The sequence below is a fragment of the Tubulanus polymorphus genome, chromosome 2 (assembly GCF_964204645.1).
Source record: "Tubulanus polymorphus chromosome 2, tnTubPoly1.2, whole genome shotgun sequence".
In the NCBI taxonomy this organism is placed as follows: Eukaryota; Metazoa; Nemertea; class Palaeonemertea; order Tubulaniformes; family Tubulanidae; genus Tubulanus; species Tubulanus polymorphus.
The window spans coordinates 16,014,352-16,075,299 of record NC_134026.1 but is presented as its reverse complement, the minus strand read 5'-3'; the positions used below and the strand labels follow the sequence as shown (position 1 = coordinate 16,075,299).

The window sequence follows — 60,948 nt, the reverse complement described above, 5'->3', positions numbered from 1 at the left end:
GAAAAAGAAGGTATTTTTCAAATGGTGCTGTGCAAAGATTTCTAATTACAGACATATGATACTATACGGTAATTAAACCACGTAGATGTTTTTTTGCCCCTCAACATTATGAATTCAAATAGTACACATATTAAACTACTACTTAATCAAAAAATATCAAATACAATAATTTTGGCAAAAAATGGTTTCCAAATAGTGATGATGTACCACAAACCGATTCTGAAAATATCGCGGGAATATTAGTGACGATAGATTTGAGAAGGCTCTTGGTTGTTTAAAATGGAGTTTCATTCATAAAACATTAACATTTTTCAAATTTGGTGAACAATTTTGTCGATGGATTATGATTTTTTTACTGTAACATCTATAGTTGTATAACAAATAGTGGTTACGTATCACACTTTTTCACAGTGAAGAAAATAGTACGACAGGGGGATCCAATCACCCCATACTTCCTGACATCCAAGGGATAGGAATTAACAATACTGAATATCTTGTAACACAATTTGCTGAAGATACTACTTTCATTTAAAAACCGAATGGTGATAATCTAAGAAAACTTTGATATCCTTACAGTATACAAAGCCTCTGCAGGTTCGGGAGTCAACAAAGATAATACATTAGCCATATGGATTGGCAACAAAATGCTCAGCCCTGATGTATTATGCCCAGAACTCAATTTAGATTGGTCAAAGTTCAGATTAGGTATTGATTCAATTTGGTGGAAAGTGATATAACTGCGTGCAATTAGGGTTTTCTGTTTCTTCACAGAAAACCCTATTGAGATTCGAGGGTTTCTGCTCCTTTCGCAGAAACCCTATTGTAATTGTACTGATTATTATTATTATCATCATTATTATTATTATCATTTTTCTCTTATTCACACTGGATCTTACTGAAAGAATACAAACTACTGCAACTTACTTTCATCTTTGAAAGATTATATTTAGACGGTGTTTCAAGCAAAACAGCAGCACTCGACTCATGTGACAAGATAACTAAAAATAATGAGACTCTGAAGAGGTGTACTAATTCAATCAGATTGAATTTTCCACATATGACAGGATTATTCCCAAAATGAAACTAAAAATTCTTCTATGGCGCGCGCTTGTACAGTTAATGATACATGTATATCATGTAAGATTTATTAAGTGTATGATAATTAGCTTTTTTCTTATTAAAAGGCGTCTATCTGGTCCAATGGCCACTTCACCATTTTACCCCTTGCTACGGGCCTGTGTAATTTAAAGGTCGAACGAAAGAATAAACTTTATCAGAACTGTGGCGCAGATTTGACTGCTCACTGCAAGCGGCGCGCGTATTTCACAGGGATTCGAACCGGCGCGGTAGATCCCGGCGGTGGCCGCGCGTTCCGTTTTCCTACATTTAAAGCGATTTTTAAATCATTTGACCAACGCAGTTCATTGTATAACTATTCAACGACTCAATCAAGATTGAAAATTCACAAATTCGTTTAATTCTAGAATCACCCGCCCCAGTCGCGTTAGTCAATTTTACCAAATGCTGCCGTTTTCCCCTTTTAAAAGTGAAAAGTAAAATTAATGACTTAATGGTTAATAAGTTCATTGACACATGTGACCATTGTTTTGTTACTTTCGATAGCGATTCGAATAAGCTATGCGACAGCTAACGACAGCACAATCGCAATATCAACAGAAGTTCATTTTATCCTACATGATGAGGCTAAATTCAGTGAAATCGATCGTGTTCTGAAATATATATTTTCCTGGATACATTTTGTTTATTGTAGCTATTCTATGCGGTTTTATGCATTAACCTGCTATAACATATTGACCGTTTTCAAGAACCCAAAAATTACAATTTTCTGGGAATCTGTTTTTTTTTCAAAAACAACCCAAACCCGAAATTGTGTACAGTTAGTACGCAGCGTATATAATGTCGGATTAGAGAATATTGAAAAAACTTAGAAAAAGTTCAGTGAAGGAAAATAAGCTCAGCAGTGACAAATTGTCATTTCATCCCCTTCACGTGATTAATTGATGTCCAAATATGTTCTACCGTGAAAACTTTGCATTTAGCGTCAAATGAATTTTTGTATATGTATCTCAGGATGCATGCTCTTAAAAAAGGTAGCCTACTAGGAAAAAACTTACCCGGTAAAATCCTAATTTGTCCTAAACGATATTCCAACTATTATTTTGTTAATTATTCAACTATCATCACTAACTGGGTAAGTTAGTTGAACTTACATAAAGATATATCATTAGGGACACTTCAATTTCACACCATTCAATATCATAAGGGAACAAAATTCTTTGAAACTTGGTTAATGGTAGTTCTTAAGACTAGGTTTTGTTTCCGGAATTTACTAAATGTACCAATTCTAATAATTCACTCATTGAAGCTTCTATACATTAGAAGCGAAAGCTCGTGCGTCGAAATAAATAGTTAACCTTTAAAGTACTACTCGTCTCTTCATTTAAATTCAAATAATATAAGTCTTTATTGATTCTTTTTTTGTTGGAATATGCATAATTTTTTCTGGGCAAATTTCTATATTCTGTCAAGTCATGGACGTTTTAGAGTCCATGGTCAAGGTATTTTGGCTATAACGAATATAACTAACTCCCTGGGGCAACGATGTGGCTGATGAAATGATCTCTCCCATTGTAATCCCACCATTTAATTACTCATTGTATAACAACTCTCACAATTAAGCCTCGGACTCTTCAACGAATTATGAGTGCATGCTTTAGTATAGGCTCTGATATAGAGCATATTGTCTTGATTTAGAACACGTATGCATAAACTCTAGGCTGCAAAGAAATACGTTTTCAGCGGCTCTAATCGAGTTAAATCTTTCGTGATAGATTAACACAGAAAGGCGGCACCCAATCGCTGCTTATTGACATTAGGCACAAGTCACTGTTATGTTCATTAGTAAAACAAATATAGAATGAATAAGTGAGGAGGGAAAATGTATAAATTAAATTTATAAATGAATTTATAAGAATTTAGCATGCATCCGAGTGCACTTCAATTGGATTATTACAAAATAACTCACTTCAAAATTTATGATATTGTTTCATTGATATTTATTACTTTAAAGCGATTCACTTTAAGAACTTTGGTCAACAATAAGTCTGACCTGCAAATCAAATCATCGGGAGACAAAATGCTGTTTCAAAAATTTATATTGCTTATGCATTCCTAATCTTAACCTTTCGCCATAAACCTACTGGATTTAGGGCCTGGGGTAAAATCTAGGTAAAATCCTCACTTGGCGATTTCTCAAGAACATTTGAAAGCACGATATTTATTCAAACATATTCATCCACAATACAACTGCAATATATTTAACTGTGCATTGATCTCTTTTGTTGAAATAAATCTTTAAATAAATTCATAGAATAAATGAAATTAATGAACTTTTTATTCATACTATCTTTTCATATTCTTATTCATACTATCTTTTAATTTTAAATAACTCTTTTTAACGTGTGGTATAGTATGCTTATGATGTGGATTCGATTTACGTATCAATATTTTCATGTTGACGGGGGCCTGATGATGGCTAATAGCATTAGCCGAAACATTGCTCGTAGAACATTTGATTTTTAGCTGAATTCATTGTGGGATTTGTCTCGTTATTCACCATACACGGATATTGTGTATTTTCTTCTCATTTTCATGTTCACTTAAATTTTGCGATTCTAATACCTTATTAACTTTAGATGACAGTAATACCTTCAATTTACATGTAAAATATGATCACTGCTGAACGTGTAATAAGGAATATATATTTACTCCAGTGACAATATTTTGATTCAAAGATTTAATTCAATCATCTAGTCCGAGTCTGTATGGTAAAACTTCTGGTTAACCAAGAGCTAACCGAATACCGACAATAGAAGGTGGTCGCTTAAAAATTAGTTTATTTACGCAACAGGAATCTATCCTGATTTCAAGGGCACTTCAATTAATCGTTTCAATAGTGACCACTGTAAATTAGCCAGTAGTTTAAATGACCAAATTCAATCAACCGATTCGTATCCTAAGAATGAGAATTGTATCTAACCACAGTAGTTATTCCTCATCAAACGTTCGGTCATCATATTATACATCTATACATCATTACTATCATCTTCAGTTAATAGAAGTGCAATAAAATCTAGAGTCTATGAGTTGAGTTTTTTTGAACATAATAAATCGTGTTGATTTTATGTTAGTTAAATCAAATATTGGGAATATTTTACCGGGGGATTTTTACTTTGATTTTTACTTTAATTATTTTATATCATCGGTTTTCATTAAGAAAAAAAAAACAACTATTAATCTTAACTACACTTATATTCCTTTTGGAACATTAAGATTCTTTCATTGAATTTAATATGTTATTTCGTACATAGTTCATCACAGTGCGTCATTCACGCTTAAATGTACAAAACTTCTTTACAGAGTTCAAAATATAAACCAACAATCTCATCTCAAGCATGTACTAGCGCTGACGCTATGGGATAAAACCAAGTCTCGATTCATTGCCTAAAATGTGGGTACATTCATTCAAATCAGGACTAAAATATGCTTATATGAATATCTTGCATGATATCATTTTACATTACGGGTGTCTCATAGGCCTGGTTTTACTTGTACATTTTCATCAATTGGTTAAACATCCCAAGTAACTTCTTTATTTACTTATGGCTTAATCACTGGTATTCAATAGCTAGTCGGCTATAGAAAGACCAGGGAAGTGTGATGTGATGTGTCCAGGGAGGTGTCATCACACTTCCCTGGAAAGACTAACCCGATAAAATTCCATTAACCGTTCGTCCAGAGTCGAACACTCGCGCGTTAATTCGCAACGATTTTAAAGAAAGAAAATGATTGCATGAAATCTACTTTTCGTATCAATCGGCGTCCAATCTCTTAAACCATCCTAAACACAGTCGTGTAGTAGTTTGTGTCTATTTGCTTTTGCTGATGTCATTTAACATAACAATGGAAATGTATTCGTTTATTTGGAAATTATATGAAGATATGGAGTAATCATGTGACAAATCAAATTATTACTGCAAGGCAAAACATAGCGCACTTCAGATATATGATATGGCCTTAAAGACTTTTCATATATTAACAGTCCAGTTTATCGTCTATTGATATGAATAGTCCAGTTTTGATATGACTGTCGCAACAGTTGGAATAAAACCTATGAAATCTAGGGGCATTTATCTAATGAAATTTAGATTTGAGATAATTGTATTGTATTGTATGAGGATTAAACATTTCAATGGCTGGTGATTATTTGTGATGAAGTAATCAGTGAGATGGACTGTTGATGTAGCCTTGATTGAGGCACTCGGGTCAGATAATATTTTTAGATAAAACAGTGCATTTGTTAAAGCAGAACACATGATTTTAAACTAAATATAAGTAGCTAAACCGTTAATTTTCATTCCTAACTTTTCATCACTCCCGATTATCAAAAATAACTCAACAGTTTGATTAACGGATAGTTGCAGTTAACAACATTTCTATCTGATAGAGAAGGTATACAGGTATACAGAGGAACAAGAAAAGAACATCCAACTAGACACTGAAAAATCTTTATTTTTACCAGGGGCCTTTACCTTGGGGTATATTTAACTAGGGGATTTTTACTGAAAGGGACCTTTACGGGGCGAGTTTTTACCCGATCACGACGATTATTGAATGACATGTTCGATAAAATCATGACAAAAACTGGTATCACTTGTACAATTTGCTAATTTTCGCTATTCGGGTGGTTCTGTAGACTATTGGCTATACCGTTGGTAACTGACTAGCTATTTGTATCACTGATCGGACTGTGAAAATATAGCTTTGACAAAACCACAACGAGAAATGAATCAAATGCAATATTTTACTCGAAAACGAGCTTCACCATGGAATCAGTAACGTTTTTTTACAGTCCATGGCTGAAATGACGCTATGGAAAAAATCAATGAGAAATACTGCCTCCGATTATTATGACGAAAATATAGGAATGAATTCTGAACAGAATCAAATCAGGTTGTTCTTATTGGTATTGTGTATACATTTCATTTATTTGATATTTCAAGTAATTCGTGTAATTAGGAAAAACTCGATCCAATAATTGGTTTTTCTTTCGGTTTTACGTAATTTACAACTTACCAAATATGGACTACATGGTTTGACATTAAAACCAGTGAGCATTATGGTATCAAGTTCAACCAAAATTGATAACGATCGGCCTTTCGTAGAATCTCCCTGAAGGTCACAATTTTAGTAAATTGACATTGGGAGGTTTAAACCTCCCGAATCCAATTAGCAAAATATCGGTCCTCTATGTCGGCGACAATAGAAGTACCCTGCGCGTAACTTTCTATTGTGCGCCTGCCGCGTTTTGGGCACGAGTAGCTTACGTAATCTTTATTGAAAGTTGAGATCACAGGCAGATATTGAGGTCTATGGCCCACACATAACATCATAAATTGGTCAGGAAATAAAGTGTTTTGAGGTATAGATTTTGTTTGTACGATTTTACACAGTAAATTTATCATTTTTTCAGGACTTAAGGACCAAAAATCGGATATATTTTTGATACAAACTGAGAAAGTATCAAAACATTTGAGAACGCGTTAGAACATCTAATAGGTTCGAGTCCCATCAACGCCCGAAATATTTTTTATTTTTTGTTTACCATCTTATTATCAGAATTACCAATCCAATTAATCCCCAGCATCAACTGGTACGGAAAAGATGGAAATTTAATAGTATACAGTTTTGTTTTGATATTAGTTTCTTCGTCTAGAATACATCGCTAAATTACGTCGACACGACGTAATTTCTGAATATCCTGCCCGTCAATAGCTATGCCATTAATTCGACGTCTTCTAAACGTTTTAATTTCAGGTACGGTATTGATTTCTTGCATGGTGGCGTCGATAACTTTTGTTAGAAACTCTCTTGGGCTCTGATATTTATACACATTTGATGCAATGATAAAATCTAGATTCATTTCGTATATCAGCTACATCGGCTGGATGTCGTTTTCACTGTTTTCGGTTTGTACAATCAGTTTAGATTTTAAGCATTTTTAGAATACAGCGATGTAGCGCTGACAACAATTCAATGCATTCATGAAAGAAAACACTGGTTGTACGAATATATGAAAGTATTTTTACGCCGAAAAACCATAACAATAATGTTTATGGTATGCTTTATATGAGGGGTTTTGTGTCGGTTCCTGAACTTCGCTGAAAAAGCTGAATCACTGAAACGCTGAAACGCAGAAATAAAAACGCCGAAATTTCAGGGAATTCCCGAAAAACGCTGAAATCGTGCTAGGTACCAACAATACACGTTTTGAAATATTTTCCGGGCCGGTGTCCGCTACCGAGTCCTGAACCGTGTTTTAGTCTCTACCTTCGGTTACAGAGACACGCATGGACAGTATGTGTGGAGTATACTTCTAGAGGGCCACTTGTTGGACAAATTAATTCGCTTGAAATCCGGATTTTTAATGCATACAGGCAGCATAATGAGGAAAACCCATTCACAAACCGTGCAAGCCAACTTAAACACTATGCTCAATATTCCCTGCAAGACGCAAAATATCTTATTTGAACGTTCATGTATAAAACATGGAGCAACTTTTCTTTTGTCAACACGTTGATGGGCGACGGACTATGTCACTATGGTATTCTCTGAAGGAGGTAAATTAAATTTGACAGCTAGTTATATAAATGATGCAGCTTTTGGACAAAAGGGATCTAACTAAATTTCTTTTTAATTCACTGTGGAATGGAATGGATTGACGCCAATGGCATGCAGTAGGCCCCTACGTATGGGTCATACTGATTAGCGTCAACCAATTAATCTAAATCGGGCTAACCATTCAACAACTGTGAATAATTTATTTGCTGTGGCGTGATAATAATTAGTTTTTTTGAAGAAATGACATACCAACTGTTAGAAAAATGTACCGATTCTTATTTTTAGACTACTACTGAATCTATAAAATAAAAGGGGGAGTCATAGACAAAGTTGATATGCTTAGCTGGTGACACTTCTTGTCAAGTACATCTTCTCAAGTACTGGGTGTTTTGTAAGTTTTATTTCAGTATTTATTTACTAAGTGCTGTTCTCTCAGACCTCAGTGCTTTCAAATTAGGCCCACCCCATAGGCTATATAGTCCAGGGTGTATTAGCCACTATTCTTTTATATCCGACTAAAATGCACCTTTTTCTATTTTTAGATTCAGGCTTAGAATGTGCAAATTTTTTGAGATACTGAGAAATCAGATGGCACCAGTAAACTTCAACTGCGAAATTTGCAGCAGGATAGCTGAACGACACAATTTTTAAAAATAAAATGGCTATTCGAATGCTATTTCAATAATAACTTGATTCAACCAGAGAGAAATAAGTCAATTGCGGATGTACAGTACACCCACTTTTCTTCCCTGTTTCCTGGTACCAAATTTTTAGTCTTAAGCTAAGCGATATTCTAAGGTATACTAGTGGATTTCATTAGAATATGAAGCAATGGAACCAGAATTCTAGCCAGAGTTAAGCGAACTATTGATTCTGATATAATGTAAGAACTGATTTCCTTTGTATACTCTTGCAGAATGACTTGTGTTATTTCAAGCTGTTAAATAATATAGTTAGACAAATGTCCAATTATTGGATCTTTCTTGTTGACTCGTTTAATTTTGTGAGTTAAGAGTTCCAGTCAATCCACAATGTGCAGTGCCTAGCCTTCATCTACACTAAAGCCATGCCTGTGTATGGGAAAAAAATATCGATCGACTCCTATAGGCCAGACACATCAAAGCATGCAATACATTGCAGATAGTAGTCTCCGGCAAGTCGAAAGAGAAAGTAAACCAGGTTTTACCCCGTACCCTACCCGGGAACAAAGACACTTAAAGATTCCTTCCTCCTTGTAGAAATTGTAGAAATATGGCACCCAATTGTAGCAATGCTAAGTACAGTATACTATGACGGTTAAAACCTTTATTAACGAATTTCAATGACACCGAAAAAAGAATCAAAATAATCATTAGTTCCATGCTAGCACTTAATTTGGGTTATCACTATCAGGTTCAGCCTAACTGTACTTTCAATCAGCTACTACTTGTATGAGACTTGGCAATGATAAGTTGCAAGAAATCACCAAACATAAGAAAAAATATTGTGAATTAATATTACTGTGATTAAGAATTTATTCAAATGAAGTGATAACTTCATTGTTAGATCGTACCGGTATATGCACATAAAACTATGGCAAAAAACACATCTAACAATCCACGCAATCCGCAATCGATCAAGTCGGTCATGACGACGACCTTAAGGCATGTCTCTGTAACCGAAGGTAGAGCATAAAACACGGTTCAGGACTCGTCAGCGGACACCGGCCCGGAAAACATTTCAAAACGTGTATTGTCGGTACCTAGCACGATTTCAGCGTTTTTCGGGAATTCCCTGAAATTTCGGCGTTTTTCGGAAATTCCCTGAAATTTCAGCGTTTTTATTTCAGCGTTTCAGCTTTTCAGTGTTTCAGCTTTTTCAGCGAAGTTCAGGAACCGGTTTTGTGTGATTCAAAGTAACAATTACAATTTTGGCAGTCACTTTATAAGTATAAATATTTCATAACTCTTTTATCTTATTTTAGATAAATATTGATAATTATATTTTGTAGGATGTGAGCTACGTCATCGATATATCGGGTTAGACTGTGTGCCGGTCAATTCAATTCAATTATTGACGTATTCTAATCTAAAATAACAATTGATACTATTACATGTGTATATCTTTATATGATTGTATATCTGTACATAATCTTTTTTCGACAGTATTAAGATAAAATTGTTTTACCGCTTACCTTTGAAATAAATTATGATTTGAATGGACGTCGGTTTTTGGAGGTACTCGATACAAGAGGATGCGCCGATGCTTTAACCATAACGGCGAATCGATGGTGTTTAAGTGATATAAGAAGCAAAAGAATCGGGAACAAGTAATGGTTCTTTGTTCCTTATTGGGAGATGAATTCTCAATAAGTAACGGAATAAGGAATAAGGAACAAGTAACGAACTTCACTGGGGGTCCTGCTTAAGTACGAAACTACGAAATTACGAAATATGGAGCGAAATTACGAAACTACGAAATTAAGAAATTAAGAAATTACGAAATGGAAATTTTTTTGCCAGTAGTGCTAAAATACGAACCGAAATACGAAACGAGATGGTCACATTTCAAACACACGCCCATACTATGGTCAAAGCTCGTTATAACGCTACGGGACTGTAAAAATCTCGGCGGTGCATGTAAATGATCTTTTGAAAGTACTATATTCAAGAATTTATTTTCTCAAACTGGAGGGTTTTAAGAACGTCTACAATTAGTAGAAACTTGTAGGATGTTCTCAAAAACAAATAATGAATACGCTGCGCCATTTCCATGAAGTCAGACGCGGTAAAGCATAGTGAAATGATAGGCCCTACACATGGACTACATGACGATCTTTTGGACACGGGCCGACATATCTGAACCTGTCTAGTATCGATCATTTAGCTCAGAAAAAATTAATGTACAGGGTAGATTAGCGACCGGTCGGGTCAACTTTTAAGCTCCTCAGCAGAGGAGAAACGAGGTATCAATTTTTTAGCCTAAACACTGCAGGATATATTTTAAGGCACACTTCGTTCTCTAACCCGTAATTTATTAATCGCTACCTTCCAGTTGTATATGAGCATGCGCAGATCATTCTCCCTGATGGCATCGCTAAACTCAGTCGCGGCACGGAACCCTGCCACACTAGACCGGGTGCGCATGTTTAAGCCAGCTCCAAGCTATAGCGCAAAAAAATTACAAAATTTTCGTTTCGTATTACATTTTATACTTTAGCAGGACCCGAGAAAAAATGACCATTTCGTTTCGTAGTTTAGCATTTCGTATAGTATTTCGTCTCGTACTTAAGCATTTATTAATTTCGTTTTGCATTTCGTAATTTCGTTGCATATTTCTTAATTTCGTAGTTTCGTACTTTAGAAGTACCCCTTCACTGGGGATATCTGCCTTCACAGCGCGATTCACCATTTCGTAACGACGACGCTGTCTTTCTACAGTTATACATGAACATTCATTGGAGACGATGATTCATCGTATCATTTCATATCACCCATATCATATGTACATATAGAAATCACAGAAATCACGCTTTTTTCATTTCTTTCACTGGGTTGTATGCCACATATAGAGTAAACATCGCTTAATTCAAACTTTTGACAACCTTTTGACAACGGACCTTTGTCGGGGAGTTGACTGTGCACGCATATTCCCTAGAAATACAATTATCGCGACGACGCAATACATTTTAATGTTAAATCATTTTGAAACGGGCTAATCACAGCCATGACCGTTATGTATATTGGTATTTTGCTAAAAGATTCAACTACATGTTTTGTACGTACTAGATCACTCGTCATCGATCCGCCGTTAATGGAATTATGAACACACAATATGAGATGAAAGCTAGCTGAAATTATTCCCAGTAGCAGTCGACGTGGCTTTTTATCAATTAGTTGGTGTTGGTGAGTGAGCTTTTACTTGACACGACAGCAAGGACAATATAATCTTGTTCACATAGTAACATTCACATTTTACAGGCTAGCAACACACAATGTACGACTGAGGCCTAGATACAAGAAGAAACCACTGCTGTTGTAACTGCAACTTTGGTTGTCAACCCAAGGTTAGTGTTTTCAGTGCGAAGAGATATTCTTCATGTTAGCAATCTATAATCACTGTCGATGCTTATGTTGTTTCTGTGAAGACCGAGTTTGCCTGCAGAACGTTCGTTATCGAATTTCCATAGCCAGCATTAACGTATATATCATGTTATTTTCGGACATGTATATATGTATTCGTTGATATATTTAGACTAGTTTATGAATCCTGTTCGATTAGATTTCATTGCAATTTGTAACCAGTTAGTCATCTCCAATAATCTATAATCTATAATAATAGGCTTCAATCGTATCTACTAATCATAGAGAACTCTTTGCAGAAGAGTGATGACTTTTTTCATGAACTTTCATTTTAATTAACTTTTCCCTCAGGTTATATGTCGAACGTGATTTTATCCAAGAATTAAACACACCACCGATGGCAATATGCGTACGTTCAATCACTACAATCATTCGTAGAATATCCTTACATTTTCGGTGGTGCATTTTCTTTTAAATTTACACGTTAGTGTTGTGCAGACTTGCCATATGTGACAACAGCAAAATGTAAGAAATGATGATTTACAAATTCTGGTATCCGTCATGTGAATTTCCGATTCAACAGACCGTTCGTTAAAATGACGTCACCTGCACTATCTCTACCGGTATAGACATATTGCACGTGACGTCATAATTTGTTTGCCCGTCAGTGTTGTAAACTTGCCATACATTACAACAATATAGTCATATACAAGTTTGGGGATCTGCCATGTAAATGTCTCATTGTATTGAATTTGACTGTCTGGCCTCAGCTACGTGTCTATATCAGAGATCTATAGTAATAGCCATTGAAGTGATGAAAATCGAATAGCAATGGAGATTCAGTGTTAATAATATAGGTGGTGCACGTGACGCCATAGTTCGTTTGCCAACCAGTCCTGGAGACTGCGTAATCATGTCGAAAAAGAGGCAGGTTGTTTCACTAGAATTCCTAATCATCAGTTTTAGCTTTCATTAAAAAGTGTGGAAATGGACAATTCTGCAAGCAAAAAGTGTGATACATATATCATTCAGAATCTAAATAATCTCGGAGAGCTAGCTTAATAGTTGAGGTTCTCTTCTTTCATATATTTTTGGTTAGGTTATCTTTGATAGCTAAGATATGAAGGTTTGAAAATAACGTATCATTCAAAGAAACCGTTGTTATATAACGTTTTGTCGCTATTAGTCTGTAAATGAAATGTTGTGTTTGTTGTACACCAGGACTACTTCTGTATCATGATGGGCACCTTTATGGGTCTCAGAGAAGTTTTCAGACGAGTTGGCTGAATTGCACCGCGGTATGTAAGGTACGGTTAAGATTACATAAAAAATGTAGGGTATGCAGTAGATGCATGATAGTAATCTCCTTTCACAGTTATTTAGCCTAAACTCTAACCTCGTTTTACGCAAAATTGGTTTACTCGCGGAAAAGCGGTTTACACAATGGAAGTGTTCATGTGGACATAGCGTATTACGAGGAAGCACGATTCATCCAGTCGACGCTGTAATGAGACATTGACATACTACACTGTAGAAACATTCGAAGTTGAACTTGGATATTTCTACACAGCTGCATAAAACCTTCGAGTTTGAAATTGGATATTTCTACACAGCTGTATAAACATTCGGTACAGAGACTCGAAACAGTGATTCCACTCGTTTGATTGCGATTACAACTTGTGTAACATATTGATAAACGGCTGGAAATGTGGCAAGGAGGTACTCGACAATAACATCTGTATATAGGAAGCCGCAAAAACTAAAAAGATAATCACTGGGGAGGGTACGAAAACTACGAAATTAAGAAATATGCAACGAAATTACGAAATATGAAACGAAATTAAGAAATGCTAAAGTACGAAACGAAATACTATACGAAATGCTAAACTACGAAACGAAATGGTCATTTTTTCGCGGGTCCTGCTAAAGTATAAAATGTAATACGAAACGAAAATGTTGTAATTTTTTGCGCTATAGCAGCGGATTCGTGGAGCTGGCTTAAACATGCGCACCCGGTCTAGTGTGGCAGGGTTCCGTGCCGCGACTGAGTTTAGCGATGCCATCAGGGAGAATGATCTGCGCATGCTCATATACAACTGGAAGGTAGTGTAAGGGGTAGACTAAGACTGAGGTACTCGTCGACATATACCTCTACGACAAAATCACCACAACGCCGCTATATCGTTCTGAATTGAATTTATTCCGGTATGAGGAAGCGATCGGATAAGATTAACTACAAAAAACAAACGATACACGTATAACATACATTAGAAACTTTCATGTGCTACAGGTACCGACCGGTGCTGCCCCCCCCCCCCACGTGCCACTTAGACTAGAAGGCTAATATTAAGTCACACTAAGTATAAAACCGATACGCTAATTTTAATAACTTTAAACCAACACGCCCATAGACAGGGCTAATAGTAGCAACTACGAAAAACAACCAACTCACCGAAAACGTTGCGGCAATAACAAAACTAAACTAAGGAACCCACACGGGTAAGAAACGCGACACGCGCCGAAAACCCTAAACTCAGATTGCACAATGCGGTCGGCGAGCCGGACACCCGTCAGAGCAGTAAAAAAAAGGAAACGGACCGCAACAGGTAGCGATAAATAAATTACGGGTTAGAGAACGAAGTGTGCCTTAAAATATATCCTGCAGTGTTTAGGCTAAAAAATTGATACCTCGTTTCTCCTCTGCTGAGGAGCTTAAAAGTTGACACGACCGGCCGCTAATCTACCCTGTACATTAATTTTTTTCTGAGCTAAATGATTGATACTAGACAGGTTCAGATATGTCGGCCCGTGTCCACCGTGTAATCCTATCGCGGTTACGAGCTCGGTGTCGCGTGAAGCGCTTGCCTTTCCTTTCTGCTACATGTATATCGGTCGGGCTAGTGACTAGCACGCTTGAGAGGGGCTGTGCATAAAGTACGTACGCTTTACTTCCGGGTATTTTTAACCCCTCCCCATGTACGCTCTCTGTACTGTTTTCCATACCCCCCCCCCCCTCTTACGTACATACTTCTATGAATGACCCCCTCCCTGTAGATCCATGGCAAAATTCACCAGCATTCATCAGAGGAGCTCCAACGACGATGTACCGTCGTATCGACGAAGTGAAGGACCGAGAGTGGGGAATTCCCAAGAATACTTCTACTCAATGAATACTCCCTCAAATAAGGGTAAAGAAAAGAAAATTATAACATTTATAGGAACTTTTACAAAAAATCCTACTACATGTATTCATTAGAAAAATTTTGCAAAAATACAAAATTACAATTTTTTAATACAGAACCTGTATGAGCTGAAGAAAACAAAAATTTTCCATTATCAAAATGAAATAAACTAAGACCTTTACCCTGTCTGGATTTTGCAAGGGATGCGGATTCGAAAAGAAAATTCACGGCCGGAATTTTTTTCAAATTGCTCGTCACTACGCTGTTAAGCGGTAAAAAGATCGTCATGTAGTCCATGTGTAGGGCCTATCATTTCACTATGCTTTACCGCGTCTGAGTTCGTGGAAATGGCGCAGCGTATTCATTATTTGTTTTTGAGAACATCCTACAAGTTTCTACTAATTGTAGACGTTCTTAAAACCCTCCAGTTTAAGAAAATAAATTCTTGAATATGGTACTTTCAAAAGATCATTTACATGCACCGCCGAGATTTTTACAGTCCCGTAGCGTTATAACGAGCTTTGACCATAGTATGGGCGTGTGTTTGAAATGTGACCATTTCGTAGTTTCGTAATTTCGTTTCGTATTTCGTAATTTCTTAATTTCGTAGTTTCGTAGTTTTGTAATTTCGTAATTTCGTTTCGTAATTTTGCTCCATATTTCGTAATTTCGTTTCATATTCCGTAATTTCGTAGTTTCGTACTTTAGCAGGACCTCACTGGGGATGTGATGATTAATACCTAATGCGAGAAACCAGATACGAATTATGTTAGCGAGATTTCTTTGGGAGAAATCCAATATATTCACGATTTGTATTTATAATGTAATATTTTCAAATAGTTGGAACGACTCTCATTGCGTAATTAATTCCTAAAATAGATTGCACCCCGGCACTTCGGTGTACGAAGTTTTCATTTTCATTTTCTACATCGGACTGCAATTAAGTCCTAGCTGGGCTCAATGTCAATGCTAGAACTACGTGGGGGATCATTCAACTCATTATTAATGGAATATGGGAAAAATGATCGTTCATGAATGAAAGGATACTTCCATACTGCCATATGATTCCAATCCGAAACTAGCGACTTGCTAGCCTCAAGACTCACGTGGCAATTATCGATTTAAATCTTATACGCGACCGTATTCGATTTTGTCGCATACAGAACTCATACTGAATTAAATATTGGAGTTCATTGTGCTTAGAGCTTAACGTTGAACAAGGAATACGATCTTATGGGAAATGTTTCGAAAGAGAACAAAAGATTTCAAGAAGGGCATCTTCAACAAAGTTTCTTGCAATTGGATCTTAAGAAATACATTTTTGGTCTATCACTAATAGGCTATTAATTAACCGCTCAAAATGTGGAAAATTATACTCGTCACTGTAACAGAGCGCTGCAGCTTTCACAGATTCCTATGCATTGTGAAATAAGATTTGTAACTTCTTACGGTGTACTTTACTTACTTACTCATGTCAAGAACTAGTTGTTCAAGAACAAGAATCTATGAAAATACTGCTTGCTTCATTGAACTCAATATTTGACAGTTAGTGTTTACCACTAATTGACTGGTAATTACTAGAGGTAATGGCCAATGTGTAGAATCCGGTTAAGTAGTTCCAGGACGAATCACATTCCGTATCTATATTCATCAGCCCTACAGAGTATTCGCGCATCTGACTGGTTGACAGAATGACCGAGTGGCTGGATAACTGGATCGACTGGATGGCTCAATGAATGACTGGGTGACTATACGACTGGTAGACCTGATGACCGCGTTACTAGGTGACGGGACGACTGGTCAACTGGATGTCTGGTTGACTGGTCGACTGGATGATGGAAGAGGACTAGACTCATAGTTCATTAAAAACTGTTTCTATCCGCAGTATACGACATTATAGCGCGTGTGTAGAGTTATGCTGCGTTATTCGGTCAGTGTTCACAGCAGTAATAGGGGTAATGGGCTTTCAAGCCAAAGGTCGAAGGGCCGAGCTCGTAAAAAATGAAAAAAACAATAATTTCTACTTGAATTAGTCGCGCACACTACTAATTCAAGTAGAAATTATTGTTATTTTCATTTTTTACTCACTCGCCCCTTCAACCTTTAACCTGAAAGCCCATTACCCCTATTACTCTTAAAATATTCATATACATGAATGAAATATATATGAATAACATATAAATTGATAGATTATTCAATATAAAAGTGTTGGTAAAGTGTGAGTAAAAAAGTAACGAGTAATTAACGAGCTCTTATAGATAGATATATAGATATATTTTAAACATATTTCAATATTTATATTTGTATGAGTTAGATTTTTAAACATTAAAAGTGTTAGAAAAGTGTGATTGAAATAATTCATATATATATACATGAATAACATATAAATGAATAAAACATAAATGAATAAAATGTGTCAAATCAATTTAAAAAAAAAATTAAGTATTAAAATGGAAGCAAATAAGTACTACTGTTCAACATGTAAAATCAATATAGATAAATCCCAAAAAGCAAGACACAATAAAACTAAAACACATTTAGAGAATAAATTGAAATTAGAATATGAAGATGATATATTAGAAACTAAATTAGATGAATTAAAGAATGAAAAAGAAACATACAAATGTGATACGTGTAATCAATCATTCAGTGATAAAAGATATTATAAAGAACATTTAAAATCTAAAAGTCGTATTAGAAATAAGAATAATGATATTTTAGGTGAGGATTATTTCGATGAAGATAATGATAAGAAACAGAAGACAATTAAAAGAATAAGAAATAAATTCAACAATAAAATACATGGAAGATGTAAGAAATTATATTAATTCATTAGATAATCAAAAAGATATAGAAATAACCGAAGCATTTGAAAGTGATATTGGTCCAGCAGCTATTGAGTTTAAATTTCATAAAGGAAAAACATTAGAAGAAAATAAAAAACATTTAGAAAATATGAAAAATATTATAAAAATAATAACTGATGTTGAATACCCTAAAATTAGTATATCTGCTAAAGTAAAATTGATAAAATCTGAAGATAAACCAATATATAATATAAATTCTCATTCACAACATATTATATCTAAACAACATATATATGATAAATTAGATAAATGTTATAATGAAATAAAAACTAAAATAGAAGAGAAATATTTTGAAGGATCAGGTTTAATATTTGATGAAATAATATTTATGACTTTACATGTTTATAACACAAAATATAATAAGTTAACTAAATCAAAACCAATAGATGAAAATAATGTATCATATTATAAAGAACCAGATATTGAAGCATCAAGTTATATTAAACTACCATTTAAAACTAATGCTGTTATAAATGTACAAAATTTTGATGATAAATGTTAATAAGTATCCTGTTAGAATTAAAAATATCCCAAAAATAGAAAGAGATAATAATTTAAGAATAAATGTATTTGATTTAATCAAATTACCAAAAACAAAAGGCAACGATATAAAACATTATACATTAGAAACTTTATACCTATCAAAAGATTATGATTCAAATGATGTTATAGATATACTATATTATGAAAATCATTATATGTGGATTAAACAAATCGATTTATTTTTTGAATCGGAAAATGATCACCATAAAATATATCTATGTAGAAAATGTTTACATAGATTCAGTAATGAAAGTACATTATTAAATCATTAACAATTATGTGAAATCATGATTATTGTAAATTAGTTTTACCAAATGAAAAGGATAAAATATTAGAATTCAAAAAAATATGATTACAAAAATAAAGTACCATTTGTTATATATGGAGATTTTGAATCATTAAATAAAGAATTAACTGATCAAGATAGAAAAGAAATATATTATAAAAGAAACAAATTAAATTCTAATATAAATGATTTTTCAAACCACCAAAAAAAAATACAATTAAAAAGATTCATCAATCAGCTGCTGCTTTCGGGTTATATATTAAATCTGATTATCCAGAACTAAACGAAAGTGAATATTATCATTATAGAAATGAAAATGTTATCAATCATTTTTGTGACTTATTAATTGAATATGAAATAAAATTTAATGAAAAGTTAAATAAAAATATAGAAATTATAATGACAGAAGAAGATAAAGAAGAATTTGGGTTTGCAGATAAATGTTATTATTGTGAAAACATATTCAATTATAAAGATAAAAAAGTAAGAGACCATAGTCATTTGAATGGAAAGTTTAGAGGCGCAGCACATGAGAATTGTAACTTACAAGCTAAGAAAAATTGTAACTTACAAGCTAAGAAAATTAACTTTGTACCAGTAATAATTCATAATCTATCAGGATATGATGCGCATTTATTTATCAAACAGTTATGTCATAAAATAGAAGAAATTAATAATGAATTAGAAAGATTAAATTCAAATAGATCAAAAGATAAAATACCAACTTATAAATTTAAAATGTTAGCTAAAACATCTGAGAATTATATATCATTCCAGTTTGGGTGTCTAAGATTTATAGATTCATATAGATTTTCAAATAGTTCATTAGATAACTTATCAAAATCATTAGTTGATGATGAATTAAAAATATTAAAACAACACTATCCAAATAATGATGATTTCCAATTAATGAGATATAAAGGAGCAATTCCATATTCTTTCTATAAAAATCATAATGATTTTAATATAACTGAATTATTGAAAGAACAATTCTATGATGAATTAAAAAATGAATATGTTAAAGATGAAGTATATAATAGAACATTGAATATTTGGAATTATTTCAAAATGAAAAATCATGGGCAATTAGTAGATTTATATTTAAAATCAGATGTATTATTATTATCAGATATATTCGAAAGGTTTAGAGATGTAAACCTAAAATATTTTAACATTGATCCTTGCCATTGTTATTCATCACCAGGTTTAACATGGGATTGTGGTTTAAAATTTACAGATATAAAAATGGATTTGTTAACAAATATAGATCAATTATTATTATTTGAAAAATCTATAAATGGAGGAGTTTCAGGTGTATTAGGCGATAGATATTTCAATGTAAATGATAACCCTGGATATAAGTTATTATATATAGATGCAAATAATTTGTATGGTTGGGCAATGATGGAACCACAACCTTATGGAGTATTTGAAATAAGTGAAGTTTTACAACATGAAAATAATGATAAATTTGATTGGAAGAAAATAATTCTAGATATTGCAGATGATTCAGATACTGGTTACTTCTTTGTTGTAGACTTGGAATATCCTGAACATATTAAATTTAAATCTAGAAATCTAGCATACTGCCCAGAACATAAAACTGTAACTCATGAAGAATTATCAAATTACCAAAAAAGAATTAAACCCGAAAATCATATTCATACAGAAAAGTTAATGGTAACTCAGGAAGATAAATATAATTATGTAGTGCATTATAGAATGTTAAAGCTTTATTTGAATCAAGGAATGGTTCTAAAAAAAGTACATAGATATATTTCATTCAGTCAATCTAAATGGTTAGAAAAATATATAGATTTTAACACCAAACAGAGAACTGAAGCTTAAACTGATTTCGAGAAAGATTTCTTCAAACTAATGAATAATGCATTCTATGGTAAGACTTATGAAAAAAATTAGAAATAGAAATGATATTGAGTTAGTTAGTAATGGTAAAAGAATTAGACATTTACAAACATATCCTAAATTTATCGGTAACAGAATATTTGATGAAAATTTAGCTGCAGTTAAAATGAGAAGAACATCTATGAAATTTAATAAACCAATCTATGTTGGTGCTTCAGTTTTAGAAATATCAAAGTTATTGATGTATGAATTCTATTATAATGTATTACAACCTCATTTAGGAGAAAAGCATACTGAAATTCTATACTTTGATACTGACAGTTACATATTAAAGATAAAAACTAATAACATAACTGATGATTTAAAAACATTAAAACATCATTTTGATTTTAGTAACTATCGTAAAGATCATGAATTGTTTAGCAATGATAATAAAAAGCGACCCGGGAAGTTTAAGGATGAATTAGGCGGTGAAGAAATGATTGAATTCATTGGTATTAGATCTAAAATGTATTCATATAAAACTAAAGAACATGAAGCTAAAAAGTTAAAAGGAATTACTAAAAGTGTAGTAGAAAAGAATATTCATTTCAAAGATTATATCAATTGTATATTCAATGAAGAAGTTAGAAAACATAAGATGAGATGTTTAAGATCTGAAGATCATGAAATGTTTATTGAAGAAATTGAAAAGGTTAGTTTGAATCCATTTGATGATAAAAGATATATTTTAGATGATGGAATTCATACAGTCGCGTATGGTTGCAATTTAGATGAATATCTAAAATTTAAAAAAGAGAAGAAACAAAAGAAAAGGAAATAATAAACAGGATTCTAACGTGTTAATCAATTTTAATAAAAATATGTATTATAAATGGAGAGTAAACAAGCAAACAGTGAGAAAAACTAATTATTTCTAGATAGAATAAAAAATACTTCAAATGTTAAATCAGTAGATTATAAATCTAAGAAGTTAAAAGAATTAACAATCCATAAGAAATATCTAATTACAAATATTGATACAGTTACTAACAAATATGGTGATAAATTAGCTATACACTTAGAATATGAAGGATTAAAAGGAAATACATATAAATTCAGAACATATTTACCTGATAGATTTCATAGATTATCAAGTGAAGATTTAGAAGAATTATGTTCAGGCGATTTCTATTTCGTATACAAAGGTAAGAATGAAAAAGGGCACCATGAAATAGATTTCGAATAAAATATGTAAAATAAATGGCCGGACTGAAAGAATACAGAATATTTGTTGATTAGAAAACTTACAAATTATAAATCACATAATTTATTAGTACAATTAGATAGAGAATTTAGAAATTGTGTAGATTTAAAATTAGTAAATGTAAGTTTATGTAATTCTTTTTACAATATATCAGATAAAAGTATTGAACATAGATTGTTTATGATTTATGTAGAAAATATAGATAAATGGTATAATCTATTTTTAAAACCGGGATTATGTAATTTAGAAAAATTAGCACAAGAAATTAACAGAAGAGCGCGATTAAAACTGTTACAGGAAACGAAGAAGTTACACCAAACTTAATACCTTACACACACTTTTATAATTATTGCAATTTAATTGATGCTACAAAAACATTCGACGCAACTAAAGATAAAACTTGCAATTCTAGTATATTAAATATTTTACCATTAAAAAATGCTAAACAATTTGGAACGCAAATAAATTACGAACGTGAACAGAATGTGATTTTAAACCTTGTATTTCAAGTTTTAACAATTTTAAGTTAGAAGTAAGAAATCACAATGGTTATTTAATTGATTTGAATAACTTTCCTGTAATTTATGAATTAGTTATAAGATGTAAAGAGTAATTTTGTTGTTATATAAATTAATTTAACAGTAGGGCCGAGTATATGTTTTGGGTTTGATTTTAAACGTGAGAAAGAAATGAAATTTGATATTACTGATGTAATTACACATATTAAAAATATTGCATTTTGTAACGAAACAACATTTGAGTATGAAAAAACAATAGATAAAGAAACTTTTAATGTAGAAAAGATTACCGAGTCTAAGATTTTATGAATTAGATTGTGATTTTATCATTGATGATATTAAAAGAATAATAAATGAAATATATGAAAATGAACCTAATAATACTATAAATGTTGAAATAATCACAAATAAGATAACTAAATATTTTGAAGATAGTAATATTTTTGATAAATAAATGAGTGATAATAAGTGGATAATAACTGGATTATATAATGGAGCATTATTATCAGTTGGAACTGTTGTTTAGAGATTTTCAATCAGTCGATGATGCAATGAGTTTATATAACGCAGTAACCAATAAAGAAAAATTACATCTATTCAAACCTAAATTATCAGATTATTATACCCCAAGTAAAGAACAACAGAAATATGAAATAATTTGGATTTTAGGTGGAACTGTTATTGTTATATTTGTAGCATATAAATTTACTAATTAGTAATTTCTTTTCTAAATAAATGGTTGATAAAGTTGATAATATTGATATTATTCCTCATGTTATAAATAAAACTAAATTAAAAATATATTTAGAAAAACAAATATTAGAATTTGAAAGTGACTTAAAGATAAAAAAGAAAAAATATTTAAAAAGTAAAATTATATATTATCTTATTATTAGTGGTTCAGTTACAATTAGTTCTGTAATAACATTTCTAGCAATATTCAGTCCATTAACATCTTTAGCTATATCAATTGGTGCGCTAGGATTATCATCAAGTGTTTTAACTGGTATAAGTTCAAAATGAAATATAAAAAGTAATAAAGAAAAAATTAAAACTAATATAAAAGAAATTAATAAATTGAAGAATACACTAGATTATATAATAAGTTTAAATGGTAATATTACAGTTGAAGAACAAGATAAATTATTAAAAGAATTAATAAATTATTAATTTTTTAATTATATAAATGGGGTTTCCAAAATCTTTTCAATATAATAAATCATATGAATATTATAAATTTTATATTCCAGCAATAGATTCTGGTAACATGATAATATATGAAAATTTAGTTTTACCTTCATTGATTAATTTAGAAATTTATGTTACTGAAACAACTATTTTATTTCTAAAATGGAAAATATATTTAAAACATATGAAGTTACTTTTACTCGAGATGAATATAATATATATAAAGTAAAATCTAATATGAAATATTGGCAGAATCAATTAAATTTTGCTGTTCATTGTGCAACAACTGGTTGTGGTGTAGGTTGGAATTATCACTTGAATAACTTAGATAAAAATTTGAAATATTCTGATTTAAAATTCATTCATACAATATTTAGATTTCATGCATACTTACAAATTAGAATTATATTAAATGAATTAGAATGCCCTTTACCTGGATCGAAATATTTTAAAGAATTGGATAATAATATTAATCTATCTAAGTTTTATAAAATATGTAATGAATTTAATATAAATATTAATTCCAATTTTAGAGCGCATGGTATATTACATGGTGTTGGTAAAGAGTATGTAATAAGAATTAATTATATGCATAGAATTGGAGCTTATCATAATTATAAAATCGATAATGATAATGGTTGGATTCATGTTATTGAATCTTTTGGTGAAGGATTTACAAAACCTGGTATACAAAGAATAAATCAATCAATTAGAATATATCTAATTTGTATTCTAGGTGCTCAAGTTGAAACAAGATCTCCAATAGTTGGAAATAATAGTACTTCATTTGATGCGCAGAAACAATTTAAAGTATCATTTGAAGATTCCATTCATAATGATAAAAATAGATCGATTCCAGAAAACATTGTAAGATATCAAAATTATTTAGATAAATCACATATTAGATTGAATTATCGTATAGGTCCTAATCTATTAATTATTTCTAATGATTTAGTATTAAAGATGGGAAATATAATTGGTTATAATAATCTAATTAAAACTGCAACAATAAATAATTCATTTGGATTAAATGATATAAAAAAAGATTATTACTGCTCCAAAATTAATGGAAGGTGAAAAAAATAAAAAACATATTCAATCAACAGAAACTAAAACTAATAATATTAGATTAAATAATGATTCTAAAATAAAAGATTACAATACTACAGAAAATATCAAAACTGATAATATTCAACATGATATAATTAAAACTGATAATGATAATAAATCCCATGAAAATGCTAAATTAGCTTTAACTTGTATAGGAATTGTAATCGGAGGAATATTATATTTTAAATTTTAATTTTTTTATTATGTAAATGGATGTAGAAGGTGTAGAAGATTATGAAATGGGAGAAATGGGAAATAATAATGAAGGATATATTGATGATGATTATAATGATGTAGAAACTAATATTGATAATGATGATGAATCAGCATATAATTGTAATTTAGCATATAGTGGTTCTAAAGGCCAATCAACAAATGAATTTGATAGAAGAACTAGATCGAGAATAAATTCTGAAAATGAAGATCCAGATTTAGTAAGATAGAATTTAGAATATAATGAATTTATAAATAAACCTTTATTTGAAAAATCTGGATATAATATAAATGATAGAGGCGCTAGACTTTTAGTACAAGATTTAGAATTTTTAGATGGTGAATATTATTATAATTTGAAAGATGATTATTATATTGATATCTCTTATAAAAATCAAAACAAAATATTAGCAGAATCAACTTTTGGAAAATTAGACCAGATAGAATTAAAAGAATAAGAAATAGTAATGAAATAGAAAATGTTACCGACGCAGATATATTTCTAAATAGAAGAGTATTTAAACAAAGAATTGAAAAATTATTTGAAACAATCGATAATAATAATAATTTAGAAACAGAAACAACTTCTGAACAGAATATAACTTCCAAAACTAGTAGACTTAAATCAAACGAAGTTCAAACTGAAAAACTTTTACCAAATGGATTACTTGATGCAACAAAACAAGAATTAGAAGTTTAAATATATTTTCTGATAAAGCAATTAGAGAAATTATTAGTATACAAAATGAAGCTGATAAATATGCGCATGATAAAAGTATAAGAGATTTAAAAATTAGAACGTTAGAAGATGAATTATTTAAATCAAGAAAAGAATCAGAACAACTAAAATTAGATAGAGATAATAAAGTTATTGAAGAAATTGAATTTAAAAAAAGAAATGCATATTTAGAAAATGAAATTGAAAAATTAGAATATAATATAGAATTTCAGAAAGAAGAAAGAGATATATTATTAAAAGAATATGGTAATAATTTTAAAAGGTTAAAAGATGTTTTTAAAAGATATCTAATAAAACCAAATTCTGAAATATCATTAAAAGATAGAATAAGATTATTATTTAAGTTAGAAGGTATCACAATTCTTTCAATTCTAACAGCTGTAACTATGGTATTCACAACAATAGGTTTAGCTATATCAAATTCATTGAAATCTTCTCCTACTCCCAATAAACCGGATAAACCTCCGAATGATAATAATTCTATACAAGATAAAGTTAAGGATGGTTAAAAAAAATTCGCAAAATATTTATGGGAACTATTTAAAAAATCTGCTGCAGCATTACCCGGAGTTATAGCATCAATTGTTGGTTTTAAATTGAAATCTGCTGGGAATATTCTTAACTTTGCTGCTGAACATATTATTTTATTTTTAATTACAGTTGTAAGTGCAATTATTTTTGGGTTAGTGAATATGATAAAAAATAAATAATTAATTTTTTTGTTAAATAAATGAGTGGGAGTTATATCAATCCTTCTAAGAATTCTAGAATATCTAATGCTATTAAAGCAGAAAGATCTCATCATATAATTACTCATAACCCTTCTAATATTAATCGCGATGAAACTTTATATGTTAGAATTCCTCGATTAACACAAATACTTTTTATGTTCCAAATAGTATTTATTTATCAGCCGATATAAAAGTAACTGGTAATAATAATAATTATGTTGATAATGTTGGGAGATATTTGATTAAAAAATTAGCTGTAAAGATTGGACCAGAAAAAGTTTTCTCATTAAATGATTATAAATGATAATAATTTATCCATGCATTAAAAAGATTTATGGTTAACTAAAGAAAATAGAAATAATATGATATTTCAAGGAATCCAATCAGAAAACCAAAATAAATTAAGATCTGAAGCCAATAATGCAGTAGTAACTAATGCTACAGATAAAAAAGATTTATGGAAGCAAATATAAAATTCCATTAGACTTTGAATTGATAAATAATAATGCGCCTTTGTATAAATATGCAATTCAAGAAGATGTTATATTCGAAATAACATTGGCCTAATAAAGATGAATTAGATTTAACCGATACTAATAAAATATTAGGATCAAACATTGTAAATGAAATATTAGGAGCAAACACTAAGAAAGATGATAATGAAAATATAGTTACAGATAAGCATATTGATATTAAAGGTTATGCGGACACACTTTAGGCGAAAGATAAAGAAGAAACTATTGATGATGCGTTAGGGAGGATGAAAAAGTATAAAAATAAAAAAACTATTGATAAAGATTCGGTAAATAGGATGAAAAAGGATTATAATGAAGCATTTGAAGAAGATACGGTAGAGAAATTGAATAGATTGTTAAGGCCTAGGGATGAAAGTGATTCAGATAGTGATTTTTATCTCAAATAATAATATTGGTTGAAAATTGTATAAAATAATAGTTAATAAAAAAGTGGGTTTTAAGCATTAAGGTATCTAATACGTATCTAATACTTATTTAATACGTATCTAATACGTATTATTTGAAATATCTTTTACTGAGGTTATTTTATAAATTTATATTCATATGGAAATTGAAGCCTCAGTAATAATTTTGAACCTTTATTATTCTTTAATTTATTCATATATTCATCATGTAACTCAGTAGGTATAATTTGATTTTCTTCCAATGATTGTTGCATAGATTTTCTATCTTTATTGTAGAATAAAACTACAAATCTTATATTCTCCCTAAAGTCTTTAACAATTGAATTATATTTTTGATTTAAAACCCATGTTGTTATCCAAAAATGTCTCCCAGAGAAAGCTAGATAACATAACTCACTTTCTCTAACTTTTGAATCATGTAAATTAGCGCAATAATCTATAATGAATAATGTATTTGATCCTTTATAAATATCAATTGCTATTTTTATACAATTATCTAAATTTTCTTTTACTGTTTTAGGATCTAATATAATAAACTTTATTATCTTAACTATATCTCTATTATATGTTTTATTCATTTCATAAGTAGGACAAAATAATATTATATTATCAAAATGATTCTTATAAATAGTTTCTAACAAGTCTAATATGAAATGTGTTTTACCACAGTTGGTTACTCCAGTAACTAACATATTATGCGGTTCAAATATAAATAAATCTTTATTCATTTATTCTTTTAATTTTACTAGATAAAATCCATTCATTAAATTTATCGTCATACCCTTTATATTTCACCAAAGAATACTTTTTTCTTTAAGAGTTTTTGTTTTTAATACTTTTTCTGTTTTGTATTCTATTTCATCTGGATTTGGTCCAAGTGTTAATTCTTGTTCATAAAAATAACCTAATATTTCTTCATCTTTTAAATCTTCTAGTTTATAAACAAAAGGTTTAGTTAATATTATCTTTTTAATCTTGAATATTCCTTCTGTAAAATTTGGGGTATAACCTTTATAAAATGTTTTTCGATATTTAAATATTCTAACGTGTTGTCCTATTTTAAATTTAGGTTCACCGAAATCATGTGTTACATACGCTCCATATAAATTATTCCAAACTATTTCTGAATTATCTTCTTTTCTAGCTTGTATAGGTTTCATACCAATACTTGAATGTTTAGAATTATTATAACCTTTCACTAAATCATCTAACACATCGATATATTTATATGTTTCATTAGCAGTAAAATATTTCCACATTCTAGTTTTCAATGTTTTATTGAATCTTTCTATAATAGATGCTTTTTTATCTGAATGTGTTAAAAAATAATCTACATCGTTATCAGATAATAGTTTTTTAAAATGTTTATTATAAAATTCCTTACCTTCATCAAATTGTATCTTATCTGGAATAGCTTCTTTAAATATTGATTTAAAAGCATTTGTCACTTCTATACCAGTTTTATTTTTGATTGGAATTGACCATGCGTATCTACTGAATATGTCTATAACATTCAATATCCAGAAATATCCTTTGTTGTATTCCTCTAAGTTCTTCGTATCAATTAAATCTGCTTGCCATTGTTGATCGATATATGAAACCATAACTTTTCTTGTTAAATAAGTTTTATCCATTTTCTTATGGATTTGATATGTTGGTTGATTTTGTAACCATGATTTTAATTCGCTATATTTTATATTTTCTTTATCGGATTTAATTTTATCCCATAATTCTGAAACGTTAGAATATGATACTTCACTTTCTGGGTTATAATATAACTCTCTTAAATATTGTTCTTTTTTCATCTTATTTTAATCCATTAATAATAATTTAGATTTAGTTTCAATGATTTTATCATTTGATTTATTTTCTGGTATAATAGGTTTATTATCATTGGAATGATTATTGTTATAATCAGATTTATACTTATATTTATATATTACACCAGAGAATATAATAATTGTGATTAACCCAATTGTAATATATAATTTATTATTACCTCCAGCATTAGAAGAATGAGATGGATTATTATTTGAATATCAGATAAAGTCTGTGACTCATTTATATCAGTTAATTTCTTTTTCCTAGCTTTTTTTAATTCTGCAGATCTTTTTCCCAACTCCTTTGCCCACTGTACTTGTTTCTCTGATCTAGCGTTTTTCTTTACGTCACTGTGTGGGTGCAGTACGGCAATACCATCACTCATTTATTTTAGTTAATTTTTGTTCTGGTTAATTTTCTGTTTCGCCGTTTGGTTGTGTTACGGCGACATCTGTTTCGTTCTTACCTGATTTATATTCCATAGGCTTGATATTCGAAAATGTTATGACGCCAGTAGAAATTAATGTCATAACCGATCCTAATTGAAATGAAGCATATCCAACCCATTTTTGTAATTCAGTCATAACTAAATAGTCATTTTTCAAATCACTATATAATTTACATTCATCATCAATTGACATTAATCGGTTGCATAACTTAGAGTAACATTTGACAATACTATCTGAAATAGAATCATTTATTCGAGCCAATCTTGCCTCATCATAAATCTTAAAATATTTTATTACTTTATCTGGTTTCATAGAGTATAGTTCTTGAAAAGTAATGGTCTTAGTTAAAAACTCTTTAGATTTCCCACCGGCAATTAGTAACTCAAGATGGTGTTTACAATATAAATAGTATTCATAATCTTTATTGTTATTAACTTGAATATTATTTTCAATTTTGGTCGGAATATCCTTATTATCACTAATGCCCAAATCATCTAATGTTTTTTTCAATATCGGTATTATTCTTACTCGATTTCTTTGACATTTATATTAGAGGAAAAAGCGAAAAAAATATTATAAGTATTATAAAATGATATTAGTATCTCTTTACGTTAATACTAGCTTAGTTAAGTTAAAGAATTATAGTATTAGTTATTGCTTTTTTTTAAATACTTATCCTTTCAAACCATCGATACCAGAGGCTTTATTTCTATTGATTGACCTAATTGCCTTTGTTATCTCATCCTGAGAGATCGGTTGATCAAGGATATGTCCCGTGTCATCGGGATTAACATCTGCTTGACCCGGTGCATGAATATCATCCACTGTTGAAAAGGATAAATTTTTGAAGTGAGTGTACAAATCATGCATATCAGGAAGGGTAGAATCATCGACATTACTATTTCTAAATTTTGACCACATTTGTCTAAAATTTTTCGACTGTAAGTCATTCAGTAACTCATCGAGCATTTGCTCGTCAAATTTCGACTTAGCGTTGTTTATAGTGTGTTTGTATTTAGTCCTGGCCTCTCTTACCAAAAAGGATTTAACTCATTTGAGAAAAGTTTATATCGTCGAGTGGCTTGGCTAAATAAATTTCTCTTTTGCATGATTTATTGTACGAAGATTTTTTTGCCCTAGTATATGTATTTTCTTTCCCGTGTATTGTCGTGACTGCCGATTGTAATGCCGACGTAAATTCATCAACTAGTTCATTAATTGAGTCATTGTTATGAGGTACATTTACGGCATTATTCAATAAATTATCAAGCTGCTGCTGGACATCGAGTGACCCAAGGTATTGCTTGAAATTCGACTCATTTCCCTTACGCCATCTGTATTTGTGGCACGTAGTCTCGCCCGCATAATGTGTTTCGCCACTGGTTGTATGATTGTTACGACCAGTTAACGATATTTCAAGCAATGCATGATCGCTGATCGCTGATGATCAGAGATCCGAAAATGACACAGTGAACTGATCATATTAAAGTCCAAAAGTACATAATCAACCACACCTTTACCGTTTGGCTGGTGACAGGTGTATTTGCCACAGTTTTTATCGTCATGAGATCTGCCATTCAGTATTAATAAGTCACAACCCATACACACATTTATGAGGTTTCTTCCTGCTTGATCAGGTCTTACTATTGAATCTTATGAAATTCTGTCCGGATTAATGTTATATCTGTCAAGAATGTTATATACGCCGTTACTTAGTTCTTAAAAGGGAGTATGATCGTCAAATTCTGGGGGTAAACCAGATAGATTATTTGTGCGGGAGTTCATATCACCAATCACTAACACATTTCCCTCCAGTTGATTTGCTATTATTTCGCAACTCAAATTATCATAGAAATCAAATGAATTAATACTATCACATGGAGCGTAAATAAGGCAAAGAAAAACATCTTTATCAGTTTTGAAAAACTCTTTCTTTAACCTTACCCATATGACATCAGGATTTTCATTATGTATCAATTTCACACCTGGTAGTAATTCCGATTTGAAAAGTAATAGAAGTCCTCCGGAGTTTCTGCGCGCACGCGGTGATTTTTTTTCTTACACTCTGATAGTACGAAAAGTTTTTAGGAACGGGAAATACAGAATCTATTGAGTTCCATGTTTCTGCGATTAAGAAGAAGTAACTTTCTGCGATTTGTCCTTTCAATTCGGGTATTTCTAATTTACAAGTTCTCGTTTTCCCGGACCTGCTGAACAATCCCTTTATATTAAGGTAGCGTATTTACAAATGGGTGTTTTCGGTGTAGACGTCTCTAGCGGTATCCTATTCACGCGGGCGGGTGTGGGTATTTCCGTTGGTATCGCTATCCAAAGTGATGCGTGCCTGTTGAAGAATTTCACTCAGGTGGTTATCCATGCTGGCCGTATCTTGTAGGTCGGAATGACCCCTATCTGCTGTAGTCTGTCGATCATGCGTACGAGTATTAGATGCGGTGTGCCTATCTGCATCTTGGACGCTGTTTGTCGTCAACGATTGTGATTGGGGTTCATCAGTCGTCGCTGGTCGAGATGGGCCCGCGGGACGCTCGTATAACTTATCATTCACGAACAACAATTGTCTTTAACAAAATGAAATTTCGTTCCTGATTCTTTTCATTTCTCAACAACGCCATTGTATGCCTTGCGCCGTTCTCGTATTTCTTTCGGAATTTGCTGGGTAACCCTTATCCCGTTTGCGTACAGGGTTGTGTATTTCGCGCGGACTTCCTCTCTATCGGGGAAGTATTGGAACTTAGCTACTATCGGACGATCAGATCCTGGTTTAAATCTACCTATGCGATGCACCCGAGCGAACCGTATTCGTTCTCTAGCGTCAGGGATATTCGCTTTATCTTTGAGAACATCGTAGATAACTTCGGTTGGCACCTCTTCTCTGGCTTCTTCTACGCCAAAGAAAAGAAGATTATCCCGCATAGAACGCATTTGGAGATCTAGGACAACATCGTTGAGTTTTTTGTTTTCTTCGCGCAACGATTTCACTTCATCCGAAACGCTGTGGATCTTCTTATCCATCTCGTTGCTTCGTTTCTTTATCGCGTCCAAGCTATCAGACAGGCTAAGAATCGAGGCTTCGATCGTCTCCAGTTTGTCTAGTTTTTCTGACATGCCATGCAATAGTCCGAGAATATCGGCGGCATGTGCATTGTCCCCAGTTCCGGGTCCACCATTTGTGACTGTCGCTGCCATGCTCGGTTGATCACCTATCCCCAGGTGCTTTTGGGGTGAAGGTCGCTGGTCAGTTCGTTTCCCTTCGGATTCTAAACTGTTGAAACTAGTATCACTAGTATCTGAGGCTGTCCTCTTCTGTCTTCCTCTGGATTTTCCCATTTCACAATAACAACGACGTACTTAGATTACTTGACCACTTTTGAACTTCGAAAAACTTCTTCGGGACGTCTATAATATGGATTAGCTTAGGAGCTCCTGACTAGTGTTTGCTAACAGTCCGCCATTATGAATATATATATATATATATACATAACGCACAAACACTGGCGCACCGACAAATTCGACCTAACGCACTCTACCGTCAAACGATTGACGACTATTATTCGGCGCTATTAAGTTCTTGTTGTTTGCAGCAGCCAAATTTAAGTGGACGAACTATTATTCAAATCGCTTTGGAGATTCACTAAAATGCTGTCTTTGAGTCGATGTATAAATGGCAATAACCCATTGCTATTTAAATTGCCACGGCAATAACCCATTGCCAATTTGTCAAAATACAGATAGCAGGAACAAATACCTCAGATCAATCAAAATTCCTTCGTCTTATTTATTTGAATGAGGAATAGAACAGAATAGAATTGGATTTATGTAAATTTGTTCAATAGAATAAAATTGAATTGGATTTTTGTTTTGTAGAATTAAATTTGATTGAATTTGCAATTCGAGCACATGGCTAATTATCATATCAAGGTCCTCCTTCCAATTTGCGAAATAAGCTATATTTTCCAAATCTTGCATATTTGTCAATGATATTCTCTATAGTGCAAACAAAAACATTCCTCCCAACAACCAAATCAACTAAAGATCGATCTTGAAAAATACAAAAAAACGGCACTAAACCGCGCAAAGATAAAAAGTTTCGAATTCCTGGCTATTATGAGAAAAGTTGGTTCCTAACACTCAGAACGAGCATAACAACTCGTTTATTGCTTTCTTCTGCATTTCCTATCCCCACCGACCGGTTGCATTCCATAGTTGCTAGGTTATTTAGTAATAATCTTGACTTAAAGCTGAAATACTGGGACCGGTTTAATAGGCTGGTATTACCTTTAACCCAGGGGCTGACTCAATTGAAAATGGTTAAGTTAGCCCCCGGGTTAAAGGTAATAACAGTCTGTAAAACCAGGCTCTGGGCGAAGCAGCATAGTTGTAATAGCCAGGCACAAGAAGCAGGCATTTGGAAAATATCAAATCAAAAAAAGTAGCCCTACTGTGAAAAAGTACTGTAAAATGGCAAAAAGTATAAGGGAGAGACGAAGGATGGACACGGACAACATCAAAACCCCTCAAGCCCTACAGCCGAGTGTTTTTTGTAAGATGGTAGTGAGTCGATGGCGTCATTTTCGTGTCACCACTTTAAACTTGTTGGTGGGATTTCAGACGAAGATTTGTCAAATGAAAAAATACTTTAATCTTATTAATGCAGTGTGAAATTTCGCTTTCTGTAAATATTTCCCTGAATTATTAGAAAATGTCGATAGTAAGACCGCGGGAAAATTTTCTACGTTGAATGCGCGAATCACGGCGGCAGAGTGCACCTGTGATAAGGCGGAAATAGTTCCATATGGAGGCAAAGTTTTTGAATGATTAGACAGTCGGAGGTGGTTTATCAAATTTTTTAACTGTAGTGCTGCTATTTTCCCAATCAAATTGCTGGATTTCGATCGTTTCTCATAAATCAACACTTGTACTTCAAGTGAGTTTGATGTGCGTAGAGATACATTGTGACTAGCGTAATGAATGGCGGCGCCATGTTTAAGGTGCGCGTCCCTTAAGAAAATGAAATATTTTTTTTGTGAACAAGATGACTTCAAAGTCCTGTGGTTCGAAGAAGCAAAGTCTGATGTACAAATTATAAATCGCATAAAAGAAAGGCAAATTATGAAAAGAAATTGATATTCCATTAGAGAAGTTTGTTTGGCGATAAACATAATTGGTTTACACTAAAAATGCGCTTCGCTTGAAGAACTATGTAGTGTATCAATCTAGAGTATTTGGCAGAATACCCGATGCTAAATACCTTACTTTAAAGGTTTATTTGGTGTAAATCGAATCACAAATATTTCTAATATTTTGTTCTTAACTTTTGAAGTGGAAGCCGGTGTCGGCATCAACGTTTGTGTGCCTGTACGTACGGGTACTGGCGCATTAACAGGCTCAGCATTGATGGTGTATTTATGCGCGAGTAGATGTAATGATTTGTTTTAACCAACCGCTAAATCGGCATTCATTACGCATGATTTTAGAAAATGATATTATTCAGAGTATTTGAATATATCTATCATGGTAATCATAACATTCTTAAGACAAGCGAATTACGTATGTGGACCTATTTCATTTAGGCGTATCACTCAATCTGAAAAGAAAATCTTCCGATCCTGTCACGTGACTTTATGACTGCAACTTGACGATAGCTAAGGTTTTCATTCTTCGAACCAAAAAATATATTTCTGATTTTGGAATGTATTTTTGCGAAAAATATATTTTCTAAATATATTTTCTAAAATGCGTTCCGAATATATATTTTTTGAAAAAATATATTTTTCCATTTTGCAGTTTCGCGAAAAAATGTATTTATAGAAACGCGTTTCAAATATATTTTTATTTTCTAAAAATATAATTTTGATTTTGAGTTTTGCGAAAAATATATTTTTGAAAATGTCTTTTAAATATATTCATTTTTTCAAAAAATATATTTTTGATTTTGTGTATTTCGCAATATATTTTTCGCGTTTCGAATATATTTTTTTGCATTTGAAATATATTTCTCAAATTTTATTTTCAGAAATGTATTTTATTTATTCCGGAAAAAGCATCCATGACGATGTTGTGCAGGTTTTCCACAGCATATTCTTCCTCCTACGATTCAGGTGTCCAATGAATATCCAGAAGAAGTATAACATACTATAAACATAACTATAATATGAAACAATTTTTATTCTAATTACACATTTTAGCGTACCCATCTAATCATCCACATGAAATTTACAATCCTTCATCGTTCAAACTAGGGGTGAAGGGACACCATGCCCACTTAATTAGTAAAATGCTTGACTTGACAATATGACAACATTAAATGCCCCCTGGTGAACAAATACAGAAACCCACTACAATCATAGAACACGTCGTGTGCGCATGCAGTTGCCTTTGTCACATAGAGATCTTAGCATTATACGATCTGAAAAATGTGTTGCACCAAATCAGAATGCTTGTATAAGGCAGATCTATAAATAGTTATAAATAGAACAGCCAGGGCTAAAATTGAATGTGCCAAGTATGCGGCAGGTGGGTTCATGTAGTGGCAGTGTCTCTTAATGCCATCAGGTTCGAAGGGAGGGGGACGCTTCGTGGACAGATGGGTTTTACAGCTTTATAGATCAACACAATGAGATTAATATCAATTGGATCTAATACCAAAATTTGAGTTACTGATAGTTAGAGTACATGATTTTTTCACATGACCTTCAATGATGTTATATATGTGCTACATTTCTAGTCTTTTACTTAGAGTCATCCGGAAAATACAAGTTTCAGTAAATTGTTGTATTGAATAGCTTTTAATTTCAAGAGGTGTTCATTAAGGTGTTTTTTTACGTTTATATATATATATATATATATATATATATATATATATATATATATATATATATATATATATATATATATATATATATATATATATATATATATATATTTTACGTACCTTTTATTGATGGTTCTGGTACCACACAAAATGAAAAGCCTTGAGATGTTGCACACACATAATGAAATAGAAATTTGAATGAGCAAAAATTCAAGAAATGACAATACAAAATAACAAGGGGTAAAGAGATTCAATGTCAATGACGGACAAGGGCTCAGGGACAGAATGCCCACTTCTAACTCCTAATTACATTACATTTGGACTAGAGCTACAAACGGTGTCCAATTAATTTGATGATATCATACAACACCTGTACACAATCTAAGGACTCGGGGCAAGCTTTATTCAAAAGCTGTGGTACACTTACTGGAGATGATTTGTACTGAGAATAATTACCTCCAGTGGCTTTCACGTGGTGTTGATTCAGCACTGTCACCCTTCACTTAGAATTGGGTAAAAAAACTTATTTATGTCTTCCATTTGCCAAGTCAATTGTAAATACAGTCAGTTCCGATATTGACCTGAAAATGATCTGCAAATCTATGCTGCAGTCACGAGGAGACGATTAAGACGTGGATTCTGGCCTTGACCAAACCCAGGTTGATTTTGACTGATGCTTACTCGGATAGCGCTAAAATCACTCAATCATTAACAGGATCTGTGTGACTCACACACAACCAGTTAGCATTCAAACATAATAATTTCATTTTGCCCGGGTTAAGCAGGCACAGACCGATTTGGAACCAGTTTGAATGGTTGGCTCGGACCAAATTTGAACCGGTTCAAAAATGCAACTGAGAATCAAGTTAATGCCAGTCGCTATCGTGGCCCTTCTGAATCTTATACACCAGACTGTCCTGACATAGAGATTAACCATGAAGAATGATTGCTACCCATTGTGAATGGGTTCGAATCCCGAAAAGACCTGATATTTTTTCAAACTCATTTTTGAATATTCATGATTTCTAAAGTCAACAGTGACCGCTAGAACGTATAATTACCTTTTTCTTATTAATTTAGACGAATGAAAATTCTAACAAACTCTATATTAAACTTTCAGTGGTTGTGTGGATGCTTGTACGGGTTTTTGCACGGTAGAGTTAAAAAGATGATATAGAACCATTAAAAATACGCAATTTTCTGATCTGAAAATATCTTTCAATCAAGTTTCTGAAATGTTTTTAATTAGGGTTTTCTGTTTCTTCACAGAAAACCCTATTGAAATTCGCGTGATTATCATTTTTTTAAACCCTTTTCCACACAGTTTTTGTTAAAAGTGTAAAGGCTTCCTTACCTTACCGCTGTCGCCGATACAATCCGTATTTTTTCCTTCAGCCCACTTCAATCTCCAGTGACTGCATGGGAATTTTGATAAATCCACGTTATAAAGGCACTGTCGAGCCGTAAACATCGGAAATTTGGCTCCGTTCAATTAGTAGCCATGTTGTGTTTTCTTTCCGAAATTTCTCTCTTCTGTATGAGGAAGAGCTATCGAATTATTCCCTCTCTTCTCCACAATCAATTTCAAAGTCAATTTCATGAATTTATTGCTCAGCGGGTCCGAGTCTTAGAGTTTACGAGTCCGGCGTTCGCGTGTCTGACAGGTTTACGGGCATTTGTTGGTTACCTCTTTGATATTTAGGGTTTTCTGTTACGTCACAGAAAACCCTATTGAGATTCGCGTGTTTCTTATTATTATTATTATTATTATTATTTTTTTTTCCACACTTTTTTTGTCAAAAGTACATAGGCTTTTTTACATTACCGCTGTTGCCGATACAATCCGTTTGATATCATTCAGCTCACTTCGATCTACAAATACTCCGTGCAAATTTTGAAGAATCAACGTTACAAAAGCACTGTCGGGCCGTAAACATCGAAAATTGAGCCCCATTCAAAGAGCCGACATGTTTTTCTAAGTCGTCTTTCCGAAATCTACGCACGTTTCTTGTCACATCCATTATCAATTCAAGCATAAATTAACAAATTTATTACCCAAAGATTGCACATTCTGTCGCGGTTTTTAAAAACTAATTATAACAATAACCCATTTTCCTCATCAAATTATAATACCAATACACAGGAAATTTACTACTTTAGATTTTAAAAGCACTGTCGAGCCGTAAACATCGACAAATCGACGTGTGTCACTACATCGTCGTTCCGGGAATCAGCTACGAGTTTCTCCTCATTCTGAGAATCAAATCGAGTACAAATTAATTTATTACCAGTGATTTGGCTGCGGGCGTCAAGCAGTTAATTTAGCAATACCTATTTTTCTTTACCAAAATTACCGTGTTTTTACTAAGATAAATCATAAGTACCGGGGAGTCGAAGGCCTAAACTAAACACGCCGAAGAGATATAGCGGAGAAAAGCTGTTATGTCGACGAGGTATATAAATAAAAGAATATATTCCTTTATTCGGCCGCGGGCCTCTATATCAATACCATCAGTACTCTATATTTCCTACAGTACATACCGATAATTGTCAAATCCACAAGGTATTTACTAAATACAAGTATATAACACACTCCTATCCGTATGCTGGACTCACACTTGACATTCGGAGTAAGCGTTCGCTGTGGGGAAAGGAGATCGTTCGCTGTGTCGCTTGAAGTGTTTATCGAGTTTTACGTGACCTTAAAGCTTTAGTATGGTGGCTGATAAGATAAAAAAACACGAATATGCAAATGAGGGCGACATTACGACAAAACGACAAAACTAAAATAACGCGAGAAAACAATGATTTTGATTTTGTCGCCCGCGACAATTCATTATTTTGGTTTTATCGCCCACGACAATGCATTACTTTGGTTTTATCGCCAGCGACAATGCATTATTTTGGTTTTGTCGCCCGCGACAATTCTTCTTTTTGGTTTTGTCACCCGCGACAATTCAATATTTTGGTTTTATCACCTGCGACAATTCAATATTTTGGTTTTATCGCCCGCGATAATCCATTATTTTGGTTTTGTCGCCTGAGAAAATTCATTATTTTGGATTTATCGCCCGCGACAATTCATTATTACGGTTTTATCGCCCGCGACAATTCATTATTTTGGGTTTGTCGCCCGCGACAATTCAATATTTTGGTTTTATCACCTGCGACAATTCAATATTTTGGTTTTATCGCCCGCGATAATCCATTATTTTGGTTTTGTCGCCTGAGAAAATTCATTATTTTGGATTTATCGCCCGCGACAATTCATTATTACGGTTTTATCGCCCGCGACAATTCATTATTTTGGGTTTGTCGCCCGCGACAATTCACCATTTTGGTTTTGTCGCCCGCGACAATTCATTATTTTGGTTTTGTCGCCCCGACAATTCTTTTTTTGGTTTTGTCGCCCGCGACATTTCATTAGTTTGGTTTTGTCGCCCGCGACAATTCAATATTTTGGTTTTGTCGCCCGCGACAATTCATTATTTTGGTTTTATCGCCCGCGACAATTCAATATTTTGGTTTTATCGCCCGCGATAATTCATTATTTTGGTTTTATCGCCCTACTATTCATTATTTTGGTTTTGTCGCCAGAGACAATTCATTATTTTAGTTTTATCGCCCGCGACAATTCATTATTTTGGTTTTATCGCCCGCGACAATTCATTATTTTGGTTTTTTTCGCCCGCGACAATTCACCATTTTGGTTTTGTCACCCGCGACAATTCATTATTTTGGTTTTGTCGCCCCGACAATTCTTTTTTTGGTTTTGTCGCCCGCGACAATTCGATATTTTGGTTTTATCGCCCACGACAATTCATTATTTTGGTTTTGTCGCCCGCGACAATTCTTGTTTTTGGTTTTGACGCCCGCGACAATTCATTATTTTGGTTTATACTTTGTTTTTGTCGCCCGCGACAATTTTTTTTTTGGTTTTGTCGCCCGCGACAATTCTTTATTTTGGTTTTATCGCCCGCGACAATTCAATATTTTGGTTTTATCGCCCGCGATAATTCATTATTTTGGTTTTATCGCCCGCGACAATTCAATATTTTGTTTTTATCGTCCGCGACAATTCATTATTTTGGTTTTGTCGCCCGAGACAATTCATTATTTTGGTTTTATCGCCCGCGACAATTCATTATTTTGGTTTTGTCGCCCGCGACAATTCATTATTTTGGTTTTATCGCCCGAGACAATCATTATTTTGGTTTTATCGCCCGCGACAATTCAATATTTTTGTTTTATCGCCTACGATAATTAATTAGTTTGGTTTTATCGCCCGCGACAATTCATTAGTTTGGTTTTGTCGCCCGTTACAATTCAATATTTTGGTTTTATCACCCGCGACAATTCATTAGTTTGGTTTTGTCGCCCGCGACAATTCAATTTCAGTCCACTTGGGACTTTAGTCCCAGCGGGCTATTGTGTTCACTTTTCGTCCGTCCATAGACGGAATCCAGTTATTTTGGGAAGTTTTGAAGACGCTTCAAGGTAATGTCTTGAGATTTGGTTTATACATGTATCTACCCTAGACACATCGTCAGCCCAAAAACTGGCCCTGTCAGATTCAAGATGGCCGACTGGCAGCCATTGTTGTTTGCCAAAATCAGCACTTTTTAAACATTTTCGAAGTTTTCGTGGGAAATTTTGAAGACGCTTTGATCTTGATCTTTCGTTTATATTTGAATCTACCAAAGGCCCATCAGCATAAGAAAATTGGGTCGATCTGACTCAAGATGGCCGTCCTATGACCTTTTTAGTGCCCAAAAATGTCAATTTCGGCCAGACGTCTAGGTCCTGTAGCTTCCTACTGGTTTGCCATTTCTCATTGCAATTGCTGATGGGTATTCCTTAGAGAGGGATGTTTTATACCTGTGACAGGTATTTTTGATCAGCCAATTATGACGCAATTGGCGGCCATCTTGGTGTCATCAGTACTCATTCGTAGGTGGGAAAAAGTTTTTCCACATTAAATCGATACCTAAGCATATTGTGTTACTATATTCAATTGGAAAGTTTTAGCCCATAACGTGTTCTATGATTTTGTTGAGTTTCAAGGTCATTGGTTTTAGTATGTGGCCATCAGGGGGCGTTGAATAAAACAATAACGTAGTATTGCTATATTATATTTGTACCAAGGCATATTTTGTTACCATGATCAATTGCGAAGTTGTAGTTCATGACATCGTCTATGATTGTGGTGAGTTTTTAAGGACATTAGTTATTCCATATAGTCACCAGGGGGCGTTGAATAGTAGAAAAGCTTAGTTTTTCCTCATTAGATTGGTACCTAGGCATAGTTTGTTACCATGATCCATTGCAAAGTTGTAGATCATGACATCGTCTATGATTGTGGTGAGTTTTTAAGGACATTAGTTATTCCATAGAGTCACCAGGGGGCGTTGAATAGTAGAATGGCTTAGTATTTCCTTATTAGATTGGTACCTAGGCATATTTTGTTACTATGATAAATTGCAAAGTTGTATTTCATGACATGTACTACGATTGTGGTGAGTTTTAAGGTCATTGGGTTTTGCATATGGTCACCAGGGGCGTTGAATAGTAGAATATTTTAGTATTTCCATATTAAATTGGTAACGAGGCATATTTTGTTATCACAATCGATTACAAAATCATAGCTGCTCACATGTTCTATGATTGTGGTGGGTTTCAAGGTCATTGGTTTTTGTATATGGTCACTAGAGGGCGTTGCGTATTGAAATTGTTAGATTGTTGAGCATTTGAAACCACTTCCCAAGTGAGCATGGTGTCCCTGGACCCCTAGTTTGGTTTTTTCACCCGCGACAATTCATTATTCTGGTTTTGTCGCACGCAACAATTCAATATTTTGTTTTTGTCGTCCGCGACAATTCATTATTTTGGTTTTATCGCCGCGACAATTCAATATTTTAGTTTTAACGCCCGCGACAATTCATTATTGTGGTTTTATCGCCCGCGACAATTCATTATTTTGGTTTTATCGCCCGCGACAATTCATTATTTTTGTTTTGTCGCCCGTGACAATTCAATATTTTGGTTTTGTCACCCGCGACAATTCATAATTTTGGTTTTGTCCCCGAGGTTTTGTCGGAACATTAAGTTTTTGGTCGAACAGTGTGTTAAGGTCGTTTTGGAAATTTACTCGGTCTGGTATATTTTGGATTACTGTGTATGTCATTTGTCAGGACATTAAACAGAAGACGACTTAGGATACTACCTTGCGTGACTCCACTAGTTAAACCGTCTCATTCCAAGATGAGGCGTTCCGTTGATTTCGGTTACAAGTTTCCGTTCAGAGATAACTGCTGAGCCATTTGGGCGACCTATCATTGATACTGTTTCCTAATAGCCTCTTTAGTAATGGCTGATGTTGAGCCTTATCAAATGCTTTGTTGAAATCCACCGTTGAACAGGATTCTAAGACTGTGCAGAAAACCCGTTATCGCTGCTTTGCAGCTATATTTTTGATTTGTTGTTATTCGGGTTATTTCATTTAAGTATATTGCTGATCAGTTCATGTAACCAAAAGCGTCAATAAACAGTTTTTGAATTGATCAAGTTTAAATCAAGGTCGTTGAGTCGCGGAGGGCTATTAGAATAACGTTCGTCTTAGAGAGAAAACAAACGACAGAAAAGTATCAGGTGATTGTCGATAGCCTGCTACGGGACACACAGTTGACAAACAGTGTTAGGCCTGCGCCGGTTGGTGCGTACTGGGAATATATATACTGGTTGGTCAGTTGGTTCGGTTGTGAAGTGTGGAAGCTAAGAAAGCCTACCGCGCACCGGTATTTATTTTTCTATATAGGCCCATTATATAGTACCCAATAGCATTTTAGGTACGTAGTTGTTACCTGTACGTGACTGTACGGTGATCTCCACAGGTTAACCGTACGTGAGTTCCCGACTAACGCCGTACGTGAGTTCCTAGTGTAATCTGCAAACACGCGTGCGTAAAAGAACAGAGTTTGGGTTAGGTGAGGCTAGGCTATTTGTAAATCAAATTCATCCTCCCACCAGTTACGTTCTGTGGCACAGTGGGTAAATCACTGGACTACTACTGGATTTTTTTTTCGTTTGGTTTCGAATCCCAATATTGCAAGTCTGAGCGTCAACGTACTCACATATGGCTAACCTTTAAATCACCGTACAGTCACGTACAGATAACAACAGCGTTTTAAGTATTAGACCTAAGTGAGTACGACAAGCCTACCATGCCTATGTACTACAAACACAACTTTTTCCCTCTCGTCGGCCCTACAGTGACGTTACTAATAACTGGTGCCATTATAACATGGATAGGATTTGGTCAGGACTTCACCCAGCACTGGCAGCGGTTGTCTCCACCAGTGATCTCTGTCGCTCTACGATCCTAGTGTAACCATGTGGTACATCAGACACTAAGATTCTTGGTGAAGTCAGGACTAGCCTAAAGTCTAATTCAGTCTATGTACTAATTCACTCGATAGGCCTATTTTTAGCCAACTTGGGACTTTAGTCCCAGCGGGCTATTGCGTTCACTTTTCGTCCGTCGTCCGTCCGTCTGTAGACGGAATCCAGTTATTTTGGGAAGTTTTGAAGACGCTTCAATGTAATGTCTTGATATTTGGGTTACACATGTATCTACCCTAGACACATCTTCAGCCCAAAAACTGGCCCTGTCAGAATCAAGATGGCCGACTGGCAGCCATTGTTGTTCGCCAAAATCAACACTTTTTACACATTTTTGAACTTTTTGAGGGAAATTTTGAAGACGCTTTGATCAATTACCTTGATCTTTTGGATGTATGTGATCCCCCAGGGCCCATCAGCATAACGAAAATTGGGTCGATCGGACTCAAGATGACCGTCCTATGACCTTTCTAGTGCCCAAAAATGTCAATTTTGGCCCGAATTCGGAGTGCTGTAGCTCCCTACTGGTTCGCCATTTCTCATTGCAATTTGTGATGGGTATTCTTTGAAAAGGGATGTGTTATACCTGAGACAGATATTTTTGATCAGCCAATTATGACGCAATTGGCGGCCATCTTGGTGTCATAAGCACTCATTCGTAGGTGGGAAAAGATTTTCCACATTATATTTTTGATATTTAAGCATATTTTCTTACCACAATCAATTGGAAAGTTGTAGCGCATGACATGGTTTATGATTGTGGTGAGTTTGAAGGTCATTGGTTTTTGTATATGGCCACCAGGGGGCGTTGAATAATACAATATCTTAGTATTTCTATATTATATTCGTATCAATGCATATTTTGTAACCACAATCAATTGCAAAGTTGTAGCTCATGACATCATCTATGATTGTGGCAATTTTAAGGCCAATAGTTATTCTATATGGTCACCAGGGGGCGTTGAATAGTAGAATAACTTAGTATTTCCTTATTATATTGGTACCTAGGCATATTTTGTTACCATGATCAATTACAAAGTTATAGTTCGTGACATGTTCTATGATTGTGGTGAGTTTCAAGGTCAGTGGGTTTTGAATATGGTCACCAGGGGGCGTTGAATATTGAAATTGTTAGATTGTTGAGCATTCATAACCACTTCCCAAGTGGGCATGGTGTCCCTGGACCCCTAGTTAAAACAATACAGTGAAGTATTCACACGCAGAAATGCCAATTGATTTGAGCCATGTGATTAAATTTGGCCAGGCCTTCCCTGACCTGCTGACATTAATAGTCAAACCTAGATCCAAAACGTTCATATGGTCACGGCTTGTATACCAGAAATCATTGTAGGCCTGTACATTTTGCTGTTCGTAGGTTTGGTATACCGATTTCTCCATTCTTGACTGATAAGTGTACGGTACAGCTGTATGCATTATACAATTGTTCCAATGGGAATAGGGCCTATTGATTGGGCGTATTATTTCCTGCTTTAGAATACTGAAATAAGCCAAATGTTCATTCAAATATCCAACATCGGTGAAATTTTGATTACTGTATACATGTACTGTAGGTTTTTCATGTTGTATGAATATTTTGCAGTTCAAATGAGTATGATGCTGATTCCAATGTCAAACGCATGAAGTTAGATGGACAGTCAACACCAAGATATCTCTCTTCGACCGATGTTGCACCATAGAAGATCTGATTCTTTCAACTCAAGCAAAGTGATTCAACACGATCGACAAAACACTGGAATAGGTTTGCAGTAACTAAACGGTTCATTTCATTTAGTCCTATGTACTTTTTTAGCCAATTTGAATATTATTGTAATTGAAACTCTGGAACTGTTAACAAAAGAGTTAAAAAAACACAAGTTATGCCTAATTCTCATGTTCAAATTTAATTCAAATTCAAATTTATTTTATTACATCATATTTACAAAGCATATCATTGGTTCATACAGTAATAAAAATTAGGAAAGAACAAATATTATTACAGAATTTTAAAAAAGGCAATGAATTTCTATAACTAAATGAACATTATTTTTCTAATAACTTAGAACAAGAGTGACTCTCCCGTTTATTAGGAAACACACGCAACTAGTGGAATAGGTTTGATTTACACACATGTTGCAGGTATCAATTGTTTATCACTATAGAATTTTTAATCCATAAAAGCCAAAATCAACATCAGCCGGAAACCCAGACCAGATCAATTCATAATTTATTGATTGAATCTACACTACAATATATGTACATGTATTTATTCAAATATTTCAATAAAAACATTAACTTCTTAAATCTATTCTAAATCATAATACGTTCTTATCTGTAAATTCACTCAATCTATCGACTCAGCAGGTGCTTAAGATGAGTTCTTAATAGGACAGATCCATTTTTAAGCATGGTGATAATACAGTATCATGATGTTTGAATGCCAAAATAAATGCCTGGTCAAATAGATTAATATTTGTTGATTGTACGTCCGCGTATGTTCGGTTTCAAAGCTGAATCATATTTGACGTTTACACAGTGGTAGCACATTAGGTTCGAATCTGTCAATGCATTTTATTCTATGTATCGATATTTCAATTTACTACAATTCCGATCTTTCTGAATGGCTTTGCAGAAAACCCGTCATCGCTGCTTGGCAGCTATATTTCAAAATTGCCTTTTCTGACAAAATGTATTTTGTGGCAATGGAGATGTGAAAAACATATTTTGATAAATACGTATTTTTGAAAATATATTTTGAAAAGTACATTTTGTTCATAAATACATTTTTCAGTATGAACTATATTTTCATTTGATGAAGAAATTTTCTGATTATGAAATATATTTTGAAAAATATACATTGATCATGAAATATATTTTCCACTGATTAATGTATTTTCATTTGATGAATAATATATTTTCTAGTCATGAAATATATTTTTCAACATTTAGTTTGATCAAGAAATACATTTATTGCTGAAAAATATATATTCATATGGAAAATAATGTATTCTTTATCACAGAGAAATACATTTTTACACATGAAAATACATTTTATTTCCTTAAGGGATCGCCCATTGAATAGTGGAATTATATGGTGGAATTATCTTGATTGTATCCATACGAAGTATAGTATTAAAGGTTAGTGTCAACAAACGGTCCATTATAGTCTCTCTTATTTATGTGGAAAGACGCTCTTAATCGGGAAAACCGTGGTCTGTTTCGTGTTATCGTTGGCCTACGTGACTGACCATGCGTGAGCGTTCGCTGCCGGTGCGCCGCTTCAAAGTTATGAATAAAGTATTATATAACTGATTGTTAATGACATACATCAAATAAACCTTTTACAGAAAGGTACCTAGTGTCTGACATTCTACTGAAAAATTTCGGATTGATTCACCGCATAGTTTTTTCAGTGAGCATTTATATGAATCAATTAAAATGATTGACAGACGCGGGTGCGGTTGTATCAGCTGTTGAAGACGTTTGATGTAAACAATAATATAAACCACGAGCGCGATAAAAACAGGCACATCAAACTTAGAAGCACTGAATGTTTGAATTACATGTGATTTTAATAGGCATCTGTGCTGGTTAAAAAAAAAAAGTCGAATCTTAATTGACTTCTATTGCATAGGCCTAAGCCAGGACCTCTGGAATTGGATTGAATAATCGACACGGTAATTCACCCGTTATTTGCGATTAATCGTTTTGAAAATCAGTTTGAAGATTGGGTCTGGCAAGATGACCACTCCTATTGTAAAAAAGGTCATTGGTAATCAAATATGGCTGCCATTGGGGAAGCCATCTTAAATTTCTTGTTTGCACAATGCAGCCCGCAATTCTTGATGGATTTCCGCAAAATTCGAAGGTCATCGGCTTTCGAAAATGGCCGCCAGGTCAGCCATCTTGAATTTCTAGCACGAAACGGCCTGCAATTATCGATGCATTTTCATGATACTAGGTGTATGAATTTTGGTAGGTAAATGTCTACCCCTTGTTGAAAATTGAGTTCAAGTATGGCCGCCCGGGTTGCTATCCGTCTTGGGTTTCTTTTTTTCAGCACGATGCCTACACCAATTCTTTATGCATTTTCTCATGCAGTTTGATCTTTAGGGCAGCTGAAATGGGCTTGTCTTTTCATGTAAGGATATATTAACAGAAAATGAACGTTATCGCCACAAAGCCTATACCATCTTAACTATTTTAAAACTTGTTACATCGTTACAATGTAAATCTTTCTGTAAAACTTTGAATACTGGATCATTCTTCTTCTACTGCGTCATGAAGGTATAAGGCCCGTGGGCCTCTTGTTTTGCTTTTCATATCATGTTACTAGCATCAACTTTCTCTTTCAACGGTAAAATTTACGTGATGATCGCCCCAAAATTCAAAGCATAGTACCTGACTGTATTTTAACTCCGACCTAGTCGGACCTGAGAGTTAGATAACTGGTTGGAAAAGTTTTCACTAGATTTCATAAATTTTTGAATAATTTCAATCGAATTTAATTTTCCAGAATGAATTGTATTGACGTGTTGAATGTGACGCTTTGAGATTAAGCCCCATCTTGTAGATCGATACCAACAGACATCGGCCTGTCAATGATTGAAATGGAAAACACCCATAAAGAAGGAATCACTGTGGCTCTTTCGTATTCGAATTGTAATCCTGATTGAATCAATTCCCGAGGATGTTATTTAATCGTATTTTTGCTCGTTTTCTGTATTTTTGGCCTACCTAGAGATATGAATTGGATTTTTAAACATGGAAGTAAAAACCATGATGTTTATGATGTGAAGTGAACGATTATAAACATCTCGTGGCTAACCGTGTCTTGATTCGACCTGTTTGACTTTTCGAAATACATACAGTCATACCTCGGTTTAACGTCCCCCCGCCGATTCACCGCCAACCTCGTCTACCGCCGGGATTTCATGGGAACTGAACATTCGTATCTAAAATGTACAGGAAAAACCCGATTTACCGCCCCTCGCATACCGCCACTGCCAATGTAATATCCTAGTGCAATCCTATACAAATGTATTACAATATTTCCCGATTTACCGCCATCGTAAAAGTTGAGTAACTTGATCTTTGATAATATTACGATACGCCACCATAAAACGATACGTCCGATGACCTGGTTCATCGATCCGATGACCACCTCACTGCATACGATGGAATAAGACAATAATTTACGGCGATATATGCATTAAAGGCGGCGTAGCAGTGGTGTGTCTATTTACGAATCGATATGCAGCGATTGGTATCGTAGTATGAACAATATAAATGTTGCATGTGATATGATTCCTATTCTAGCCAACGATGTTTTCCTGATGATGTGCCCCGATGTTTATTATGTAAAAAGTTGTAAAAGGATGTTTTTTTTCAGATTTTTTTCTTTATTCATCACATCAATATACATCGTAGCCTACGATAAAAATCTTTTTTGTTACTAGACTTTTAATGAAATAGATAGAAGCCAAGATAACTGCAAGCTTTTTTCCACTATTATTCACTCAGGCATGGAAAGTGGTTGGTTTAGATCGCTCCCCGACTCACGGGAACGATATACTAACCACTGGCTATACTTGGTTTCCATGAAATATCAACCGAATTATAAGTTATTTTGCATCTATTGTCCAAAAACAGTTAGTCGATGACGATGTGAACTATAACTAACCGTGGATATGAATGCAGATTGCTTAATCCTATCTCATCTCAATAAATAATGGGCAAATATTCGATGAGACGATTTTTTCCAATTAATTGAAATATCATGCGACGCTATATGGTAAGGAATAATAGAAATGATAGATTTGTCATGAGCCTTGTTTCGGTGGATTCTGAGCAATTGATTGTTCGGTGCAACGCGCAACGTAAAAAACACTAAGCCGTTGAAGATAGGCTTTAACGAATAACAAATTGTAATCACCGATAGAGTCCACATTGAAGGACCGTCTGATTAACCACAGTATTCAATGCAATGTCCGTTCTGATTGAAATTAGTCGAAATTAGATGAAATAAAGTGTACTTTGTCTGTCGGGATTTCATACGTTCTAATATACGTAAGTTATCACTTTCCCGACAGTCTTCAGCTCTGCGCATGCGTATAAGTATTGCGTGTTTTATGTCCGTTCAGCCATTTAAGTCGCAGGAGCCAGATATTCTTTGCTTGTCGTCTGTGTGTATTTACTCGATTTAGTTATCCATAATTAAACATAATTAAAAACTCACTTTTCTAGAACGTGAATTCGAAATAAAAATACGATATAGATTTTCCAGGATTGTGTTCCATACTTCAGTGAAGCGGACACATTTAGCAAACCTTGTCAAATAGTGCTAGCATGTTTGGAATCGGGTGAACGAAAATCACTAGACACTTTGTCGAATTTAGCACCAAATCCATTCGCTCGTATAAGCCGCCGGACATAAGTTGTGTCCGAACAAATGCATTTGTACTTATAGTTTTAAATAAACACTTTTACTTATTGAATTTATTTTTCATTCATTTTTGAACTGCTCTAAAGGTCGAAAATCATTAAAATGTCCGTGGGCCCCTGGTTCTATTTTGATGATGTGTGAGTTCTCGAAAATTCTTTAATAAATACATGTTGCTACACTTTTTATACATGAACAAGTACTAGAGTATTTGTGGGAAGGTCGATAAGTACAGTACACTATCTGGAACTGGTTAACGCATTATAGTGGAAATCGATCATGTCGGTTGTCGGTTACGTACCTGGTCAGGTAGCAGTTATACCGTCTAGAGACTGTTATGGTGGGAAATCTTTATCGTATATACGATATATCGTATAGCGAATGTGAACAGCACCGGACCATCATGTTCATTAGATTTATTGAATGAATCTCGTTTATTCTTTTTATAGGGCACGATGGACGCATTTGATGGTCTCCAATTCCATATGCATAAGATTAATAACAAGACGTTCCATGCCACGGTAATACGACCAGGGAAAGGCGGGCATCGTTATCACCATCATTTTCATGACCAGCGCTATGATGATGCTGGAGCTCTATATTATGTTGTTGCTGTGGTGCTAATATACGGTATTTCCATTGTCATGCTGATAGCCTCGCACATTAAGAAAAACAAGATGGATAACCATATCAGTATTTACCTAAAAGAAATCGCCGTTGTCCGTAAACAAACACGCCGAGATCAGGTTTTATGTGCAACTGTTAAGTCAACACCACCAATGATTCAGAAAACAACGAAAGAAAGCACGCTTGATACCGATTCTTCAACGCATCTTCAGGGATCGGTCGTTTCGCTGAATTTGTACGAAAGTGAGGCATCATTGCCATCTTCCCCGTTCGCCACTCAACTTTCAGTGAACACCCGGGAAGAAGTAAATAAATTTCCCGAATATTCACACGTTCGCTTCATAGATGAGGATGCTGAAAATTGCGTGAACAACAGTGGAACGTCCCCTGAATCGGAACGTAATGTCCCTTTACTCAAGATAAGTTAATATTCCGACGACGAGAGCATGGATAGTGGGTTTCGAAATCACTAACTAATGCTGTGAATGGACCGAATGACACAGGACTCGTGGATAGAAATCATCTGTTATAAACATGCTTATCAGCGGTCTGTGTACTCATTTGTGACAAGGATATTGTTTTGATACATTGGAAATTCGCATTGAAATTGGCTGCAGGAGGTCAAACGTTCCAAGATCATATGACAAAATCGCGACGCCAAGAACCATTTAAATATAAAACAAATCAAAAACAACCATTTAGGAAAACCATATCAGCCTGTTTGAAGTTCTTGATATGTAGACCCGCAGGAAGGAATCGTAAGAAAGAAAAAGAAAAAGCCTGATATAAGGCTAAAAATGTTACGTTTCTCCACAAATATATGTAACTTTTTTAAATGAAAAAGCATGAAATTTCCAAAAATGGATATAAAATGGCAGGGGAAGATCCGAATTATGACCTACTGACTGCATATTAATGTTTTCAAATGACATATTGTCACCGGTACCAAATAACAAGAAAAAGAATATAGGTGAATTTAGTCACGGAGACGGAGTGGGCGTTCCCCTCGTTTATCTGTACAGTGTATTTCTATTTTAAAGTATGTACGAGGCAAAATGCTTCGACTCACTCAGTCTTTATGTAAAAAAACACCTTACACTCAACTACTTCCGTGGCCCCACAAGTTCATACATATACATGGTAAACCAAAGTTATTTTTCTAAAATCAAACGGGAAACTTAATCGCAGATACGCTGGGTGATTAAGTCGACAGAAATCGCCTTTCATAATCACGTGGATTTTTGAAGAGCCGCGATTGGTCGGTGGAATACGGCACCGTAGCCCGACACACTAGGCTAAATCGCCGGCGACGAAATCGAACATCATTTTCCATTATTTTTTTTACTAAAGACATCGAACCATTTTACCACGTACATGTACAATGTATTTGCATAGAAATATAGTTAAACGAGGGGGACACCCACATCGTCTCCGTGACTGGATTAGGGCGGTTCCGTCGGCCGACTCAATCGCCGACCATGGCACACATGCGATATCGTCGCCCGATAAGGACTTTGAGTCCATTCTTACCGAGCGCGGATTCTTCGATTGGTGCGCGTGTCGCTCCGATGAATTCCTCCTGATTCATGTACAATTAATAATAAATATCAGCTCAAATTAAGCTTTATATTAACCCGGCAGGCCGGATTTTATTTCTGAATAAAATTCTTACCTGCCGCAAGAATTTTATTGTTACAAATTTTCAGCATGAAATTTTCCGACCTAGCCGCTGCGGAGAAACAAGGTATCATTTTTTAAGCCTAAACATATTTCGCCACATGTCGACATGTATAGGAGTTATTCGCTGTTTCTATATCGATATGATAAAACAAGATTCATGAGCATTGATTTATGATTTGGCTCGGTTCGTGATTGAGTTGAATGGTCTGACATTTCAAATGCTTTGATGCGAAAATACAATAAGTGTGTTTATATGATTCGTCCCAAGTTGAAACGTACCGCAGCAACTCTTGGAACCGATGGCCTATTCTCCACAATCCCGAGTATCTGGTGTCCAGTATCCATGATATTCGAGCGACCATGAGCGCTCAATGATCAACGCGATGTTTGATTTTTGCACGAGTACCCTAACTCCAGATCTAAGGATGGCGCGATATTGTTTATTGACTTCGAACCAAGTAGGCCTATCCCCTTACCGAGAGAGGATATTCATTCCTCAAATGGATTTACGTCGAGACGTACTGGCTCTTAGTTACGCCATTTGGTGGGATAGCTGGATGTCACCACTTATTAACTTGTCGGTCTCATGGGAAAACTAATTAAAGCCAGTCCTTTTTGCAAACGTAAGCCAAGGTCAAAACTAAAATAGCCAATATCTAGTGCAATGAATAGATAATATATACAATGACAGCAAGCCTTAGTTGAATAGAATAACCAATATATCATATATTTTTTCACTGTTTATTTATAAATCATTAGCCACAAATCAAACCTTTCCATACACACGTTTAACACGCCGTTATCAAGAAGACCTAAGCATTATCACACACAACGTAATAGGAACTTTAATTGTTAAAGGGGGACAGCAGTAAAAAAATTCAATATCTAGGCCTATATGTGTATGAAATTTTCATAAATACATTTTCGTGAAAGAGAAACACATTTTTTCTAATATTTTTGTCAACGAGGAGGGGTTGGAAGTACCTGACCGACGCCATTTTCTCCAGGTAGCAGACGCTTTTCTCTCTACTGAGACGTAGTACGGCCCTATGCGATATATACGTACTCGTTGCTGCCAAGCTTCGTTTCAACGATATTCTAGGACAAAATAAGTCATTGTATGCGATAGACCTACTACGTTGTAAGAATTGAAGAAAAGTCAATTGTAACTGAAGTGCTTCTATTGTTCTTGGATTCGATACTGTACAGTTATTAATCCAAGATTGTTCCAAATGAATGTACACGTTTTTATAATTAATCTTTAATTCATGTTCCGAAATAGAATTTCAACAACGTCACTTTCGGTAATGTAGTAGTCCCTCATCATCAAAGTGGCCAAATCAATTGGCATGCATTTGTGGGGCGCCACTGTAGACAATATGAACAGATATTGTTACGGCGTCGTCAGTAAAACAATGCCTTGTACTATTAAACATGCAGCGTCGATTCATCAATATTTTCAGCTGCGGCTTCGAGTAATTACGTTTTAACCGATGAGAACTGCTCTTGGGACAGACAATTTACTTCGTTCAAACCGATATTTCATTGTAAGCGATCTCGTTAATACCGATAGAAATTAAAGGAAATAACGACTTTTTGGCCAGGACACTGCAATTTATTCGTCGATACTAATATTTCGATAAAACCGTCGTTGTAACGAGTTTTTACTGTACTGACTCTAATTCACTGTGTTTTCATCACTTGAAGTCAAAAAGCAGGTTTAAAATGCAGCAATTTCAATTGATGTTTACGTACAAGCCTCGCTATGGAGTTTAGATATGGCAGCTCTCATCCGCCGTAAATTCTGCCGACAACAGTATCAAAATGTTGTGTATGAGTTAATTAGGGAGAATTGAAAATTTCAATTAGCATATGCTTAACAATAGCAGAGCCAAATTATAGTTTTGACACTGCAGATCCCCTTTAAGTCTTGTTTTGCAAAATCTCTATGCCATCAATTGCTATCGATTTCACGATTTATCGATTCCAACGAATTCAACGAATTCCCGGTCCCAGTTGCACATATACTGAAATACGATAAATAATAAACTAATAAACTACTAAAAATTAAAGCTTCAATATTGGAGTATATATAAGTTGTATGCATTCACTATCACTGTTAATTACGTAGATATGAATAGCCACATCATACTCGACACTTCGGATGATTTACGTACTAGGTATGATCGCATCGACGTGACGAGGTAGAGCTTCACACTGTTTCGCCAATGAATATTATATCCAAGTACCATTATAAAGAAGCCGAACAGTTAGAATATAAAAGTTTATTATGAAATCCGAATTTTCGGTTTCCACTAAAAGCCATTCCTTAATTCCTTGGTTTTTAAGGGGAAAACCGAAAAAAAAATCGGATTTCATAATCTTGACATTTTAATTTTTCATATTTTTCAGTTTTCTGATTGTGAGACCTGGATTTTTTTCCGCTTTAACGTGATACGTTTGCAGTCTAACACTCAGTATTGCGATACTTTACGTGATTCAGTTGCTTGAAATACGTATCATTAAATTGAAATGAAATCGAATTAGCCTCGTTCTGAAGCCCGCGTACATAATCCTCCAAACAGTCGAAAGTTAAATATTCGAAATTGATATATAGTTTATTGATGATGGGTTTGGTGTTATCTTTTATGATTCGAGACAGGTCTTCAATACCAGGGATGCAGATGAGTCGTACGATTTTACCATGACATTTCGGCGAACCTTTGTAGTCTGTCCAATGCTTCCACCTCGTATGGCTAGTGATTGGCTTCGCTTCGTCCGATTCTTAAATTAGAATTCATGTATATAGTTAGACGTATACGATACTATACCGGGTTTTTTGCCCAGAACGCCAAACCTGTCGATTGATTTAATTTGGAAGTATGCGCCGGTATGTCGTCCCCTGTGCCTAAGTACAAGAAGTCGACAGGAGGCACATTTGGGTCACCCTAGTCTATATGTTTATACCAGATAACATGGACCTCTTGATTAGGTTATCAAAAATTTCACTTTTTGAGACATCTGACTTCATTGAGGGGGTTTTACGCGTAGTACGATAATACAATCTGATCTAATAATGAGGAATTAATTCAGTTATTACGTAATGATCGATTCATTCGAAAATTACGATGTGCCGCAGTGTTGTTAATTGGTATTATTAAGACATACATAATGTGCAGTTTATCTGTGTATGAAACATCTCTGAAGTGTAATTAACGGGATAGATCTCTTCAAAAGCATCATCGATTAATTGACCGCAGATTGACTCACCGTTATATGCGCCGGGAACGCAGATTGCTGCTTGCCGAGCTGTTAATGTACTGTAAAACGATTCATCGGGGATATTTGTATCTCGAAGCCAGTTTAAAAAATCTTTAGCCTCTTTCTTTCGAATAATGTATTCGATAAATTTTCGGCTAGCTATTAGATGAAGCTCCCCCCTTCGCACTCGGATGCCATGCGGAGCTGCGGACTTCCTCCTGTTGGTCTGTCTAGGCCAAAACTCTTTGCCCTTCCATTTGAAGACATACTGTGTACGCGCTTTCCTGTAAACGACAAGATATATGGCCTATAGTGCTCTTGTATCGATAATATCCCAAATACGTGCATACATATACAAGTAATTTTATTTGTTTGACGTTTCTTTCATTTTTTTACAAACCATGATTGAAACATATCGGAAGCCTTGACGATGATATTGTCATTAGCACCGCTGTAAGCTTTCACCATGCGAACTAGCTGCCGATTGCTCATGAGTGGAAATTCCTGGCCTGAAAATCAAACGGTCCGTGAAGTCTTTATGTAAGTCGTGATACGTAAAAATAAATGCAACAACTTACTTCTAGACAAACTACATACCTGCGAGGTTAAAGAAATACTTCCAATCTTTTATTCTAAGTAAGTCGGTAGGACAAGTGATGTCCGCTTGAAGAACGCTAAACTGCCCCCAGCGAACATCGTACGATTTGGAAGATAAGAATACGTTTGGAAAACAGCTGGAAATTTTAGTTATAGCAGTTCTTGTTAGATTTTTCGCTTTCTTGTCAATGTGTATACAGTAATAGTTTTGTGGCATGTATATGGCACGGAGAAAGCGTTCGACCTGTTCCAAGTCGGTGTAGATCAACATGCCGAATGCCAAAGGAAATTCTCTCTCTTCTTCCGATGTTGGGTGCGACCGATAACCTCTGATGCGGCGAAATGTATCGCATCCATATGATTCGATGAATTGAATATAATTCGAGTCGTTAATCTTTTCTCTGGGATTCGACTTCATGAATTGCCTTGCATTCTCGATTGCCGAACTATTTCCCTCGATTATATCTTTACAATATGGTGGGCGGTAGTTCCTCATTTTCTCAAATATGTTTCCAGCTGACATGTTGGTGACTCTGGTGACTGACGTTTCATTTTTACTTGCGCATTTTTTCTGTGGATGCAGATTGTATTTCCATAGTACATCCCACCATTTAAAAGGGGTTACTAGAAGGACTGAGATGACGATGACCAATAGGAGACGAAATAGATACCTTTTGATTATCACTCTCATGTTGATATCACTCCGTCAATACAATATTGTGTAATAGAAAAACCTAAAAAATATGTTTTCCTGTTAACGGTTTTTCACGGTTTTTTTGTCGGTTTGTCACGACAATAATTCATCGAATATCAACCAATATGAAACTTTATTGTCACTAATAACGTTCATAACCATTCGATCTAGAAATTTATTTCGACTATCATAAAACCGATACCGTGTTGATTTCACTGTCGAAGCCACGACCTCGCTTTAGAAACCGGTCGCTGGACATCTCCTTTTAACCCCAAGGTACAACGCTTGTCAAATTTTGCATACTGGTGTAGAGGACGAATTTCACGTCTTACTTCTACTCCCAATTTACAATGACCTATGAAGGGACTTACTGCTAGGCTACATCATTATCAAGCTCCAACTATAAAAAACGTCAATGATATCATGTCCAGCAAACCATCCCTAACCTTGCGCTTGGCTTATCTCACTAAAATAGCCAAACTCAGAAAATCCCTCCTTGGGTCATAATGTGATCAAATACTTATGTCTTTATACCTTCCATTGAATAATTATTATCTCAGTATTATGTACATCGCTGCATACATATGATGGAAACAGTTAAACGTTAAATGAATGAAATGAAACGCAAATGAATGAAATGAGATGACTGTAGCTATTCAATCAAAGGTCAATGACCTGATAGAAAACACATGAGCTAAAATCTGGTTTGATATATACGTGTTGCATGAAAAGTCTGTAGAATGTCGCGATTGAATTAAAAGTTGACTAATCAGAGATCATGACAATACCTAAATACTCAAGCACACATCATCATTTCTCTTACCTTATGATAGGTTAAACATGGCATCGTCATGTCGAGTTTCTGTCATTTATGTAGCTAAGAATGATGCTTGCCGATCAGAGCTATGGAGCGCGCAAAACTGTTACCATGGAAACACGTTGGGAATCGAAAGGATAAAGAGGACCTGTGGTACATTCGTGGTGTACGAATAGATTCGTATATGTATTCGTATCTATCAGACGATAAACAATCAAGGTCATATTTAACATTTTCGGTTAGGTGATATTAATTCGATGAAATGGAATGTTCTAATTTTTTAAATTCGAAAATACATCATACGTCGCAATTCATATCTTATTCAATAGTGAGGCATGGAGTTGCAGTAGATACATTCAGTTGCAGTAGATCCTTGTTTGATGGTGATATTCAATTATTTACCGTATTGAAAAAACACTAGCACTAATATCGGCCTACCCACCTATAGTGCGTTGGTCTCATAAAGTAGGCCTACAGTACATTTTCATCAAGCGCGATTACTTACTCGCTGAAAGTGAATATAGAAAAATAGGATTCGTTGTATCAAAATACAATTCCAATAGCAACGGCCAATCAATCAAACGAATACCTGAGCTGAGCATTTAAAGAAAAAACAGAAATCAAAACTTCGAAACAAAATATAGCTACAAAGCAGCGACAACGGATTTCTGCCTTGTTGGTTTAAATGTCGCACTGGGAAGCGCACAAAGATTTCACCAAAATAATTTGTAACGTGCGACTATCTTTTGAGAGCGCGACACATATCCGGGATATGTGGAGCAACAAGGGCTACTACGTAAACAGTAGAAAAATTTTTACAAAATTAATGGATAAGGAAATGCATTAAAGATGTAATAATATTAAATGAGAGACTGCTTTGTTATCTCCATCGTACTCGGCATTACAGGGACATTGAGGAATTGAATTTTAGGCACCTGAGCCCTCAACTTTATGCTCTGGTTTTAAGATCAATTCAAATTCAATCTTGAAAACATAAAAATTAGTCAAATAAATTTTCATTTTATTGAAAGAAATTCTACTGAACACAGATTTTGATGTATGATGTGATTGTTGATTTATCCAGGAGAAATAGTTGCAGCAATGATTGCAGTGAGATGATAACGAGAGAAATCCCACAATAAATTCAGCCTAAACGAGAAACTTGGATAGACGAATATATATATTTGCGCAACTTTTCGGCTCAAGACTATGCCATCATCAGGCGTACTGAGAACAGGAGATATATTACAAGATATTTATACAAGACCAAAACAATAGAAACAGAGTGAGTGATTTAAATATTGATAGGGGAATAGATTAAAGCAATGCCATAACAGCTGGAAAACAATGGTAAAGTAAGCAAAGGAAAAGTAGGGGCAATATAGATTCAAGTAATATATAAACAAAAGACACAAAAATAAAGTGATTAAACGTGAAGACAAGCTAAGGGGTACTAAGATGTAAACAAACAGAAGGAACATGATAGGCGATAATCAGTGAGTGAATGGACACAAGCAAGCGATGTTCAAGGCAAACAATAGAGGGAATTAATATACGGGGTACAAGAGAAGCGAGAAATTTGGAGATCAAATTGTTGTGAGGGGAGAAACCGATATTCAAATTAGCACAATTTCCTGAATTTTCGATAATCAGAGCCGATGCCATAATGTGTCGTTTAATTTTTTCCGGACAGGGGAAAATTATGGAGGCATTTTCAAAATCAAAATTGTGGCTGGTTTCGTATACGTGATTGACAACACTACTTTCACGCTTAAAATTCTTAACATCATTCCTCTGTTCACGGATGCGCTTGCGGATGCTCGATTTACACAAGCGCATCCGTAAACCAGCCCCTTACTAACTACTTAGGCTTTCCACTGGCTCTACATACTATACTAAGGGCCTAAATCTATTCTAGGCATATCCCCCACAAAAGCTAGGCATTAAGTAGGTAGCCAACATGATCATTACTTCGCCGAGTACTCATTTGCTACCATATGTACTCATACCATAGCATCACCCAGTGGAAAGGTGACCTTAATCATTCCATGTCTATCCCGGCAGTGTGCCTGGTCCACCTTTTTCAATATATATTAAGCCCGGCAGCGTACCGGCTCAATTGTTATCGCTGCTTATTCCAATAGATGGCAGATGGGTGCAACTAGGCAGTGTTTGTACTATGAATGTATTGTGAACATAATATACATTTTTCAATGCACGGCTGCGGTAGTAAAATAGCCTTTCTATTAGGCAGTAACGACCGTGAAATCATGAAATATATTCAGCAGTTTATTTCTGACTGTTTTTGTATAAGGAATCTGAAATTGTTTGGTGTACTACCGAAATGATACCATAATTTCTCTGTATTTTTGATTGTTTTGTAACTATTTTTGTACCTTTATATCACATTTTCTCTCTGTTTGTATCTTTATTGTAAACAATCCGATAATGTTATGTTCATTAAGGAGCAATAAAGTTTATTGTATTGTATTATATTGTATTGGTAGTAATTATCGATTTGACCTCATTTACAGCTAAGCACAAACAGTGTGAGACGCGACCTACTTCTGCGAGACGTGCATAAATAACCCGTACCTGCATCCTAAAACCTCTTTCAACCAATTCCACACAATTAGAGAGTACAAACCATGATTTCAAACATCAGTGACTGCAAATTGTAGTTTATTTGAATAAACTACATGAATTTTTACATATTTTTTGTCGGTTCTGGGGGCTTACTCGACCCCTGGGGGTCTAAAATGGAAAAGGGCCATTGGATTTCAATATCTGCAGCATCATTTCCCACTGTGAACATAAACAAATGATTCAGAGTTTATTACTATATTTTTGGTTACAGAATAGCACAAATGATATACATGTTCTTCACCCAACGATTGCATGACCTTTCGATGACCTTTGATTTTGGACCCTTGTGGAAATTTTTCTGGCTGATGGGTATCTATATCCCTTATCATCTTCCATTAAGGAAATCTTCATTTGGGATGTTTTTATATTTTCGGGGGTCACTGAACATCCCTACCATTTCTATTCATGTTAAGTTGATTTGAGCCAGAAATCTTCACGAAATGTAGCCAACGTAAATTGATTTACGAATAGAATTAATCAATTGACTCATTTTAGG

The 60,948-nt window shown here is 34.2% G+C and overlaps 2 protein-coding genes and 1 long non-coding RNA gene across 3 annotated transcripts; 2 read left to right on the top strand and 1 right to left on the bottom strand.

Annotated features, from left to right (window-relative positions):
• The first annotated feature begins 7,444 nt into the window (after nt 1-7,444).
• LOC141900454 (uncharacterized) lies at nt 7,445-8,615 on the top strand. Its single transcript, XR_012618694.1, has 3 exons — nt 7,445-7,700; nt 7,987-8,092; nt 8,244-8,615. It is a non-coding gene; the product is annotated as an uncharacterized LOC141900454 (long non-coding RNA).
• Nucleotides 8,616-11,396: 2,781 nt separating this feature from the next.
• LOC141900443 (uncharacterized) lies at nt 11,397-51,518 on the top strand. The gene is made up of 3 exons (XM_074787353.1): nt 11,397-11,585; nt 11,661-11,746; nt 50,580-51,518. The coding sequence occupies exon 3, from the start codon at nt 50,586-50,588 to the stop codon at nt 51,183-51,185; it is 600 nt and encodes a 199-aa protein (XP_074643454.1). The 5' UTR covers nt 11,397-11,585; nt 11,661-11,746; nt 50,580-50,585; the 3' UTR covers nt 51,186-51,518.
• A 3,336-nt stretch (nt 51,519-54,854) lies between these two features.
• Nucleotides 54,855-56,818, bottom strand: LOC141898963 (beta-1,3-galactosyl-O-glycosyl-glycoprotein beta-1,6-N-acetylglucosaminyltransferase 3-like). Its single transcript, XM_074785112.1, has 4 exons — nt 56,296-56,818; nt 56,099-56,207; nt 55,708-55,982; nt 54,855-55,221 (listed from the first exon to the last, which is right to left on the bottom strand). Exons 1-4 carry the CDS (start codon nt 56,816-56,818, stop codon nt 54,905-54,907), a joined length of 1,224 nt encoding a protein of 407 aa, XP_074641213.1. The 3' UTR covers nt 54,855-54,904.
• Between the last annotated feature and the right edge of the window lie 4,130 nt (nt 56,819-60,948).

Bases quoted from the DNA above. Each gene is read 5' to 3' on its own strand.
- LOC141900443 (XM_074787353.1), top strand. From the start codon at position 50,586: ATGGACGCATTTGATGGTCTCCAATTCCATATGCATAAGATTAATAAC.
- LOC141898963 (XM_074785112.1), bottom strand. From the start codon at position 56,818: ATGTCAGCTGGAAACATATTTGAGAAAATGAGGAACTACCGCCCACCA. The intron at 56,208-56,295 runs GTATGTAGTTTG...TTTGATTTTCAG, and splicing joins GTATTTCTTTAACCTCGCAG to GCCAGGAATTTCCACTCATG. The intron at 55,983-56,098 runs GTTTGTAAAAAA...TGTCGTTTACAG, and splicing joins TCCGATATGTTTCAATCATG to GAAAGCGCGTACACAGTATG.